Source organism: Adiantum capillus-veneris, chromosome 23 (assembly GCF_014529385.1).
Source record: "Adiantum capillus-veneris isolate H3 chromosome 23, ASM1452938v2, whole genome shotgun sequence".
In the NCBI taxonomy this organism is placed as follows: domain Eukaryota; kingdom Viridiplantae; phylum Streptophyta; class Polypodiopsida; order Polypodiales; family Pteridaceae; genus Adiantum; species Adiantum capillus-veneris.
In genome coordinates this window covers 82925693-82997781 of record NC_140953.1, presented here as the reverse complement: position 1 = coordinate 82997781, position 72089 = coordinate 82925693, and the positions used below count along the sequence as shown (strand labels likewise).

At 41.8% G+C, this 72089-nt stretch overlaps 1 protein-coding gene across 1 annotated transcript; it reads right to left on the bottom strand.

The window, feature by feature from the left end:
* Positions 1 to 39833: 39833 nt before the first annotated feature.
* On the bottom strand, positions 39834 to 56986 carry LOC147428078 (protein RETICULATA-RELATED 4, chloroplastic-like). Its single transcript, XM_086497622.1, has 9 exons — positions 56642 to 56986; positions 54140 to 54848; positions 53988 to 54056; positions 41718 to 41846; positions 41599 to 41652; positions 41466 to 41510; positions 41243 to 41382; positions 40227 to 40352; positions 39834 to 40070 (listed from the first exon to the last, which is right to left on the bottom strand). Exons 2-9 carry the CDS (start codon positions 54773 to 54775, stop codon positions 40022 to 40024), a joined length of 1248 nt encoding a protein of 415 aa, XP_086353748.1. The 5' UTR covers positions 54776 to 54848; positions 56642 to 56986; the 3' UTR covers positions 39834 to 40021.
* Between the last annotated feature and the right edge of the window lie 15103 nt (positions 56987 to 72089).

Here is a 72089-nt window from a genome sequence, read left to right as displayed (position 1 = left end):
TTGAAGACATCCTCAGAGCCTACTGCAATAGAGAACCTCGCAAGTGGATTCAATACCTACCCTTGGTACAGTATGCATACAATTCCTCTACTCATAGAAGTATTGGAATGACACCTTTTAATGCTCTTTATGGTCAAGAATGTTTATCACCTCTTAACTTTTCTGACCCCACTATAAGGGTAGAAGCCTCAAAGAAAATTCTTGAAGAAATGGAAGCTCAAACCAAAGCTATTCAAAGGGATATTCAAGCGGCTCAAGATCGACAAAAGAAGTACGCCGACTTAAAAAGATCTGATCGGATTTTCAAAGAAGGTGACAAAGTTTTCTTACGAGTAAAGCCCAAAAATATCTCTCGGAAGGTATAAGAAGCTTAGCTACCGATATTGTGGACCTTACGAAATAATCAAGGTTGTAAGTGATCAAGCTTATAGACTAAAACTCCCTTCTCATCTCAAAGTGCATGATGTATTTCATGTAAGTCTATTAAAACCTTATGTATATAACCCTGACCATGTCCTTGATGATGAGCAAATCATTTTACCTGCTCAAGATGTTCTACAACTCCAACCTGATACTATCCTAGAAACTCGGGAGAGAAAGCTTAGGAATAGATCCATCAAAGAAAATCATATCTTATGGAAGGATTTCCCTATAGAAGATGCTACTTGGGAAGATGAGACATCCCTTCTTAAGGATTACCCTTCACTATTCTTGAGATGAGGGCATCTCAAATTCTAAGTTGGGGAGATTGTAAGGTCTCTACTTTCGAATTTCACACGAGTTCTATTACGCATCTGAATTTTTTTAACCGTCACTCATTATTTAAGATATTCGAGTTCAAATTATGAATCATAGGTTGAGAAAACCTAGAATTTAAAATTTACGCTACAAAATTCTGACATGTTTAGCTATATGAATCAATAACTAACTTATTGCAAGACTTATTTACTGATTGTAGAATTTTCTTTTACTACCATAAAGTTAATATAAGACTGCAAAGTTTAAATTAAAAAATGTAAAGTAAATTATCATTAAGGAAATAAATAAAATAATTATAAAGACAAAAGAATACACAGGGATGACAAATGAAGGCACATGGACTCACCTGCACTCACATAGGAGGGGACAAAGTGGGACACACTGTCACATGAAAAGGAGAGGTAGTCTTGACTAATCTTAATGAGGGGGGGCTGTGTGGGCTTATCTTTTGATGATAATGACAAAGTGGTCAAGCTGACGGGTACCACAAGGGTACCAAAAACGCGGGTATGATTTTTGGGGGGGGGAAAAAATTTTGGAAAAAAAGTTGGACGTTTTCTTTTCTGCTATAAATAGAGTATCCATGCTCACACTTTAGACATAGAGATTGCCTCTATAGCGCTCACGATGTGTTGCCACTTCTCTTAGAGAGAAGGCATCCACAAACCACTAAGAGAGCAAAAACTCTAGTGGACTAATAAGTGTAGTACAAAAAAATGGCTCCAAAGCGTGCTTGAACACAAGGCGCTAATGATCATGAAGCCGGTACAAGCAACGAGGGAACTCCTGCAGAACATGCTATGTCTTCACCAATCGGACCAATTGGAGCTATGGTACAGGTTAGTATTGCAGTTTCAAGTTATGCATTATTGCATATGCGAGACCATAGGAATATATTATTTACCTTATGAAAAGAAAACACGGACCGAAACCACGGGGCTTAACCCCAAGAAACTCGGCATATGTTTGACAAGTAGGAAAGATTGTTTGGTTAAACTGGTTGCTATAGGAAAGAATGTTTGTCCAAAACCTTTGGTAGGGTTTCTCTCAAGTCTCTCTACTTATTAGCGCTGGTATTATGTGGCAGTTGCCGAGGCGTGAGATGACGCCGAGGATGGCACCGCTGATACTGTGGTGGGAGATTAGCCCAGTTGGATACTGCAGTTTTGTTTTGCCGTGGCGTGAGGATGACGCCCAGATTGGCACCATTGTTGCTGCGACGGGAGTACGTCCAAATTAGCACAACGAGTACTTGTCGAGCGGTATGGGACGCTCATGAGGACAAGGGTTTTTATAAATAATGTATATACCGATCGGACATAATAGCGCCACTAGAGATTCTTGAGTGAACCTAATCCAAGGGTTGTTGGTTTAAAATTGGAAGACTTCTTGTTTGACTATTGTTTGTAATACTGTTTGAAGGGCTGTTTTAACGAACCAGTATCATAGATAAAGTAAAGGAACATGTATGTTTAAACAGTGTGGTAGTAATTAGATAACAAAAGAAGGGTGAGTGTGGTGTGGAAAGTGGGAGAATGATACCCCGACGGTATCATTCTATGGACGGGTGGACCCGATGAGTCGGGTAACTTTCCAACGCTAGAAATTGTTTTTTTTTAAATCATAAATCTTAAAAGAGACAAACCTTAGCTGCTGTGCTTCTGAAACATGGGGAAAAAAGCGCATAGGTTGGTCACTCTAAGATTTATACTTTTAGGTATAATTGATTATAGATAGTTTTTAGATAGGGTTATGGTGGTCACGCTCCGCCATAGCGAGATAGGACCAATCCTTCACTAACGGTTCATGCTCGTGGCTACGTAGTAGCTAAGGCAATGTCCGTTGGTTTTTCTTTTTCAGGATTGGAGACCTATCAAAGGTACTCCACTCCTCTCAAAAAGGGGCAAGGACCTCACAGCTGTCCATCATTGGCTCCATCATCATCGTCATTTGCAGCTCCAATTTATGCAACAGATTGGGTGAGTGCAAATCTGCCCCAAATCTACCCCTTGGAGACCCCTTGGTGGCCATCAGTAGCCCAGATCCAAAGGTGCATCACGTCAGCCCCGAAGGTGCTTCATTTTGAAGAGTTACCATGGCAAAATTCCCCATTTAAATTAGTGAGCTTGCATTGAGGTATTGCATGTGTTTACATTCCATCTATGCAATCAAAAACCACAGTTGTAATCTTATGTGTTGTTCTATATGCCCAAAGTGTTTTCTAAAGCTTCTCAGCCCAGTTGTGTGGTTCCTTCTATATGATCTTAGTCAAAATAGACTTGATAGTTTTGTTGCTACTCTCAGCCTGTCCATTGTATACTGGAGAGTAAGGTGTGGATTTTCGATGCTTGATGAAAAATATTTCAATTGAAATTTGAATTGTTTCATTTTATGAAATGAGTTCCTTGATCTAAAACTATCTCTATTGGGTACAGCCATATCGACATATGTGTGAGGTCCCTGCCCCTTGTCGAGAGGAGCGAAGTACCTTTGATAGGTCTCCAATCCTGATAAGGAAAAACCAACGGACATTGCCTTAGCTACTACGTAGCCACGGGCATGAACCGTTAGTGAAGGATTGGTCCTATCTCGCTATGGCAGAGTGTGACCACCATAACCCTATCTAAAAAGTATCTATAATCAATTATACCTAAAAGTATAAATCTTAGAGTGACCAACTTGTGCGCCTTTTTCTCCATGTTTCAGAAGCACAGCTGCCAAGGTTTGTCTCTTTTAAGATTTATGACTAAAAAAAAATTCTAGCGTTGGAAAGTTACCCGACTCATCGGGTCCACCCGTCCATAGAATAATACCGTCGGGGTATCATTCTCCAACTTTCCACACCACACTCACCCTTCTTTTGTTATCTAATTACTACCACACTGTTTAAACATACATGTTCCTTTACTTTATTTATGATACTGGTTCGTTAAAACAGCCCTTCAAACAGTATTACAAACAATTGTCAAACAAGAAGTCGTCCAATTTTAAACCAACAACCCTTGGATTCAGTTCACTCAAGAATCTCTACTGGCGCTATTATGTCCGATCGGTATATACATTATTTATAAAAACCCTTGTCCTCATGAGCGTCCCATACCGCTCGACAAGTACTCGCTGTGCTAATCTGGACGTACTCCCGCCACAGCAACAACGGTGCCAATCTGGGCGTCATCCTCACGCCACGGCAAAACAAAACTGCAGTATCCAGCTGGGCTAATCTGGGTGTACTCCCACCACAGCATCAGCGGTGCCATCCTGGGCGTCATCTCATGCCTCGACAACTGCCACATAATGCCAGCGCTAATAAGTAGAGAGATTTGAGAGAAACCATACCAAAGGTTTTGGACAAACATTCTTTCCTATAGCAACCAGTTTAACCAGACAATCTTTCCTACTTGTCAAACATATGACGAGTTTCTTGGGGTTAAGCCCCGTGGTTTCGGTCCGTGTTTTCTTTTCATAAGGTAAATAATATATTCCTATGGTCTCGCATATACAATGATGCATAACTTGAAACTGCAATACTAACTTGTAGCATAGCTCCGATAGGTCCGATTGGTGGAGACATAGCATTTTTCCCAGGGATTCCATCGATACTTGTAGCAGCTTCATGATCATTAGCGCCTTGGGTTCGAGCACGCTTTGGAGCCATTTTTTTGTACTACATTTATGTTATACACTTAGAACTTTAAATTGGTCAATTTCCCTAGTAATCTCCTTGTTTTCAAAGAGAGTCTGTAATTTGAACCCTCGCCAACTCGGATTCACACTTAGTGTTGTTGTTCTACATCTAATTTCTATACATCAAATATTTGCTAATCTTAATTAATCAAAAATTAAGTGTGTAAATTACGAGTGAAAGTTTAGGAATGCATTACTTTTATGCATGACATTTCTAATCCAATTCTAACTTCAATTCTATACAATAACATTGGTGAATGAGAATTTCATCATGTATAATAAGGATATGATGAGTTCTCTTATGTATTAACTTTCAATTAACAATATATAAGTTAATAGTGAAGATGTACTAACTAGAGAGAGTAGGTATACTTAGAGAGATTAGAGTAAGAGAAAACATACACGCACATCTTTTCTAAAGTTAATTGAATCTTACTATCCATTAGAAAGATTAGAGTAAAAGAGAATACACACACATACTTTTCTAAAGCTAATTGAATCTCACCAATCTATTAGAGAGATTAGAGTAAAAGATAACACACACACACAAACACATATCCTTCTTAAAGCTAATTGAAACTTACTAATCTATTAGAAGATTAGAGTAATAGATAGCACACACGCACACATAACTAATTGAATCTTACTAATCTATTAGAGAGATTAGAGTAAGAGATAGCACACATACACACATATCCTTCTTAAAACTAATTGAATCTTACTAATCTATTAGAGAGATTAGAGTAAGAGATAGCACACATACACACATATCCTTCTTAAAACTAATTGAATCTTACTAATCTATTAGAGAGATTAGAGTAAGAGATAGCACACACACACACACATAACCTTCTTAAAGCTAATTGAATCTTACTAATCCATTAAAGATTAGAGTAATAGATAGCACACACACACACACACATAACTAATTGAATCTTACTAATCTATTAGAGAGATTAGAGTAGGAGATAGCACACATGCACACATATCCTTCTTAAAACTAATTGAATGCTCAATTAATACACACTTTATTAGTCCACTAGAGTTTTTGCTCTCTTAGTGGTTTGTGGACGCCTTCTCTCTAAGGGAAGTGGCAGCACTTCGTGAGCGCTATAGAGACAATCTCTATGTTTAAAGTGTGAGCATGGATGCTCTATTTATAGCAGAAAAGAAAACGTCCAACTTTTTTTTCCCAAAAAAATAATAATTTATTATTTTTTTTTTTTTAAATAAACTTTTTTTTTCCCCCAAAAAAAATCATACCCGCGTTTTTGGTACCCTTGTGGTACCCATGAGCTTGACCACTTTGTCATTATCATCAAAAGATAAGGCCACACAAGCCCCCCCTCATTAAGATTAGTCAATAGTAGCCTCTCCTTTTCATGTGACAGTGTGTCCCACTTTGTCCCCTCCTATGTGAGTCCATGTGCCTTCATTTGTCATCCCTGTGTATTCTTTTGTCTTTATAATTATTTTATTTATTTCCTTAATGATAATTTACTTTACATTTTTAAGTTAAACTTTACAGTTTTATATTAACTTTACAGTAGTAAAAGAAAATTCTACAATCAGTAAATAAATCTTGCAATAAGTTAGTTAGTGATTCATATAGCTAAACATCTTAGAATTTTGTAGCGTAAATTTTAATTTCTAGGTTTTCTCAACCTACGATTCATAATTTGAACTCGAATATCTTAAATAAGGAGTGATGGTTCAAAAAAATACAAATGCGTAATAGAACTTGTGTGCAATTTGAAAGTAGAGACCTTACAATATGATATGTTCATACAAGAACTAGGCTATGGACTTAGCTATGTTGTTGGGAAGTGCCTTAGCCTCCACCATTTGTTGGCATAACATGTAGTCATGACTATATACTTGTTCTTCCTGGGGGTGACTTTCTTGAAGGGTCTCATGAAATCATAAGGCCATTTCATGAATATTCCCAAAGATGGAATTATGGTCAGAGGTGTCGTATCTACTGCATTTGGTTTGCCCATTCTTTGGTAAATATCACATCTTGCAAAAAGATCTAACATTTGACATCATACTCTGCCACCATAGTTTTTCTTGCAACTTCTTATAAGTGATGTCAATAGAAAAATGTCCTCCAAGACTATTAGTGTGTGCCTCAGTGATGGCTTGCATCCTTGCTTGCATAGATACACATCTTCTCAACAGTTCATCAATGCCCAGTTTGTGTATGGATCTAGCTATGATAGTAAACTTCAGATTTTTGATAGTTAGAGCCTTCTTATTGGACTCAGAATGGTCTTATAATAATCCACCATACTGCAAGAAATCATACACGTCTTGCCAGTCTGGATCTCGTTCCTCAATTATCATCATTTGAAATAAGTTAACATCTATCGGTTCATCCCTTAAGAATGTCAATGAGATGCCTTTTGTACTTTTGGACAGAAAATATGTGTTGTAGTGAGGCTTACGAAAGATCTTAAAATAAAATTCCAAAAGAAACATTGTCCATTTGATTCACCTTTCTCAGATGACCACTTTATTAATTACATATATAAAAGGCTAACGATCAACATAAAAATAAAATAGCCTCACAAACAAATATTGTCTAAATTTTGTGTCAATAAACATGCTTCCTGGTCTTCTCTTCATGTTGTCGAATTTCCCCTCTATCGTATTGAATCTACAACTGGCAAAGAATACTAGAAAATCAAATTTCCCATCATGTTGGGCTAAAATAGCTCCCACTGCCATACTAGAGATATCTACATGGACGTGAAAAATGACCTCTCAGTTTGGTTGGTGAAGAATTGATTTTATGATAATGGCTTCATTGAGAGACCACAAATTGTTATCATATATGTGGTAGTGATGTGTGTGAACACACTTAGGACCGTAGGCACACTTTTTTCCTCACTAGGTTGTTTTTTCGCCTATGCATTAGATATACACCCATCACTCTAGGGCTAACTTATCTTTTTATTTGCACACTAAACACTACACTCTCTATTGTGTGCCTTGAGCTTCTTCATCCTCGCCAAGTTGTGTGTGCATCCTTGCAACCTAATTCCACAATTCGTATTAGAGCATGTGTTTGCTTGCAAGCATAGTCGCCAATGTCACCAGCACCTCTTGCTCACTTTCTTTGAATTGGATGAGCTTTGGTGAATGTTAGTATGCCAAATGATACTTTAGCAAAGCTTATAGCACTTGGTCCACTCAAAATTTTGATTCGGCTCCATTTGCACTACAAGCGATACTATGCAGGAAATTTTGTTTGTTTTTGCAAAATTTTTGTCTCATCAATTTTCAACAAAGAACAAGTCTCTCACAGTCAGGCCTCTTTGGGTTGTGTTACATGTTACCGTATATTTATGGTAATGATGTGTGTGAGCACACTTAGGACTCAGGGAATTTTTTCCAACACTAGGAGGTTTTCCCCCCGTGCATTGTATATATGTCCATCACTCTAGGGCTAGCTTATCATTCCACTCTACACTAAGCAATACACTCTCTATTGTGTGCCTTGAGATTAATCATCTTCTCCAAGCTGTGTGTGTTGCCCTGTAACCCTATTTCTAGCAATTGGTATAAGAGCAGGTTGCATCCACTCAGACATAGTCGTCAGTGTTGCCAGCACCCACCTGCTCACTTTCTCCAATTTGGGTGAGCTTTGGTGAGCATCAATAGTTTGACAAATCCTTTGAATAAGCTTGTTGAGCTTAATCTCTCAAAATTTTAATTTGGGCTCATTTAAGCATCCGTTTCCCAGTACTGTACGAGCAATTTTGTCCTTTGGTGCAAAATTTTTGTCATTGCAATTTTTTATAGAACAGGTCCTTACAGTCTTCTTTGTGTTGTGCTATATAGCATGTGCTATTCCTACTTTGTTTTTCCTCTTTTGTGTAGTTTTCACATCAGGTGCAATCACTCGCCATGGTTGGCAACAACACAGACGTTTCCAAAATGTTTAATGATGAGCATAAATTGGATGGAGATAACTAACCAATGTGGGCTTACATGATGCAACATGTTCTTGTGTCAAAAGGACATTTGGAATTTGATGTAGGGCATTGATGTACATCCGCCTTCTATGGTTACATGTTTTGTTGAGGATGTTGCTGGTTTTGGTGGCAGGATTGTTGTTGCTAGAGATGTTTTGCCTACGGTTGAGCAGTCTCACTGGGATGTTAGAGATGTACAAGCTCATGCATTAATTTCATTATGTATGAAGCGCACTATTACTCCTTAGATTCACTCAGCTAAATCAACAAACAAGCTTGGGATATTCTAGCTTGTCTTTATGCAAGTCACAATGAGGCTAAAATTGCACTATTGCGTAAAGAGTTGGAATCAAAGATTATGAATGAGAAAGATGACATGGAAACTTTCCTTGCTGGTATCAAGGATATTAATGAGCAACTAATTTTTGCAGAAGAAGTCATTTCTAACAGTTCACTTATGCAGACTATTCTTGATGCATTGCCAGATTCTTACCAAACTTTTGCTAGTACTTGGAGACTTATGACCCATGGAAATCTTGATGTTGTCAAGTTTGATGCATTATGCACATTGCTATTCCAAGAGTCACATTCAAGAAAGAACAGGGCTAAACAATGTGTAGTTGAATAGGCCTTTGTTGTTGCTCAAAGAAAAGGACCACAACAATGTAGCCACTTCTCATGGTTCTTTGGCGAGTGGTAAATCACCTGTTCCTAATGCTTCTATTGGTTGCAACTTTTCTGGGAATTCTGGTGAAAAAGGCAAGAAGAAGATGCATTGCCATTATTGCAAGGCTAATGATCACTTGATTAAGAAGTGTCCTATTTTGAAAGAAAAAGAGGCCAAGAAGAAAGAGGTTAGTTCCACTACAAATGTAGCTATTGTAGAATCTTCTATGAAAGGAGATTTTAATGCTGATGTAGATGGAGAGTGGGAATTTAGTATAGAGTGCACTTATGATCCTTCTGTCCATGATGCATGTATGTCAGTAATTGCAGATTCACATGTGTGGTACTTTGATAGTGGTGCTACAAAACACATTACTTCACATTGTGACTTGTTTACCTCTCTTGAGTCCGTCCCTCATGGGAATTCAATCACTTGTGCCAACAATACCTCTTATCCGGTCAAGGGAGTTGGAAAGATTGTGCTGACTGATGTGAATGGTAGTTCTTCCACACTTGTTGATGCACTTTATGTACGTATGATAAAAAAGAACCTTTCGTTTGTATATGTACTTGCTAGGCTTGGTCTTGTGGATGACAGATATACAGTTCATCATCTTAGTTTTGGTTATGAAATTTTTGTATCTAGAATTTTATGTCATGGGCTATATAAGCTCACTTTGTATGAAAATTGTGGGAAAAAAAATTGCAAATGAATTTGTGGATTCAAAGGCTATTTCAAATGCAAAGCTTTGGCATGCACACTTCGGCCATCTAAATTTTGCCAGTTTCTTGTGTTTGTCAAAACCTGATATGGTTGCTTCTTTGCCGCCTCTTAAAGCACCTTTGAAGCATGTTTGTGAAGGCTGTATTTTGGGAAAGATGTAACATTTGAAGTTTCCAAAGGATGGTTCAGTAAGGGCTACAAGCAGATTGCAACTTATGCATAGTGATATTTTTTAGCCTATGCAAACTCCGTCCTTAGGAAACTACCTATACTTTGTGACTTTCATTGATGATTACTCCAGGCATGCATGGGTGTTTCTGCTTAAAGCTACGTCCAAAGTGTTCATACACTTCAAGCAATTTTTGGCTATGGTTGAAAATGTCTCTAAATGTACTATGGGCACCCTTCGTTCGGATTGGGGGGGGGGGGGGGGGGGGGGATATGTCTCATGAATTTAATGCATTTTTTGCTAATCGTGTGATAAAACACCAATGTACAGTGTCGTATATACCTCAACAAATGGTGTTGTTGAACGAGAAAACGCATCACTTACGAAGATGGCATGATGTATGTTCAGGAGTCAAGCTTTGCCACATTTGTTTTAGCTTGAGGCTATCATGTGTGCTACTTATGTACTTAACAGGTGTCCTATGAAAGCTTTGTAGTCTATGACTCCTTATGAAGCATGGCACAATAAAAATCCATCTATTGATCACATGCGTGTTTTTGGTTGTTTAGATTATGCTTTGGTGCCACAAACACAACGCAAAAAATTGGATGATAAGACTATTAAGTGCATTTTTTTTGTGGTTACAATACTGAAAGCAAAGGTTACATGTTATATCATCTATCGTATTTTGGTTTCACGAGATGTTGTGTTTGTGAAAGATTTTTTTCAGCCTCTGTTATCATATACCAAAGATAGTAATGAAAGCTCATTAGAAATTTATGACACCTTGTTGCCTCTTTTTAATGGTGGAAACTTGAATGTAAATTCCAATGAGACAAATGTACAACCTGTGGGGTTTTCACAAAATGCTACGGATTAGCCTATTACTACTGATGTAGATATACATGATGTACTTGATGTGGAAAAAGTTGAGAATGAGGAGGCTAGAGGTATAGCCCTTGTTCACTGTATCACTCCCACGGGGATTTGTTACCATATATTTTTGGTAGTGATGATGTGTGTGGACACACTTAGGACCGTCGGGTCATTTTTTCCCTCACTAGGAGGTTTTACCCCCGTGCATTGTATATACGCCTATCAATCTAGGGCTAACTTATCTTTCTATTGTATAGTAAGCAATGGATCTAATGAGGATGTTGCAGGTTCTAGCAGGTTAGTTGCTGCTTGTTTTGTTTTGCCTACAATTGAGCAATCTTGTTGGGATGTTAGAGATACGTAGGATCATGCATTAATTGCATTATCTATGAAGTGTACTATTACTCCTCACAGTCGCTCAACAAAATCAGCAAAATAGGCTTGGCATACTTTGACAAGTCTTTATGCAAGTCACAATGAGGCAAAAATTGCATTGTTGTGTAAAGAGTTGGATTCAAAGCTTATGCAAGAGGAAGATGAAATAGGCACTTTTCTTGCTAGTATCAAGGATATTGATGAGAAACTCATTTCTATAGGGAAAGTTATTTCTATCGGTTAAACAAAAAAACACTACTATATGTGCAAAGTATTATTCCTTATATAGGTAACTCCTATTTAGGTGGGTTCCCCAGCACCCTTGATTAACATTTGATGCATAGCGGGCACCAACTCCCTTTTAAAGTATAGCTTGAGACGCACACCATTCACCCTATGTTTGAGAATTTGACCATTCATCCTCATCATCTGGTAGGTATCGTTGCCAAGAAAGACTTGGTGTGCCTTATACGGTCCAATCCTTTTTTCCTTGAATTTTTTCTAGAATGTAAAGTCAAGGTAGCTCTCATATTGCATCACCAGACCACCCTTCTCTATCTGCTGCTCTGGCAAACACTAAATGAATTTTGCAACTCTTTTCCCACTACTTCACATAGAAATCCATCACTACTTCTCTATCCATCTTTAAAGCTTCAAGATTAGTGATCCTATCGTGCAAAACACCTTGATGAGCCCTATCAATCTGCCACGTACCTTTTAATGCACCCAACTGGACATGTATGGGCAACATCACCTCTTTGACATAGACCAACTCGTAGATCATCCTCCTTGTTAGGAGGACAAACCGTCAACAAACTGACAAAGAATCTCCTTTACTTTGTCAAAGGCCACCTGTGCACCTTTAGTCCATTGGAAACCATGAACCTATTGGCTGAACTTTTGGAGAGGGTATACAAACTGTGAAAGCATCCAAAAGAACCTGGACAAAAATAATTGAGCTTGTGCACAAATAAAGCCAAACCTGCCGCATTGGTTGGCCGGTTCCATCAAAACCAAAGCCTTCACCTTTTTTTAATCAGATTCTATCCCATTCTGTGAGACCAAATTAACCCAATAAATGAGCCGCGCTTGATCCAACTTTCACTTCCTGGGATTTAGTTTTGTCGACCCTCTTCATCCAACCTTTGAAAGCACAACTTTAACTTCCACAAATGCTCAACCCTAGAACTATAACAACCAATATCATCCATAAAAACTCTAATGAAATTACCCAAGTATGGTCCAAACACCATGTTCATCCAATCTTGCAACATCACATAAGCATTAACCAAACCAAAAGGCATCCTGCAATAGGGAAAGCACCCCCATGGCAAAATGAAGGTGGTGCTCAACTGGTCCTCCAAAGCAATGCCAATCTAGGAATAACCTGAAAAGCCATCCATAATTGAATATCTCTCATGCCCTGCCACCTGGTTCAAGATCTCATCCTAGAAGGGCAAGGGGTATAGTGATTCCTCTTTGTAGCAGCATTCAATGGCTTGTAATCTACACACACTCTTCACTTCCCATTCTTTTTTGGCGTAATGACAACAAGTGATACTCACTCAAACTCTTTCACTGGATAAATAATACACTCCTCGAGAAGGTTGTTGATCTTTTTCCACAAGGCCTCCTTTTGAATCTCTCCCAATCTCTGCAACTTTTGTGCCATTGGCTTGTACCCTTCTTTGAGTAGAATCCAATGATCCACCCCTTTAGCTCCTTGCAAGTCTTTGTACTCCATTGCAAACACATTGGGATATGATGCACACAACTCCACATAACCCTTCCTCTCCTACTAGGTCAAACCTTCACCCAACATGCCCTCTATTTCTACCACATCTAAACCACAAACAGGAGCTTTCATACCTTCATTAGAACTGGGAGAATCCATAGTGACTCCAAAAAAATATATGTACAAATTCAACAGATCCTCCTCACCCTCTTACTCCTCCCCAATGCTCATAGAGCCTTTGTCATAGAATGAATCCGTCTCGTACTCATAGTTGGTGCTTGAATCCCCTTTATCACCTTCTGCCATAGGATGAAAATGGCCTCCCTGGTTTCAAATCAAGCACCCTTGCCCACCATTCTCTTGATCCGGCAACGTGAAAAACCCCTTCACCAATCCTACTTAGCTCCAATTGCAAGCAACCATGGCCTCCCTGGTTTCAAATCAAGCACCCTTGCCCACCATTCTCTTGATCCGGCAACGTGAAAAAACCCTTCACCCAATCCTGCTTAGCTCCAATTGCAAGCAACCATGGCCTCCCCAAAATGACAAGGTGTAAGCATTCTCACCTACTTTCATCACAAAGACATCACTAGGGTATTCAATTACCATAACCTTTACCTTCACATCTTGAGCCACTCCCAAACATCTCACTCTAGCATGGTTGGCCATCCTCATTTTCACATTGAATTTGAACACAGCTTTGATACCTATGTCCTCATAGTAGCCTCTCTTAGCACACAAACCTATGCACCACCATTAATGTATGTCTGTACCTGCTTCTTCTTTTCAATCACAACATTCACAATTGGAAGCACATCAGTCAGACTACTAACCTTAGAGCCATATTTTGTACCACGTGCACATCACTTCTAGCCCGTGGAAGCCTTGTGCTAACACTAGTAGACCACTGCCTCCTCAACTAGGGATTCAATGCAAGAAATTGACCAAATTAATGTTAGTTTTTTTATTTTGTACATCACTCACCAAGTCATATTCCGAATGGCCCGAACCCAGTTGGAAATTCGATTGCTTAATCTTTTGACAACACCTTCTTCTACTTGTCTCTTGCTGCTCTTTGCCTTTGCTCGCCTTTTCCTTGCCCTTAGGAGCCCTGGTTTCTTGTTCAGTTTTTGTCTCCCTTTTGCCTTGTGCTCTTTTAAATGCCAAAATATCCACATCTTGCTGATCCACACTAATGATATTAACTCTAGGAACTTCATCATTACTTGGTGGAGCTGGAAATATTGGATTTTCAACTGCCTACTGCTCCCTTTGACCATTGAACCGTGCTTTCCCTCTACCTCTTCCAAATAATGAGTACATACATCCTCTTTCCCGGTGGATGCAGGCAACCTAGAGTGTAGTGGCCCTCTTCTCCACAATTGTAGCATCTGCCAGAGGCTAGGCAGCAGCCTAGCCTTGCCTCTTCCAGCCCTTGGTTTCCCTCTGTCCATGACACTTAAACAAAACTCTTGCATCTGCTTAGTCAAATCTTGAACAGTACATACCCAGTGTTGAGGGGTAGTTGCAACTCCCCAATTTTCTTGATTCTCCACTTGGACTTCTTCCTTCAAACTCTGGAGCGGGATGGGAGCCATTGCTTCATATCCCAATGCACCTTACTGAATCTTCTTCTTAATTTTCCTACTCTTTGCTCGTGCAATCACAATCACACCATTGTCATTCTTTGATCTCTTGATGTCTACCTTCTCTCAAACTTTGGATGCAAACATGCCATAAATTTCTCCAATTTGAAGTACTCCCCATTGGCCAACTGCATAGTGGCTGTAAACTTTGCCCAACACTCTTCAAAATGGTCAAGGACACCCAATTCTTCATTTCATTCACATCTTGACTTACAATTTTCAACCTTGCATCCAAATCAATAGGGGAAACCTCCTTACAAAAATCCTGCAGAAAGCGGGCCGCAGGGTCAGCCATATCAACCTGGGTTCTCCTTCTAAAGCATCAAGCCATCCCTTCACTTTGCTCTACATCAATAGTGAAAGCTTCTCCATATTTCTATCTTCATTTAGCATATGCAACAACATGTACATCTCAAAATTGGCCATCCATTGCTCCAGATTCTCCTTGCCACGATGAAGACCAGCTCGTAACTTTGCAGTACCATTACTTCTTTGTTGAAGAAACCACCCTTCTTGATCAAACTAATGAGCAATCAGATGCTCCTCAGTGGGAGCACCAAAAGATAGAGATAGAAAAGAAAACACAGCCAGAAACACCCACAGATTGCCTCTTTGTAGCCTAGGATACTCACAACAAATCACTCCTCTCAAGAAACACCTCTGGAATGACACAAATTCTACAACATACACATTTTGCTCCACAAAAACAAGCATATACACACCTCAACCAATAAATGCCTACATAATACTCACAATATTTCAATCAGACACACTACCAACACACAACACACTTCTCTCCCTCTTTGCACCAGCAAACATGGCCCAAAAATATCACACACCGGCACCAACACCAAAGAGTAGAAACAATGGAGAAGAGAAAAGGGGGTGGATAGATTCACAATAAGAAGCAATTGATACTTGATCAAGAGCAAGAAGACGTGTACAAGGCTTCCTCTATTCTCTCTTTAAACATATGCAGTTGCTGTCCCAAAACAGCAAAGGGGGGGGGGGGGGGGGGGGCATTATTAGGGCGGATTTTTCCTTTTTTAGAAAACTTGTTCTCCTCCAAAGACCCATCTAGTTTCCTACATGCTTGCACATGACTTGTCACTTTTAGACGGCCCTCTTGGACTCAAAAAAATCCACTACTAAACTTCAACAAAAAAACATTCTTCTGCCCAACTTTGGCAATTCCCTGTGCCTACTCAGTTGTCAGATGGCCACTCTCATATCATCATACTACTCAAACGCTTGTATATTAACATTTGGATCACTTTTTTGCTACCTTTGAAGGTGGAAAACGTAATTTTCATATCATTGAATGTTCACCATATATGGATTTATGATGGTCTGATTCCTTTTCTCAACATCTAGATTTATCCTTGTGATTTGGTTTCCTCTCTCGACGTCTTTGCTTACTATGATGATATGTGTTTGCTTCCTATCTCTCATTGTAACTATCATCAATCTCTATAACTGTGTCGGGTTCATTCCATCGACTAATTTTTGTGTGTGATCCTGCTCATTTACTATGCTTTTGAGCATCACTGCCATTAGTATGAACTTTCTCTTTGCCTTTCCCATTTGAATGACTAGATTTCAATGAATGAGAGCATCTCTTAGCTCTCTCTGAATGTCTTCTTGAATGTGATGAGTGTTGAGAGGCTCGATGCTCCTTGCCCCCTCTTCTCCTTGGATTGGCCTCAGTTTCCTCATTCTAAGAGCATGGTTCTCCTTCAAAGCCTTGTTCTGATTCCTCAACTACTGTGTTGATATGGTTCTAATCTTCAATAAACATTGTAATAGGTCTCCTTCCTTGCGTTGGATGATGTGGCGACATTGTGAATAGTTGATTAATTCTCAATTCTACCTAGGAGACTGGTTCTGATCAAGAGCTTTAGCTCATCACCGTGATCATCAAAATGGAATGAATTGATCACTTGATAGTTATTCCAAGGTTAGAGTTTCACAGTCAGATGTAAGATCGGAAGAATAAAACTTCAGAAGATCATATGGAAAAGTTAAACATACAATTGAAGTGAAATGAAGGACTTTAGATGACATGAGCCAAGACAACTTGAATTAGAATTCTACCTAGGAGACTGGTTCCGATCAAGAGCTTTAGCTCATCACTGTGATCACCAAAATGGAATGAATTGATCACTTCACAGTTATCCAGGGTTAGAGTTCCACAGTCAGATGTTAGATCGGAAGAATCAAACTTCAGACGATTAGATGGAAATGTCCAAGCAACAATTGAAGTGAAATGACGGACTTCAGATGACATGAGCCGAGACAACTAGTATTAGATATTCAGATTCATAACTAGTTCAAAAGCACAAATTTGAGAATACAATTGATTCAGCATTGGATGCTCATAAGTTCTATAATGTCAATAGCAATTAGCTACATATGATACAAGAGTTCCAACCTGTTGATAGACCTAGACTTCTAACAACCCTCGAGAGACCTAAAATGAAAGTAATGGGTCCTATTTATAGGTGCCTCTTTTGGGTTGTGACTGGCAGTACAGTCATACAGAATTTGGTAATACTAGTAAATCTTTCAAGTAACTCGTAGAACCAGCTTCCATGTAGATTATCTCCAAGGCCAAGGTTCCCACCATCTACACACTTCCATCATGAGAGTCGTAGAAACCACCTTGAACTTCAAAATGGCTTGAACTATTTGATGATGTCTCACCATAAGGCAAAAATGTGTTTCGAGAGCCAAATGCAAGGATTTACACAGCGTCACAATTTTAGACACATTCATTGATTAACAAGATGGACAGAGACCATCTAGACGGAGAATATTTGCTGCTTATTCTCTATGATCATCAATAAGAAATTCCCTATCATATGGACCATAGGTATCATTTCCTTATGCTAAACAAGTTTACTAAAGTCAAACGTTAAGTCTTACATCATGTCACACTACCCATAGCATACAAGCTCTTATCGTATTTTGGCTTTGTGTGATGAAAAACGCCAAACATTTAATAAGATCCAAGAGTGCGGCCAACAAAGAGAAGCAAGTGCACCTCAATGATGATTGAGCCGCATATGACCTAAGGTTGGGGGCTTAATTGGGAAAAGTTCCCGTGATTGAAACTCAATTTTAATAAAATCCATTAGACTAGCACTTGCTAGATAGTCTATATAGTTTTGAAAAGAAATAGGGTTTGCCCAATCAAACTCTACTGAACAAGAAATACGATCTTAAACTTTGTTTATATATTCAGATGGATGTTAAGAAAAATCAAGCCCTTTGTCAAAGACGACAATGCGGAAGCATAGAGCCGAGAGAGAGAGAGAGAGAGAGAGAGAGAGAGAGAGAGAGAGAGAGAGAGAGAGAGAGAGAGAGAGAGAGAGAGAGAGAGAGAGAGAGAGAATGAAACAAAATGAAATGTTATATTAACACCTTCGAAAGGCCAAAATGACCTATGAGACCAAAAATTTACCCCGCAGTAAATCTAATACAATGTCTGAGTACCAAAAAGTACCAAAAATAAAAGGTACTGAGAAAAGGGGTACCTAAACTACTAGATGCGAACTAAGCAGCTATTGTGTAGGATATGAGGAGGGGGGTGAGAGTAGTGAATGAGGGAATGAGGGCTAATACAACACAATGTGGGTGTATCCTCAAAAAGAGCTAAATCACAAGAGATCCAACATCGGTCACTTGCGAATCTCATCAATCTCCTCCATGGTCAATAGTTGGATCGGGCGCCATGCATGTCAGGCCAAAGTGATCCGAATCATCTAATGCAGCCTCCATCAATGATGTGTACTTCTTCGCAGTCGTGTGCATCTGGATCTCCCTAGCTCAATCACTCGATTGATCGATGTGCCTCTGGTTTGAGGAATGTGAGCTCTGATGTGGTGGCTGCTCCTCCGACTATCGTGTCTTCTCTAAAGAAGTCTGTGATTCGTCTCTGAGATTGGCTAGCCTCTCCTCTCATCAGGCTCTCTCTGTGTCTGCGCAGCTTGAGCAAAAACAATCCCAAACATCCCTGGTCCTCATACCTCGTGACTCTAGAGAGTGGTCTAAAAACCTCTCTGAATAGGCAGTGAAAGAGACCTCGTATCTCATAGTAAATTGGGTAGTGGAATGTGTAGTGAAACTCTCTCTCAAGCTCCATGTGACATAGGGGACATGTATTGGCCTCTACTGGTACTCCATTGTATCTACCAGTCTCAACCCAAAGCTGGTGTGAAAATGTGCATATCTAGCCAATAGCACATTGTATCCCATGAGATAAGTGGGTGTCCATGTATCTGGGCCTCGTCAAAAAACCATCCTCAATAAGATGGAGAAGATGCTCTCTATAGAAAGCCATCTTCAAGCCCAGCTCATGTGCCGGGTGTATCCAGGTCCTCTTGGTATATAGCTAAGTCAAGTCCTGCGGATGAGCCTAGTGATCTAAGACTGTGTAAGATTCAAAGAGGGTGCATTCAATGAGTATTGGAAGGGGGGCAATATGTCAACGATGAACCCATGTACCTGAAACCATGATGTCATCTCCCCATACCAGCATGTTGTATCTCCCTGCATAACTAACTGTTGAGAGGACTCAAGTGCTAGGCAGGCATATCTATCTCTAGAGAGGTCCCATAAGAGGTGTATAAAGGAGATTGATATGGTGCGTGCCTCAACCACTAGTGGGGGGCATCTAGCTCTGCTCGAATAATGTCATGTGGTATTGAAGCCTTGTCTCTAAAAAGCCGCGAGATCATAGAGACCAGAGGCTCTCTCCATCCATCAATGCAACCAGACTTCCCATGATGGTCCATTGAAGTCCCCCATATCTAAACTCCATAGAGCAATGCGGAAGCAGGCTCCTGAAAGTGAATCTGTGAACACATCCGCTCCAATCCACCTATGTTGCATAGGCTTTGGTTAGTCCAGTCTTTTCTACTTTCCTCAATAGAAATGTTGATCCATTAAAGCCCACCCATATCTGAACTCCATAGAGCAATGCGGAAGCAGGCTCCTAAAAGTGAATCTGTGAACACATCCGTTCCAATCCACCTATGTTGCATAGGCTTTGATGAGTCTAGTCTTTGCTACTCTCCTCAATGGAAATGTTGGTCCATTAAAGCCCACCCCAAGGTAGGTGTAAGCATATGTGTACTCCATTGTCTCATGGACATATGTGAATGCGGATATTGATCTCCTCATCCACTATGGGGTGGTGTTAAACACCATAACCTTGGTTTTACCAAAGTTGATAGACAAATCACTATCATGGGCAAACCTATGCTAAGCATCCAAGTGACGATGCATCCCCTCTGGAGAGTCAAAGATCAACAAAACATCATCAGCATATAACAATGGTGGAATCCATGTCCCTGCCATCTGTGCATCTCTATCACCATCTCTCTCAATATAGTCAGAAACCTCATCCACATACATACCAAATAGAGTAGGAGAGAGCGGGCAGCCCTGCTTCACCCCGATAGTGGAGTGAGCTAATGTAGATAGCCACTCTGGAGTGCGTACATGCCCCAAAACTGACCTGTGTAATACCATGACCCCCCAATCAGTTCTATGGGTACTCCTATCTCCTGTAGTCTGCGCATCAATGTAGCTCTAGGTACTATGTCAAATGCTTTGTGGAAGTCCACAAAGCTACAATAGATCCATCTCCCATGTGATCCGTCCTCCTCAATAATGAGTGTCAAAATGTGGTCAAGAGTAGAAAAACCTCTCCTGAACCCTGTTTGCCGGACTACGCGTAAACTACTCTCAGTCTCTGCCCATCTGCTCAGCTACTGCTCAAGATAGGCCCATCTCTACAACATCTAGCTCCCTCACTGTCTCCTCTTAACTATCATAGAATAATGTCTGGTGATGGGCAGTCCTAGCCTTGAAATCCCCTAGGATGATGATGTCACCATCCCTAGATAACTCCCATATGTCATCATCCAAAATAGAAAAGTGGGAATGTCCTCTAGGTGGTGCATATACTGACATACTCGGAGGAAAGTAGTAATAGCAATGTAGAGATATTTGCATGTCTCTGCCCTCAATTTCACCCACATGTACCTAATCTGATTATCCTTGCAAGCTATATGTATCAATGGTTGCAATTCCTCCCTGAATAAAAATGCCACTCCTCCCAAACCCCGTCCTCTATGCTCTGATCGTGTCTCCTATCTGCAAGCTATTTCCCATCTGTATCCGCCGCTGACATGTGGCCTAGATTGCCCAGGGGTATGATGTGTCTCAGAGTAGAAGATGATGTCCCTCCCAGTGAAACTATCCTCAAAAGCACGCACATCAAGGCGTAGAGATCCATTACAATTTCAAGTAGCATTTCTGAGTGTGGTCCCATAGGTCTTGCACCGTCATGCGGAGAGTCGCTCCAATATCACCACTCTTCCATCTCGGTGTTAACCACTAGCGTCCACTTCTAGTAATCATGGGTTGGGCTTGTCGGTCCAATAGGAAAAGGGTAAGAGTGATCGCCGATGAGAGGCGCACTCTAATAGGAACATTCAAGGGTTAGTTGGCTAAGTATGGGCACCCAAGTGTGAATGGGGCGAGCTCATATAAAAGTCACCTAAACCTAAAAATCATTCATTCTTTCATTTGTGCAATTGAAGAGTGCTCTTACTCCATCTCCATCTTCTTCTTCTTCATCTCCTTGTGTGTGTGTGTATGCGTGAGAGAGAGAGAGTGTGTGTGTGTATGTGTGTGATCGAGCATTGCGACGACGGCACGGCAGCGGTAAAGCGGTTGAGCGCGGAGCAGCGACGGCTCCTTCTTCTTCACGGCGAGGAATCCTCCACGAAGGCGAGCATAGGGCGGTGAGTGACACACCCTTGCTCTCTTGAATTTGCTAGATTAGTCTAGTTGTGTGCTTGGAGCGATTTGTGGCTCACACATAGTGTATCGGCAAGTCCCTTGCATTGACACGTGCGATAGACGCTCACATTTTTGGTGTCGTTGCCAAGTAATGCCCTGCATTAAGCTCGAGTAGCACTCTATGCTACTTTGTGATGCATTTTGAAATGTAGGAAAGGTAGAGAAGGAAGGTGTGTTTGTTGAGAAGGAGTTTGTTTTGCTGTTGTGTATTGTTTTTGTTAATAAGGTGTTGAAAGGTACTTTGTTTTGTGTTTTCTCTGTGATAAGGTGTTAGAATTAAGGTAGTTCTGTTAGTTCTGTGCAAAGTACAGTAAGTAGATTTGTTAGCTAATGAGTTGTTGTGTGTAATAGTAGCTGTATTAGTTGTAAGTAGGTAGGTTAGATGTGTGTGTGCTCACGTGCACAGCACGGCCGCGGCAACCTTATCCCAAAAAAAAAAGGTAGGACCAAGATCAGGAATATCCCCCAGACCCAAGCCCACACCCAAGCCCAAGCCCACGCTCAGGCTCAGGCTTCAGCCCCCCTTTAAAATTGTGTATATTAGCCTCACGCGTAGGTAAAAATCGACCTTTTTGAGGACCAACTGAGCTTCAGGTAACCGAACGCTGTGCTGTAAAGCACACCATGACCCCCTGAGCATGCTCGTTTTGAGATATCACATGCTCTAACCCAAAACCAATCATTAAAAAACATTAAAAAATGAGTGAAAACGAACTCCTTAAAAAGTAAGAGGTTAACCCTCAAGGTTATTTACCGACGCTTGTAGGGTGCCAAAGGCACATGCATCTGCACTCTGGTCGTGTACTAGAGGTTGAGCAACTAGAGAACATTTCAATTTATGCGAGTTCTCAATATCGACCTACCTTAGGTTCCGGGCCCTCGGCGGGGACCCAAGGTAGAACAAAGCAAGACCCAAACGTAGCGGCTAGTGGCTCTTCCTCTGACTATGACGTCATGGAGGGTTTCCCAATGCCTAATCCTGATAGCTCAAGCCAATACATGCATGCCATGGGTCCATGCGGTCTGGGCCCAACATGCTTAGCCGCTTGAAGGAAACCTTTATTAGAGACACTCGCGCTGAACATGGAGCTAACGATGTAAATGAGGGGGGTGGGGAAGTAAATTTTTCATTCATGACCAACGTAGACCCTATGCTCTTGGAGAGTGCGCACGTGAATACTCCATTCACTGCACCCCCTAACTCTTCAGAGCTATGCCCCTCCGAGGTTATATTACCTGATGGTAGAAGCCTTGCCAAAGTACAAGAAGTTGAGCGATATATCATCGTGGCTAGGAAAAAGGAAATTGAGAGCTTACGCAAGGCAAAGCAATGAAGAGAGTTAAAAGCGAAAGCCCCTATGTCAATATCTTTTCTAGGAGAGCAATCAAGTGCTACTGACTTAGCAACCACTAAGGGCTAACCCATAGAGAGCAACATTGCATCTAGCTCAAAGGACACCCCTAGCACTTGAATCCTAGATGGAGCATTCTTAAATGAGAACTGGGAGTACGAACTACAAACAAAAACTCTAACCGACCTATACACAGGTCACACCTATCACGTGGGTTGGTTAGATGTCCTACAATCCACAACGGGTGCTACTAGTGTGGAGGATCAACAACAAAGAGTTTGTGAGGTCATCCATAGGGTTATTGAGCTAGAGACAGAACAACGGGATCCACATGCCTTCAATGGGTCTCATGAGATTCTTGGATACAGGGAAGGCTAAACAACCAACCTTATCGCAAATGGAGACTCCCTCGGTAAGTCTGATGGATCCCTCATATGTTGTTTCGCAAGGGGTCTCAATGCAATTTGAGCCCACCAGTGACAGCTTTACTTTTCCAAGTCTAGCTCATCTTTCCCTTGATGATGCCACGGCTACCATGCCTACCCCAATGATGGGCATCCCAAGAAACACGCCATGGACCTCATTTGTTAGTAAAGCACCACTACATGGTAGCTCAATGCCTGCAACAGTACCTACAAGTGTATACCAATCGTATATACCTATAGGTCCTCGTACTCATGTAGCCCCTACCTCTCCCATTGTTTCAACAACCTATGCTCCACAACCACAACACCCAAGCTCTTATTTCCATGGGACCATATTGGCTAGCATTACCATGTCACATTCGACGTATGTTATGCCTAGGGCCACACATATGAACTTTGGGCCGCCACATGGCGCAACACCGTACCAAACGTGGAGCCCAAGGGCTTCCTATGCACCAAGACCACTGCTAATACCTACTCCACATGTAGTCTCTGGAGCACCTCCACCCACGGTTCCTGCTCACTTAGGTGACTTGGCAACATTACGTCCACGGAAAAGCAGCCACTCAATGGCTTTAGTACTTCAAAACAAGAAGTAGTTTACAAAGGGATTATACCCTTAATGGAGCTCCCGCCTTGCTTCACTCTCACCACCGCACACTTACCTTGTTGCATCAACTTCACACTATGAAATGTGTGTAGAAATGGCCTCCTTTTATAGGCCAAAAGGGATGCCCTCTCTTATGAGAGGCAGCCATGTATAGCCGCCCTTGTGTGAATGAGTCCAAATCGGACCCTCCAATCCGCCCATGTGTGGCCGCCCTTGTGTAGACAAATCTGCTTTTGAATTCGGCCACCGGCCATTGACTACCAGCCCACCGGCCAACCGGCCAACCAATAGGTCATTTTTCGACCACTTTCCGGCCGCCGTCGAGCCATAATATTCCGCGAAAAGGAAAAGTCTCGGGGGCTTCCGCCCCCGAGGCCCCTAAAGTTATCCCTGATTCTTGGCCGTGAAAATTTTGGTTTTCGGTGAGTGATTTTCCTTCACGCACGATGGCTTGTCCTCATAATGGGGGCCTTACAAATGTGCGCTTTTACCATAGAAAATTACAAGGGATAAATCAGGCTCCATACTTAACAAGCTCCCACTTGGAGATTGATCTCCAAACCAAACCTGTGACTGCTTTCCATCCTGGCTTCTTATCCTTGAATGCCGATTGAAGATGAGCAAAAGCTCAACTTCTCCTTGTTGACCACCTTTGTAAACATGTCTGCAGGATTCTCACTTGTATGCACCTTTCCTAGCTTTAGTTGTCCCTCTTCCAAAAGAGTACGTATGAAGTGATATCTCACCTCAATGGTTTTGTCCTTGAATGAAAGGCTGAGTTCTTTGCAAGATGGATAGCGCTTTGGCTATCACTGTACAAAACACGATTGTCTTGTTTGAATCCAAGCTCTTCTAAGAATCTGTGAAGCCACAGAATTTCTTTGCTTGCCTCCGTCATTGCTACATACTCTGCTTCCGTGGTATAAAGTGAGACCACTTTCTACAGCTTTGAATCCCAGCTTACTGTTGTGCCTCCAACCGTGAACACATAGCCACTAGTGCTCCTTCGAGTATCTTTGTCACCTGCCATATCTGCATCAGCATACCCTTCTAGAAAAATATTAGTTCCTCCAAAATACAAATCATTTGTTGTTGTGCCTTTTAGATACCTAAGTATCCACTTCACAGCTTGCCAATGCTCTTTACCTGGGTTGTCCATGAACCTACTCACAACTCCCACTACATGTGCAATATCTGGCCTTGTCCAGACCATAGCATACATTAGAGAACCTACCGCTGCAGCATATGGAACTTTAGACATATAGGCTATCTCTTTTTATGTCTTTGGACACATATCCTTCGTTAATTTAAAGTGACCAGCCAAAGGTGTAGAACTTGGTTTTGCATTTTGCATTGCAAACCTTTCTAGTACCTTCTTGATGTAATCCTCTTGAGATAGCTTTATTGTCTTCTTCATCATGTCCCTTGATATTTTCATACCAAGTATCCTCTTTGCAGCACCTAAATCTTTCATTGAAAAAAATTTAGACAGCTTCCCTTTTAGGTCTCTAATGTCCTGCATGTTAGCACTTGCAATCAACATGTCATCAACATACAACATTAGGATGATGAATTTTCCATCTCCCAAATTCTTCGTGTAGACGCACTGATCCGAGTTGCATCTTGCGAATCCATGATCCAACATCCATCGATCAAACTTCAAGTACCATTGTCTTGATGCTTGCTTTAAACCATACAAGCTCTTCTTTAATCTGCAAACCATTTTCTCCTTACCTTTTACTTCATACCCCTTTGGTTGAAGCATGTAGATTTCCTCCTCTAATTCACCATTAGGGAATGTCGTATTTACATCCATTTGCTCGAGATTTAGATCATGAGCAGTGACAAGGCTTAAGACAAGCGTAATTGAGTTTATTTTTACAACAGGAGAAAATATTTCATTGAAGTCAATACCTTTCTTTTTAGAAAACCCTTTTACCACAAGCCTAAACTTGTACCTTTTCTTCCCACCTTCTTCTTCCTTTAGCCTGTACACCCATTTGTTTTGAAGTTCCCGCTTACCTTTAGGCAACTCAACCAACTCCCATGTTTGGTTGTGATGTAGTGAGCCCATCTCCACTTGCATGCTCTTCGTCTATTCTTATTTGGATTCATGTTGTATAGCTTCTTCGTATGATTCCGGCTCTCCAGAATCTGAGATTAAGAGATGGTTGAAAGAAGGAACGAACCTTTCTGGAGGTCTACTTGCTCTAGTAGATCTTCGGGGAATAGGTTGAGGCTCTTCATTTGGTTGACGTTGTTGCACATTGTCACCGTTTGCAGTCCTTGAGTCTTCACCATCCTCAAGCTCCATGTACTCATTACCTGTTTCTTTTGTTTGTTTTCTTTCCAAGTAATCTTTGTACATATTTTGTTCATTAAAAATTACATCCCTACTCCTTAACATTTTACCATCTTCAGGATTCCATAGGCGATACCCAAAGTCACCTTCTCCATAGCCAATGAAGAAACACTTTTTGGACTTTGCATCTAGCTTTGATCTTACGCTTCTATCTATGTGCATGAAAGCCTCACACCCAAACACTTTGAGAAATGCATAATTCACTGATTTACCTGTCCATGCCTCTTCTGGAACTCCCCCATCCAATGCCGTTGAGGGTGACCAGTTGATTAAGTACACAGACGTACTTACAGGTTCCGCCCAAAGCTCAAGCGGTACACCTGCATGTAGCCGCATGCTTCGTGCTCGCTCCATGATTGTTCTGTTCATCCTTTCTGAAATCCCATTTTTTTGAGATGTCCTTGGGGTTGTCCTTTGTCTCCGAATGCCATTGCTAGCACAAAAGCTTTCAAAAGCTTGGCTGCAATATTCGCCTCCATTGTCGGACCTGAGGCATTTAACCTTGGTACCTGTTTCATTCTCCACAAAGGCTTTCCACCTTTGAAATATGAAAAATACATCGGATTTATTCTTGACATAAACCCATGTTTTTCTAGTCGCATTTTCTATGAGTGTTACATAGTACAATGAGCCACCAAGTGATGGTGTACTTGCAGGAGCCCAAACATCACAATGAACCAACTCAAGTTTTTAATTTTTTCTTTCATTTCTTGATTTTTGAAATTTTACCCTCTTTTGTTTACCATAAACACAATCTTCACAGAACTCTAAGTCCACTTCTTTCAAACCTGGTAGAAGCTTCTTTGTTTGAAGGATTTGCATTCCTTTGGCACTCATATGCCCAAGTCAGTAGTGCCACACCGCACTGTCAACTTCTGTAGTTGCTGCACAAGCTGAAGGTTGCGTGCTAACAGTACACAAGTAAAGTGTACCGACTTTTTCTCCCTTGGAAACCACCAAAGATCCCTTTGAGATCTTCCACCGTTTGTTTCTGAATGCAATGTTGTGACCTTCATCGTCCAATTGTCCTGTAGAGATCAAATTTTTGCGAAGAGAAGGAACATGCCTAACATCTTTAAGCTTCCATTCATTTCCATTAGCAGTTTTGACAGAAACTGTACCTTTGCCGACAATCTCACAAGATTCATCATCTCCCAAGTATACATACCCAAAATTACCTTTGGTGTAGTCTTGGAAATGTTGCTGGTGTGGTGTCGCATGGAATGAAGCCCCGGAATCTACTATCCAAGAATTAGACACATTGTCTAATGAGAGAATTAGAGCATCTTGCTCTACTTTACCTGCCACATTTTCCGATGTTGGCTTGTTTTCTTGTGACTCTGTCTCCTTCTTCTTCTTGGACCAGCAATCCTTCTTGACGTGGCCCTTCTTGCCGCAATTCCAACATTGAAGAACTGACTTTGTGCGTGACTTGCTCCGCCTTGAGCGATCATCACCCTTTTGGTTTTTGAACCTTTCCTTAGGCCTTCCTCTTGTTTCCACTGATAGTGCAGCACTTGATGATTCTCCTGTACTTCTCCTTCGCATTTCCTCACTCAGGAGAACACCCACAACATCATCAAACTTAAGAGTATTTGTGCCAGAAATAGAATTACTTACAGCCATCACAAGGCTGTCCCAACTATCCGGTAGAGATGATAGTATAAGAAGAGCTCGCACTTCATCATCGAAATTGATTTTCACCGATCGAAGTTGACTTATGTTTGTGTTAAAGTCATTTTGGTGTTCTGCAACGGAAACATTCTCTGCCATCTTTAGATTGAACAAGCGCTTCATAAGAAATATCTTATTGGATGCCAATGGTTTCTCGTAGAAGTCGTCAAGTGACTTCATCAAGTCCTCCGTGGTCTTCATCTCCGAAACATTGAAGGCCACCGTTGACGCCAAGCTTAACCGGATTGTTCCCAATGCCTTTCAATCAAGGACAATCCATGCTTCATCTGCCATCGTTGCGGGCTTCTTTGCAAGACTGCCTAGTGGCAAATAGAGGTCCTTCTGGCAGAGATAGTCTTCAATCTGCATCTTCCAATGTTGGTAGTTTTTGTCGTTGAACTTCTCAATCTTGAGCTTCCCTTCCTCCGCCATAACTCCCACTCAATTCAAGGAATCCTTTCCTTAGGATAATTTAGCTACGAGCAAACCTTGCTCTAATACCAGTTGTTAGGAAATAAGACGTAGCTAAATAGCTAATTGAGTAGATTACTTAATGGAGAGAGACAGATTTACATACACGAGATTATAGAGTAGAGAGAGAGAGAGAGAGAGAGAGAGAGAGAGAGAGTACACACGATATACATGGTTCACCCAATGTGGGCTACGTCCACGGGAAAGCAGCCACTCAATGGCTTTAGTACTTCAAAACAAGAAGTAGTTTACAAAGAGATTATACCCTTAATGGAGAGCTCCCGCCTTGCTTCACTCTCACCACCACACACTCACCTTGTTGCATCAACTTCACACTATGAAATGTGTGTAGAAATGGCCTCCTTTTATAGGCCAAAAGGGCTGCCCTCTCTTATGAGAGGCAGCCATGTGTAGCCGCCCTTGTGTGAATGAGTCCAAATCGGACCCTCCAATCCGCCCATGTACAAATTTTGCCACTGCCATTCAATCTAACTAACAAGATCCTTGCCATAACAATGTACAATGTCTCAACTAGTGTGCTGGGAGAAATTTCAAATCACTAGAAGGAAAATAGTGTTGCTTATGTATGAAGCTTGTTAATACAAAGTGGAGATGATAATGAGAGTTGTTAAATTTAGTCATCACATAAGTTGGCCATCTCATATTACATAGAAAGAGCTTACTAACCAGGGGTAATTGAAATGATTTTGCTAGAGGGATATTATCATAATACATTAAGAAATGGCATACCTTAAGATTCATTGAGATGATAGCGTTGTACTCAACTTTACCTGTAAAAGTAGTTCTCAAAGACAAAGAACTAAAAACGATTTCATGTTAAACTCATCAACAATTGAATCATACACTAAATACATTAATATTTGAAAAGTAATTAATGGTAAAATTGATGCAAAGTTTGGGTTGAAAATTCCATAAGTTTATTAGTGTCACGAGTTGTAAGGTATACGGATGTATTTATAATAATATCAATTTATGAAGGCGTCATATAAAATCCATGTTGAGTAGCTCACAAAAAACAAGTGTATTACAGGAGGATCCTAAGATCTTGGTAGAATGTTTTGAATCTTGGTAGAACTTTTGACTTGACTCTAATATATTTTAGATGGAGTGGGACATCAAAGTCATGTGACAAAAGTTCTGTAGCTTGTCTTTGGTGTATATATATTAGCCAATTTCTATATGAAGCAGCAAATCTCATGAATAGAATAGTGTACAATGTGATCTTGTGGCACATCAAGCATCCAAACCGACAATTGGATCAACCGCCAGGTATGTCATCAGCAAGGGGCCCGTTAGCACTTGATGTTGTTGCACCTTCATTGCAGGCATCGTTGATGTCAAAGTCCCGACAAGATAGCAATGAGGCCCTCATTTCCCCATCTTCACAATGTGATATGCTTGAACTGTTTCAATGCACAAGAAAAGATGAGATGAATGTGGCAACTCAACCAAGCCGGCCTCGCACCTTGACGAGGTCTATGTTGCAGCTGCGCCAGAGCCATGCAAAGGCAGCATGGCTTGAAAGTGAGAATTTTCAGTAGATACACGAGCCAATGACAAGCAGTATGACAAATTTGATCTCTCTTGTAAAGCCATCAGTGGAGGATGGTGCTCCATCACTTTCAACATTGGCATTGCTCATTGCAAATAATACTCTTTCCCTTGAGAGCATCAACAACTCGGAAAGTAAACTTGATACTATGAAGCAAAGATTAAGAAATCTTCAATCAGGCTTGCACAAAGCATCCAGGGAAAGGGATTTCCTAAAAGGCGAGTTGGAGGAGGAACCCAAACGGCAGTCTCTCATTGAGGATGATCTAAAGAAGAGACTAAAAGGACTGGTCTTGAAGGCTACATGACTTGAAGCTTCAAATGTGTATTGTAGGCATGCCAGAAGTAGGATTTCATATGGTAATCATGTTCCAAAATTGGGCTCTTGGATAGGAATTTCATCAAGAACGCTCTGGCCAGGCATGGCACAACAACCAGAGTACGACCGAACCATGGCAAGCAATGCCCGGGGAGAGGAGGATACGTTGTATGACGATGTGTATGATTATGGCCGCGCTGGTGAACATCGTAAGCAAATGGGCCATTGGATGGTCCAATAGGACTTTTGAGTAATATGCATGAGTGTTGAATGTATAAACATGCTATGCTTGTTGTGTGCAATCCACGCACAACCATCAATGCATAGAGCTCAAGAGGGAGAGTGTAGCAATGCTCTACTTGTGCACGCGACTTGCCATTGCCGGCAAGCTCTCGTTGCCCCTACTCATAATAATGGAGTGATAATTACTATATTCAAAAGATCTGCCGCTACTGCAACCACGCTAGTGGAAAATCCTCGAGCTCAAAGGACTGTGTTGACGGGGGCATTGACGAACTGATCTGTAGATATGGCTCTATAGCCTGGAGATGGTGGAGTGAGCGGTGATCGTGAGTGGACAGGCTGTGCGAAGCGAAGCGGAAAAGGTAGCGGTGGTCGACAAAAGGACGATAGCTCCAGCATCAAATAACGGCGCTGCCATGCATCAGATAATGATGTCTGCTTTTTTTTTTTTAAATGCCATGCATCAAACGATGTTAGGGGAGTAGCTGCACGGCGGGGAGGATGGAGAGAGAGAGAGAGAGAGAGAGAGAGAGAGAGAGAGAGAGACACACACAGAGTGATTTGCCGCTACAGGGAGAGGAGGTGCTAGCCGATGACAACTTGATTGTATGTGTGGGTTGGTAGACCACAGCCGCAAGGGAGTGGGAAGAGAGAGAGAGAGAGAGAGAGAGAGAGAGAGAGATGCAGTTCCAGGAGTTGCATGCCTGTTGTACTGTTCATCACTTGAGAGCCACTGCATGGCAGTCTGGGGGTGAAATCTGTACTGCAAAAAGGGGGTGGTGGGTAGTTGGACTGTGTGATTTGGAGCTTATGACTGATCTTCATGGCCGAGGGGGTTGATGGTCGATGAGGGTTGGGGGTTGTGGACCACACAAGATATCGTCTAGTTGTGGTCTACTCGCCCAAATGTGCATGTGCTCATTGGAGTGCTTAGTTAAGTGCAGAGTTTGTCGACGTCACTGAGGCGTTCGATTGGGTGGCGAAGGATACCGCCATTTTCTAGGGTGATGCTAGCGACACCATGGCACGGTGACTAGAGGAGGAAACTAATGAGTGAGCTCTATCGTAGATCCCCCAAATGTTTTCTTTTCTTTTATATCTATATTTTTTTAGAGGGCTTTCCCACTACAAGCGCGGGATCTTTGGAAAACTGAGGGGATCGCTTTGAAACTGAGCCATAAGTTGTCGCCCTCAACAATTTTATCACGTGTTTTTTTTTTTTTGCTCTAGGGTTTCTTTGCTTCATCCCAAGAAGAAATGAGAAATAGATATGTATGCATGTTTATATACGATCATAAAACATCAAATTCTTCTTCTTCTTGTTCTTTTGCTTCTTCTTCTTCTTCTTCATTGTCGTCCAGTAAACACATCCCCGATCAAATTAAGAATTTCTCTTTATCGACTATGCACACTAGCTATGTCGATATCATTAGTAGTATTATTAACAGTGCCAAACACTATGTTAGCAATGTTCAAGCTTTTTGTAGTATATAAGATTTCATTTTTTGTTAAACCTCTCTCATCTGATCTCTTATACTAATCACAAATTAATGAAAAATTAATGTATGATTCAGGTCTTCACAGATTTTTCCACAGCAAAGAGAGACAAAACGATAAAATTAAATGAAGTAGAAAAGAATTGTGTAGTTGTACTTATCTCTAGTGCAAGGTCAAAAAGATCTAATTTTGCTCGGATGTAAAGTTGTAGATCTCTCTAATTGTTTGTTACCAAGAGCGTAGCCTTGCTCTAGGCTCTGATACCATTGTTGCAAATGGATGCACTGCAAAATACCGATATAACATGATGCAAGCCATAAACAAACAAATCTATGTACTTGACGACTCGCACAAATCCATAGACGAGCTAAGCCCGATCAGAGAGAGATAGAGAAGAAGAGCACGTACAGATGCGCCTCCTAGAGCGGAGTGCCACACCGGGATGGCAAGAGAGAAGAGAGGAGAGGAGAGACACACGAGCAGTGGGTGCAATCTTCCCCTGTTCAAGAGTGAGCATTTCCCTCTTGCACATATTTTATTTTATAGATTCTTCAATGCTCAAAAATGAATACACATTGGCCGGCCGGCACAAATGACCATAGCTCATAATGAGAACTTGAGTAATAAAGGTACAAATTCCTCATACATAACAAGGAGATCGCTATATGTGAAGTAGTGTATGCACGATGGATGTTCTTTTTAGAGAGGTTTTTAAAGACTCTCAAAGATTTTATGCAACTAAGGTCCCAGCCAGAGGCATGTATGGCCGAAGGGTGGATCGTTCAAGAGGCATTTATTTACATTTTAGAGTATTTGGCACAAGTTGATCCCTCAATGCCTTGCATGTGATCAGACAAGGAGGATGCAAGGATGACTTCACACTTACCAAGTGAAAATGGAAAATTAGTTATGGATATGGATCTATCCCAAGTGTTCAATAACTTTTGTATCCTCAATGGAAAGGTTATCACCAAGTGGGTGGACTTATAGAAAATGGCAGCATGGAAGCAAGCACATGGAGGCAGGAAGGCACCCCCAGTGCCTAGACACCTTGCATGTCTCCCAATTCTCATTAGTGTCGAGTGGATTCATTAGAGAATGATCGAAGCAAAAGCACGCGGAGAAGACATCACCGACAAAGAATGGGAATATGCACGAGGTTGGGTACCAAAGGTAGAGTACTCATATCCTTAAATCATAAGTGGTTTGAAAATGTGTCTAGATGGCATGAGAATGGGCTCTACATGGTGGACTGTCTTCCTCCACTTTCTTTGGCCTTCACGTATATTGGAGATGTTGAATGCCTCTGATCGTTTCAATTTTTTTGTTGTAAATTTGTGATTGATTGTGATATTCTCAGAGAGGCTAATACTTGATGTTGTTGCATGCGATGAAAATTTCTACAATAGAATCATTGAAATAGCTCTTTTAAACTCTTTGCCTTGTCTCGAGAGCCATCATGCTGTGTGTTTTTGAAGTGGACATACATCACCATGTAATGAGACTTTTCCAATCCTTGGGTATTCTATATGCTTGGGTTTCCATACTTTTGAATAAAGTATGCTAAATGGTTGAAAATGGTGTGCTAAAAATCAAGCAAGTTTTCAAGTAAAGAAAACACATAGTCCTTTCTAATCACAAGAGTGCTTGAAGTATACCATTTAATGAGTAATATGAGGGTCAGTCCATGCTATCTTGAATCATTTTTTTAGTAGTTTAAGGTTCTCCTTAAACTTGTTAAGATTGTCTTGTGACCAATCATCTTTGTCACATGTCAAAAAAAAAAAAAGCACGTCTATGGAACACCACAAATCAACCTTGGTGTTGCGAGTAGCTAGCTTCTGGTCCTTCACTACCATATGTAGTTTTTTTCATTGTAGATACTCAACTTTGCTAACATATGTGTAGTGATATATCCTCCCACATTTTGTCAGCTTCACATTTTTTATGCCTCATGTTTTAGATAAAAACCTGTCATATGTATGCTGACCCTCCCAATGGATGGTTTGGAAGGCACGTCCTTGTCATTGGTTGATCTTCTTTTGTCCCGTTGGATTTTGACATTGCCCTCATGAAAACCCATATCTAGCAATACTAGTTCAAGGGTGACTTCTTGATTTTCCAAGCAAACCCAATGTAGAGGTTCACTAACTTCTCCACAATTCTACAAAGAGCATGCATTGTACAAATGTGGACATTAACAAGTAAAATATCCAGAACTAGGCAAAAATTAGGGTTTGCATTGTGATAAGTAGGAGCCTTTCTCCACCACTTTGGGTCCATCACTTTTGTAGACTCCATGCAGAACAAACATGGAGACCTTTCTATGACACCCTTGCCACAATTATACATACACTTCAGTGTTTTGAGGTCACCTGCAAGGTGCCATTGGACTTGAAAACCTCCACTCCCATCCATAGCTAGCACCTCTCCTCGATTCATTTGTTTGTCAATTATATTAGGAATAGGTATTTGATGGAAGACTCAAACTAAAATGTTATGGTCCTCTTTCTTTAGCTACAAGATTAATCCTTATGTGATGTGAAATGAAATGTAGAATTTTCTACAAAAGTTGAAAGAAAATGATTTACCTACAAATGATCAAGCCAGCATATGTTTGTTTTTTATTAAACATTGAAGTATAAAGTATAATCAATGGGACATTTTGAAAGTTCCCTATTCATGACTCCCTCTAGCTTCTTCTCTTTAAGCATCTCATGTTCATCTAGCTTCAAGACAAAATGTAGAACCCCGTCAACATCTTCAAATGTGACATTTTAGAACTCTACCATTATAGTTTGCAACATAATAAGGTCTATGAAGATATTGTTGAACTCATCATAAGTTACAATTGCTCCTTGGGCTTTGTAAGTACCTTAATATGAAAGGGACATCCGAGGAAGTCGGTTTGTGCATGGTTGAGTTGAAATCTTTCTTTCTAGACACTTGTTGTTGTTCGTAATAGCTTAGACTTTATCCCCTTCTTCACAAATATAGAGGAGATAGATTGTCGAATAGTTGAATACACTTTCTTGCTCACACCAAGAGAGTCAAGTGTGCCATGTATTTCATTGGCAAGCACTGCATTCTGTAAAATAAAATGTTCCACGACATCTTGCTACAAAACCTTAAACTTTTTGTCATGAAGTATATTATTTGTGAGACTACTACTTATCAAGGGCTTCAATTACTTTTATGCATTGGCTTTGGGATCAATGCTTTCTTTGTCTAGATAGATAGCATGTCTACAAAGGAAAAATACACACATAAGAAACCAACTAGTTTATTTGAAATAGTTTAGAATGTTTAGAATCTCACCTCAATGCTTGGATTATTTTCTTAAAACCACCAAATCCAACCTTTAAGGTTTTAAGACTCCATAGTTTCTTCTTTAGCACACGAGCACCTTAACTTGTATCTTTCTTTCCTAAAGTCCGTACCTTTTTTTGCAAGACATGTAATTCCTGTGTGTGCTATAGTATGGTTTTTTTTATCGTAGAATCTCCTTTTCTTGAGCATGAACCATGTATTTATGAATTTCACTTTGGTCAATTAGTGATTTGCAATAGCCAAGCAAGCCACTCTCTCCATCACTAGCAAATGTCAATAAACCAATCGGATTTGCAAATGCAGGAGAGTCATTAGTCATAGGATTCAAAGAATAGAACAAACCATGTGTCTAAATGTCTACATGTTTTGTTCTCTCTGCTCTAAGTCTTTCTTTCTCTGCTAGTGTCACTTGTGTATTATTTTTCCTTCGCTAATATAACGGCTTCATATTGAGGATCCAAGTCAATGTGTAGATTATATTTAGAACGTTTGGCAAGGATGTTTGTGGGTGTGGACGAGAAAGCCATTATTCCTCATTGCAAGAAAAATAAGAGAAGAACAATGTGGAGATGTTGTAAAGAGAAGAAAGTTGAATCCTTGAATTTCCCTCCAAGACAATGAGGTGCATTCAATGTAATTGAAAAGAGACATTCCTCAATTATCATCGCCATTTGACGTTGTGGAAAGAATCTACTTGTAAGTACACTTTTTGAATGGTTGTACTAAGGACACCTTTTCTTTTATCTCACCTATTTTCTAGAGAAAGAACGCCAAAAATTTTATTTTCTTAGAAGGCCCTACAAATCACCTCCTAAGTTTCATAATGTTCCTATCCTATCCATAAGTTCTTTGACTTCTTCCTCAACATTTTCATGATTTTTTAGACCAGACTCTGTTACATGCAAGGATCTTGTCCCTCGATGTTGCTCTTCTTCTAAAGAGGTGTCAATTATTGACATCGTTGACGATTGTACAAGCTCCCATTTACCTATTTTAGCTTATTAAATCCAATGGTTTGCTTCCTTTACCTACTTTTGGGTTTTTTTCAATATTTCCACCCATGATGTTTTCTCTACAATCTTCTCCTCCTCCTTTGGTTGCAAGTGTTGCTTATCCTCCTTGATTATGGAGACCTCTTCTACCACATTAGTTTTAATTTCCGCTTCCTCCAAACTTGAACTTATGCACATGTCATTGATATGTTTCTTCAGCAAATTGATCTCCTCCTCTTGTTTCTTGACTCTTGCTTTCAATGCAACACATTCCTCCTCTAGCTATTTTATTTGGTCACATTGTTGCATGTTAGCTGACTTCTTCTCAATGATTGCATGTATTTTTTCGTCAATATTTGTATCAAGCAAACATTTCTATGGGTCATGGATAGTCACATCATGGGGTTTGCATATCTCTTTAACTGTCAATAGGCTTTTTTTAGTATGTATTATGCAAATTTCTCCACATGGCTCCATGCATTGCCAGATATGATGATCTTACCACGACATGTATACGATCGTGGCATATATGTTGCTTACCTCAATTCTAATGTATATATGTTCCTCAATAAGCATACATTGCGAACCAAGAGAGGAGGAAAGTGAAAATAAACCTCTTTTGATTAAGCAACCAAACCCCTTGCCTATTCTAAACTTAGCCACTGCTTAGAGAGAAGCAAGCACCCCCTATGCTTAAGTAGCCCCTCTACTTGGTTAAAAATTATGCGCCTAAGGTTGAGGTTTGTTGTACGCTTAAGCAAATAGCAAACGTTGGCATGTGATTCAACGTGTGCAAACAAGTGAGCACTTCAAAGGTTGGGCAACACATATCCTTCTTATGACTCATAGGTCAATCAATCCCCCCTCCTTAGGGAAGAGAGCAAAAAAGTGTTCTCATCAAGTTAACTCAAAGGAAAGATGAATGGATGGTCTACATGCTTCTAATAAGATGCCTTCTTAAAATCATGACTAGGAGAAGCCTTGAGAGTGGGTAACTATTGAAATAGTAAACTAAGAGTGTCACAATGCTTTTTTTAAGTGTATCATTCGATTGAAATTGAGTGTTGTATAGCTGCATCTTAAGAAAAAAAAATTGGAGCTATTGATGTTACGCCCAAAGGTGGTTTTTAAAGATCGTCATGAATCTTTGGTCATTTTGTAGAAGGTTGTATGTTAAGCCAAAGCATACGAGTACAAGAACAAGCTCTAGCTCATCATGAAAGCACAAAAAGTTCTTGGCGAGCTTTTCTCACATCATTTGCTCATCTCAAAAGCTCTAGAGATTTTGTAGAACACACACATGTTCCCCAAGAACCAAAATCTTTACTTATCTTGGTAGCCTTCTTGGAAATAGGGTTATTGAATTCAATATTACCTCTCCTTTGCCACACATAACTTGAAATAATTCCTCATGTGAAATACTTTTCTAATTGCAAATATCAATATTTGAAACATGCTATCTCATATAGACCCATGTTTCCTCCATACTCATTTCACTTCGTCACTACTCCAAACAATGCCACCAAAATGCATCTAAATCAATTATTTGGACACTAGGAAACCCTCAAGTAAATGGTATAGAGATTAAATATACACCTGTACTGGAATCAATAATCTAGAGGAATTCTCTTCACATAAAATGTGTCCTTGCTTGTGGGATTAAGCACTCAAATTTGCAAGTATTGAAGTAATGCTTAGTATATGTGTGATTTGACTAGTCTACTTCACACAGTTAACAATGTTCTCTATTGCCAACCTTTTCGAAAACAAAATCTAGTCTAAATTATTAGAATATAATGAAAGTGCAGATAGAATATTCTATGATTCAAAAGCCGTAAAGCTTGGATTTGCCAACGTAAAGATAAGAGTTGAATTTTATCAAGAGAAACTACTTTATTTTTTCCCAAAAACTCTTAGTAGTGGTAGGGTAAGTAGAAACCTGACAGACTTAACACAAATTTGATTTTGTAGCACCATAGCAAATTGGTTCCAACTTCCTTCCAAAATTGTTCCCCACTTCTCACTAAATATTAAAATTGGCATGCATTTTCAAGTAATTCCTACAGTTCCATTTAAATCTCAAAAGGCGATGTGAATGCATAAAACTCAAGTAAAATCTTGATTGCAAACTCAAGGAAAATTTCAGTTTTGAGCTTGAATAAAGGTCCATATTTCAAACAAAAACTCCCAGTACTATGATGAAAAATTTCGGGTCCTTGTGCATGCTTGTAAGAGACCTACAGACATCCCAATTTCTAGTGTCCCACATGTTGACAAATTGGCTTGACAATATCACACAAAGCACTTGTAAAATTCCATTTGGTAAAGTCGATTGCAGAACTTCTCCTTCAAGCGAAAAATTAGCTCAACTTGTTGGGTTGCCTTGAGTGGTTCAGTTGACATGAGACAGTTTAACTAATGAAGCATACATACAATGCAAATTACAGACATGTCACCTAGTGTTGAAGAAACTTTGCAAGTCATAGAACTTTTAATAGATTCGGCCAGACTACAAATCCAAGTAAGAGTAATGAAACCAATTTTGGAGGTCCAAAAATTTTAGAACCTCTAGGCTAGAATAGTCAAGGACCTAAAATAGGCCTACAAGACACATCGATGTGCATGGGTGTGTCCTCTGCCTATCTTCAAAAAAGGACAGAAGGTACAATATATGGAGTGCTACAAGATGATCCAAAAGGTGGTTATAGTACATGAATGATAGTTGCAGAATGGGCAGATAGGGATCAGAGTCCAAGGGTAAGAATTTTTAGGCCAATGTTGTAGGAGCAATACCAACAACCTGATAGATCTATTCGACGAGTCTTGAACTCGAGACTTGGAAGGGAAGGGGGGGGGGGGGGGGGGAACGTTCGGATCGGAGACATCTAATAAAATTGAGAAAGAGAGAAGTTTTTTTAACAACATAGGAATGATCCCAAGAGACCTCAAAGATATATCCAACTAGTGTTGACTCAAGACCTGTTATTCAAGAAGGAATTGGGTAACCAATCTACCAGACTTGGGTGATAGGAAGGTTATTTCAACTTCCTCTTCTTATTCAGAGACACATCCACCCACAAGTGCACACACCAGAGAGTCAAAGCTAAGTGGGACCAAGAGGCTCAATCACTCCCACTATGCCCTTGGCCATGACAGCAGCAAGCACAAGGGAGAAAATGCAGCCCCTAATGACACAAAAGACAAGCCACATAACTGGAAAGGAAAAGCCATAGTATGAAGAAGCAGTTAAGTAACCAACACAAAAGCTGGGTAGAAAGGCCCAGTAAATGATTCCTGCGCCAACCTTCCAATAGGGAAAAGAGAGATACAGAGCTATGCACGCTTTGGGTTTGTGCATGAACCAACGGCGTATAATAGAAAGGGTTGGAGAGAGATCCTATAACCTCAATAAAATGCTCAACCTTCACCATCTTGCAACAATCTGCTCAAATCCCCAGCTGTACCTTCAACAATATGGTGACCCACCCACACACAAAGAAGCCCTCTAACACACCAACAATCTTTACACATTCGTGAAGTAATACAAGGGAAACTTACATCAATAAACTTGACAGGCATGCAAGATTTCACATCATGCAAGGAAAATGCCCATATCGACGATGACAAAAACATTCCTGCTAGAAGAAGTTCCTGGCCCCTGATGATGTTGCTAAAAAGCATTGGCAATCACTCTCGTATCTTTTGAACTCCTACCCACCGGGCATAGTCGACCCACCTGAACACATGAAACAATCTAATAAGCAGTACATCGGCGCCTTTCTTTCTAGCTGATTGTAACCACACTTAAGCCCACAATCCACATAAGCAAAGGTTGGGGAATGTCTTAAGCCATAGAATGAATTTTATGGTCCCAAGACATTATGATACTTACATTACAGAACCCAGAAATGTATTTCCTGTTCTCACTGCAAAGCAGATGATACTCAGAGCTAGTTTCTGCTTATGTAGCCAAGGTTCCAGAATTCTCTGCTCAATAACACCAGCAAGAACCTGGTATCTGCAGCAAACAAAATTAAACATGTCAATTCAACTGCTCAGTACTTAAAATCTATGTTCCTGGATCCCAATTCAGATATACTGAATGACAATGAGCCCTAATAACAATTCATTGACATTTAGTAATGTACTCGTTCATGCTTGCTAAAATGCACATTTCAGCTCAGCAGAGCAGTTCAGAGAGCATTACTAGCTCCTAAACATAACTCAATCATAAATATCACTGTGTTTGTACCCTGCAGCGGTCTCTGCAGATGCATACAACGACGTCTATACATAACTAGGACAAGCTCAACTTCATCTATATAGAAAAGTACAATTTATAGACTAATAGTGATAAAGCCATGACTCCCTTGTACATAGTATTGACAACAATACTACGATCGGTGTTTGAGGAAAATCATTTTTGCAACCATACACGTTTCCTTTCTATGGATTTTCCAAGAGGAAATTTTGAAAGTTTGAGCTAATTTGTACTGATTTTACACTATTTTCCTCGAAATCTAGGCGGGATTTTTCCTTTTCCTCTTCCTCTCAACCGGCAGTTTTGGAGTCCAAAGCAGCACAATTGTAAGCTGAGACACACTTTTCCAGACCATTGACTACGATATCTCTAAGGCACTGTCACAATACCCAATGGTGGATGTGGAACTGGTCCCAATATATTCTCTGCATACACACCCTACACATATACACACATGCACATACAGCAATGCAAATGCCTCCATACTTAGTTTATCCAATGGCTCTGTAGATCCAAAGCAACGTATCAGTGGACACAGCAACAACCCTATCACTACACACAAGCATTCCACCAGACATGCAACCAGATATACACCCCAGCATGTACACGACCAGAAGGTCATTGGTATATGATGCCTGCAAACTTACCTCAAGTTACTCGACACAGCCATGTAGACACCATATGCTAAACTCGTCGACACAATTGGCACATCCTCGGCATGCCCTGCGAAGTCTTTGTCAAGAATCTTTCTCACGTTGATGAGGGCGTTGGTAGCTCCCGTTCCAACCTCCAGAAGAAAGAATTAGAGCACATTGTGGGTCAGGACCAGAAAACATTAAAAGCCAAAAGGAGGATGGGAGTTGAAATTACCAAAGATGCCGATGTTCCAACCACCAGCAATTTTGCACCATTGCGCTGAATAAACAAGCCAATAAACAATGACTAACTATCCTTCACCATAGAAAACTTGCAAAGATAATGTAAACAAAAATATTCTAATTACCACAATGGCTCCAATTCTCTGAAGAACTGTGTAAGATGTCCCTCGCAGAGCAACCTACTCAACATGGTTAAATGTCACCTTCCATAAAAGGGATTCTGAGGAATGCTAGATATTTATACCTGAAAGGCATTGTCCGGGCATCCATGGAAAAACTTTGCGATGGTACCAGCTTGTTTAGAGATTGGACGTAAGGACACAGTTGGTGCAGGCAGCCATACTAACATGAAGTCAGCAATCAAAGCCATCACCTGACCATAAAACAATGCAGCTTCTCTCTCTCTCTCTCTCTCTCTCTCTCTCTCTCTCTCAGGATGGTGACATTATCATACCAGGGGATTTCAATGCTAGGACTGCCCACCACCAGACAAAATTTTATGATACTTCCGAGGAGATGCTTAGGGAGTTGGACGTCACAGAGATGGGTCTATCCAAACTATCACAAGATGAGGAATACACTGAATATGGCAGATACTTGATAGATATGAGAACCGCACATAGATTGGCCATTGTGAATGGCCTACAAAGATTTTCGACAAATGGAGGTTTTACATGCTTTCCACACCGACATGGTGCATCCACAGTGGATTATGTTATGGCCCAGCCATGTCTCATTCCATTCTTTCAGGATTTCATGGTGGGTACTAGGCCAGTTGGAGTAGCAGTTAATCATGCTATCTTGTCTTTCACTCTGACCTTTCATGTTAGGTGCAACGGAATGATTATTTGCACTTTGCTCAAGACGAGTGCTCCGAACTGTGCTCAAGGTTCCTTTAGTTCTTATGGAAGGGAGAGCCTTCCGTTCTTAATGAGAGAATGCTATGATCACAAACAAAGTGAATGGACACTGTGCGTGCAGGTATATGAGACTGAGAGATAGAGAGAGAAGAGAGTTACGACACCAGAGACGTTGTAAAACCCTCCTCCGAAGGCTCCACTCTCGTCGACGAAAGTAGCCTACTTATGATTGCACTATCTGGTACAAACTGAATGCATGTGATTGATACAAGTCTAGGCTATGTCGGCGATGACGACGGTGATGACGAGACCGACACTAGGGCTGAAATCTGCAATCTTTCTACTGCTGTCCAAAAACGCTATGGGCTGAAATCTGCTACAATCCAAAAACGTTGATTTGGGGGGCTGTTTCTGTGGGTCTTTGTCACTGAAAATCTGCAGGTTTAGGGCTGAAAACTGAGGTTTCTTTAGGCTGAAAACTGACGGTCTTTCTAGGCTGAATCTGCTACTCTTTAGGGCTGACTTTTGCAGGTTCTTCACGGCTGAAAAACGTTGCACTGATGTGGCTGAAAACGCTGCTGAAAACTATCAAAAACGCTAGGTTGATGTAGCTTTTCAAAAACGCTGGTTGATGGTATATGTGGCGATGATGCTGATGCAGAACGCTAGGGCAATGGGGTATTGTGGCGATGTTGCTGATGCAGAACGCTAGGGCAATGGGGTATTGTGGCGATGTTGCTGATGCAAAACGCCAAGCTGATGCTCCTTCAAAAACGCTAGGCTTAGGCTGTTGAAGAAAACGCTAGGGGATGAAGTTCTTGCTTGGAGGGGGAAACCGCCAAGGTCTTAATGAGAAGTGGCTTGCTCAGCTTGGCTCCTATTGCCTCTTCTGCCATTTAGTGCTAGATTTGGTTAGCTTATATATGTTCTTACCCAAATTGCCCTACCTACTTTTGTTGGAAAGTCAATTAAATTAATAAGTGAAAAATGTCAAAAATAGGTAAAATAGGCTAAATGCACTGGAAAATTCCCCTAATGGAATCTGATGGATTCTGGAGGGAATACTGATAATCATGTTGTGTGCAACCAAAGGATATGCATCTGCACTAAGTGACTGGGCATGTACGGTCTGCGAACAGACTCACAAAAGTGCCAGAAGACTTCTAAATCTAGACTGACTGGACTGATTGAACCCTTGTCGTGTAGCTTGTCCACGGACACATAGGGTTGGATGTGTCACGTGACATCCCCTCCTTTTCAAAGTGAGGTACTGGTACCGAACTGTATGGCGTTGAGGGAGATCGCCAATAGCATCCGGAATCCTGGAAAGGACTCTTCGCCGGCCCACTCAGATGTGTGGGTCGTGCGGTACTTGAACTTCATAAAGGTCTGCAAAGTTTGCTTCTTTGGGCCGCGCCAAAAGCGACACAAAGTCTTTTGTGGCTCCTTCAATGCTTCAACTTCGTCGAGTGTCGTGCTTCTTTCTTCTTCAAGAATCTCCATGGCTGAAAATTCCTGAAACCATTTCCAACACAAAAACATAAGCATACCCATTCCATGTAAAGTGAGTGGAAAAAATGTTGTCTTCCTCAAAGACTGTGCATGCAATTTAGATGAACAAAGAGACGGAGTGCCAAACCGTTCACCACACACACGCAAACAATGAAATCGAATCTTTCTTTTGTGATCTAGAGCAATCAACTGTGGCAATTCACAACGGAAATGCCCATGCTTGGTGCTCATACTTTCATGTGCTCTTTCTACGAATGTGTCATGCCAAGGAAGAGACATCGAATGTGACTTCCTTGAATGCATACTTTTCAACTTTTCACGAATGAACACTCAAACAATACGTGCGTACTAATCATGCGAACACATAATACTTCCTCTGAGGGTTCCTTGGACTGAGGCTCGAGAGCCAAGATCGGTTCTTCGTGACTGATCGAATCTGCAATGAGGTTAGCTTCATTAGAGAAAGTATCCACTAACACATCATCCTTGTGAACAATCACATCATCTTCATGAAAATCCTCATGCTTGTGAGAAATCACATCTTGATCATGCAAATCACCACGCTTGTTAGTGTCATCCAAATTATCATGCTTATCATTATCATCCAATTCATCATGCTTATCATTGTCATTCAAATCATCATGCTTATCATCATGCAAATCATTATCATTCAAATCATGTGTCATGCTTGGGAGAAGAAGAGATTGAGACAGTCTCCTTTTCCCAAATCGCTTGCATCTGTGCCTGGACTTGAGAAAAGAGTCGCCAAAACTCTTTGTTTTGTCGGTCGCTCTATTCTTGTTTTGCTTTGGCTTCCTTTCTTGCTGCTTCTCTTTCTGCTCTTCTTTCTGCGTGTCTGCGTTCCATTTCTGTCATTCTTTCTGCATATCTTGCTTCGCGTTCTAACTTCCTTTTCATAAACATCTGATCCAACTTCCCCATAGGAATTAGTGCAATCGTTGACGTAGATGGGGAAGGGGGAGGGTCGGAAAAATCTCTTGGTGGGGAGAACTCTTCGTCGCCTCTCTCATGCTCACCACATGTATGCGAAGTATCCATTCCACTTCGGGTGGTGACCATGCACTAGGGTCTCGGGTTCTTGGGTTCTTGAGGTTCTTAGGGTTTTCTTTCGCTTGCAAACCGTGTTTGAGAAGGATCTTCTCTTCACCCAAGTTCTACTCCTTTCTGCGGGCGCACCCCTTGGCGGCCTTGCGCTCATACCAAGGTTGCTTTTTCCCACCTCACGTCGATTGGCCGGCCGCTAAGTGCACGGTCCGCTCTCAATGAGTGAAAAGAGGCAAAAGGGGAGACTGGACAAGCCCTTCTTTCTTGGGATTCTTGTCACTCTTCAAAAACACGATTAGAAATCGACACGCCCAAGTGAACTTGGGTTCGTGCGACCGCAACAAGCAAAAAAGATAAATGTGGTTCTTGAGGTTCTTTCCTTGAGTGATACAGAACACTGCCAAAGCTCTTATACCAATGTTAGGTGCAGCTTAATCATTGTTTGCGCTTTGCTCAAGATGAGTGCTCCGAACTGTGCTCAAGGTTCCTTTAGTTCTTATGGAAGGGAGAGCCTTCCGTTCTTAATGAGAGAATGCTATGATCACAAACAAAGTGAATGGACACTGTGCGTGCAGGTGTATGAGATTAAGAGATAGAGAGAGAAGAGAGATACGACACCAAAGACGTTGTAAAACCCTCCTCCGAAGGCCCCACTCTCGTCGGCCAGAGTGGTCTACTTATGATTGCACAATCTGGTACAAACTGAATCCATGTGACTGATGCAAGTCTAGGCTATGTCGGCGATGACGACGGTGACGACGAGACCGACACTAGGGCTGAAATCTGCAATCTTTCTACTGCTGTCCAAAAACGCTATGGGCTGAAATCTGCTACAATCCAAAAACGTTGATTTGGGGGGCTGTTTCTGTGGGTCTTTGTCACTGAAAATCTGCAGGTTTAGGGCTGAAAACTGAGGTTTCTTTAGGCTGAAAACTGACGGTCTTTCTAGGCTGAATCTGCTACTCTTTAGGGCTGACTTTTGCAGGTTCTTCACGGCTGAAAAACGTTGCACTGATGTGGCTGAAAACGCTGCTGAAAACTATCAAAAACGCTAGGTTGATGTAGCTTTTCAAAAACGCTGGCTGATGGTATGTGTGGCGATGATGCTGATGCAGAACGCTAGGGCAATGGGGTACTGTGGCGATGTTGCTGATGCAAAACGCCAAGCTGATGCTCCTTCAAAAATGCTAGGCTTAGGCTGTTGAAGAAAACGCTAGGGGATGAAGTTCTTGCTTGGAGGGGGAAACCGCCAAGGTCTTAATGAGAAGTGGCTTGCTCAGCTTGGCTCCTATTGCCTCTTCTGCCATTTAGTGCTAGCTTTGGTTAGCTTATATATGTTCTTACCCAAATTGCCCTACCTATGCGGCTTTTTCATATGGGATGAGCTTAGGTTTAGCAAGTGTGCTAGCTTTACCCTTAGATTCATTTGGAGAGTTCTTTTCCAAAAGACTAGTGGAAGATTGGTTAGAAGAGAAGATTGGGTAGAAGCATTCCTGTTCTTACTATTCTTACCATTCTTACCGTTTTGAGGGTTCTGAGAAGTCTGAGAGGTACTTTGAGAAGACTTGTTTTCCTTAGGCTTTCCCTTATTGTGCTTCATCTCCTGTGTGACAGCAATCGCTATCGCCTTGTTGAGATCGATTGGATCGAGTATCTCTACATTATACTTGATATACTCGTCCAATCCATAAAGAAATGCCTCCTTGCGCTCATCATCTGATTTGCGTAATTGGGTGCCAAGCTGCAAAACACAATTAGAGAAAGACATAACTAGCATATCATCTTGCTTGAGACTGCGCAAATCGTCTTTCAACCATGCTAGGTACTGTGGTGGCATAACCACGCCTTGAGCTTGTCTTGGAGGTGGGCCCAATTGAAGGAAAGGGACGCGCCTTCTTCGGCTTCCTCTAGGTGCGCTTTTTGCATCTATTTCATGGCTGACTTGAGAGGTGAGTGAACGGAAGCCTGCCATCGCGAATGAATCTTGTCAAGCGGGTGATTCTTCAAAAACTTTGCATATTGTGGATCTTTGGAGTACTTGAGCATCTCATTAGTGCAAGTGTCAACTTGCAATTCACGCTGAAACTCCATCCTGTCGAGGTCAGTTGTTGAAATTGGGCCATACTCTGCTCCCAATTTCTTGGAAAGAGACCAACTCCTGCTAGAACCTCCGTTAGTCTCTTCACTCATGTGAGAAGGTGGAACTGTTTCCTCCCTTCCAGGTTCTCTACCAATCCATGTGTGCTGCGGAAAAAGGGATCAAATCCTTTGTACAAGAAGAATCTTCTGAGCTCTAATACCATTGTAATAGACTTGGACACTCCAAGTCAAAGATCTACTGCAAGATGCATGAGAAATCTGCAAACAACTGAACTGAACTTGAAAAGAGAGAGAGAGAGAGAGAGAGAGAGAGAGAAAAAAAAGGAGATCTAACATAGAATGGTAGAGCTGTAACAGACTTGGACACTCCAAGTCAAGAATCAATCACGACAACACCAAATAACCACTTCAAAACAATTCACAGATCACAACAGATTTGCATTGGCCCGGCGAAGTTCCATGCCTAGAGATATTGGCCCCAAAGACTGGCACCCCTTTCGGTATTTCTTTATGTATTCAATCAATGTCAAAGTACAAAGAGCCGTTAGGGTTTCACTCTCAGACTCTGCGTCCAGATGCTCTGCAGAGTGAGCCCTAAACCGTGTATATAAAGATTACAAGGGATGCCCAAAAGCAGAGCCCCAAAAGCTTGAAAGCAAAAGCAGATTCTCTCTCTCTCTCAATGAGAGTAAAAATAAAGCATATTCTCTCTTTATCTCTCTTCCAATTTCCTTGCAAAGCCAAAAAGCAAGGATTTGCATCGCTAAAAAAAAAAACCAAAAAAAAACCACCTCTGCGATTTCCGGAATTTAGGGTTTTTGGTGGAAATTAGGGTTTGCAGGAATTTTAGGGTTTCTGGCAAAAATTAGGGTTTCTACTGTCGATAGCCACGTCATCACTTTGTGACATACCCCCCTCTTGAAAGCATTGTAATCGACCGCGATTACGCCTGCAAAACCGACAAAAGCAATAAACCGTCTTAGCAGACATTGATTGTTAGTACCTATGTACTAGGGACACACATCTAGCACATGTACCAAATTGACAGTCACATCACACGACATCACTAGATATCACACGACATCACATGACATTCAACATTCATTTAGATCTTAGACCATGATTTATCGGCAATGTAGCTAGCAATCACATCTAGGTCCAATCGGGACCTCATCGATGTCAGATTGACTAACCCCTTTTGCAACCATGTCTATTCGAGATCAATGAGACCAAAATGCTGCAATCATTTCGTCTATCAGTTCCTGCACTCAAAAGAAGTCAAGAACAAATCAGTATCATTATCAGGAATTCCATTTCATAAAGTCATCCAGCAAAATACTGTCAGCTCTCAGTATCCCTGAAGCTCAAAGAGACATCAGTGACTTTAGTATCAAAATCAAGGCATCTGTTGACAAAGGAGTGGAGTAACTCCCTCTTGTGCATCCCACTCCACCAGATCTCCGGCCAAGCTGAATTCTGGGTTCCGTTTGAAGTAGACTATGCTATTGGAGTAGACTATGCTAAACCAAAGCATCGAGGTAAAGTTTCACAATCCGAGGAGTATCTGCTAGGTCCTCCTCCATCCACTTCGCATCAAATGCAAGATAGTTCTTGAACTTAACCAAGAAACGCCTTCGGACTTTACCAAATCTGTTCAAGGACAAGGATCTTGTCGTTTTCTTCCACTCCGGGTTGCTCATCAAGCACATCACCCCTAAAAAGGTTTCAAGAGACTCACATGCAATGCATTGTGAATCCTCCAAGTATCTGGCAGTTTCGATCGAAAGGAGACATCATTTATCTTTTCAATAATCTGGAAAGGTCCGTAGTATCGCATACTAAGCTTTGGAAAGAGCCTCTCCTTTCCCTTTGTCTTTCTTAGGCGTGCCTTCTCAAAACGTAAGAGCACCCAATCATCCTCCTTCAATTTCAAGTCGCGACGATGGCGATCCGCTGCCTTTTCTCTGTCCTTCTTGAGACTTCTGCAAAGTCTTGCGAACCTTGGCAAAAGCCGTATCCAAATCTCGCGAATATTCATCCGCTTCAAATATCTAATCTTTCGTGCTCAGGAAGGACGGAACCTTCGCAGCACTTTCAACAATCTCAAATGGCGTCTTCCCCGTCAAAGAGTGTATCTTGTTATTGTAGGCAAATCCCACCAAAGGTAAGTTCTTTTCCCATTGACTCTTCTGATCCGAGATACAAAACTTCAATAAATCTAAAACCACTGAATTGGCAATCTCAAATTGTCCGTCAGTCTGCAAGTGGAACGATGACAAGAATTGCAACTACGTGCCAATGTTCTCCCAAATTGCCCTCCAAAACAAACTCATAAATCTAGGGTCTTTGTCAGAGACAATCGTCTCAGACATGCCATGTTATCGGAAAATCATCGTGACCATTCTGTGTTCTCGGGAGATCAAAAATGAAATCCATTGCAATACTTTCCCAGAGGCGGGCGGATATGGGTAAAGGCTATAACAATCCCTGTGTCTTATGCCTGTCAAACTTGACCTTCTGGCATACTGCGCACAAATTCTTCCACATCCTTTTTGAGTCTCGGCCAAAAAAAGTATCTCTCTACCCAATTCATGGTGGTAGCAATGCCGCGGTGATCCGTAAAAGGTGGACATTGGCATTCAGTCATAACCTTTTCCCTCAACGGCTGTGTAACGCACAACATAGTCTTTCTCATCAAGTAGCCTTCCCGAAGGGAGTATCGAGCTACTCTCTCCCCATCCCGTATCCGTGTGAAAAATATCTGCAAAACCTGTATCTGTGGCATACCGATCGACCATATCCTCGAAGCTCCTATGATGTATCGCGGAAATAGCCAGAATCAACGGCTTCCGAGACAAAGATTCTGCCACCACATTGTTCTGTCGCTGCACATGGACAATCTGGAAGTGAAACTGTGACAAGATGTTCGCCCACCGCATCTGCTTTTCCGAAAGCTGCTTTTGTGACAAGAAGTAGCGCAAATTCTGATGGTCTGTAAAGACAGTAAAATCCGCTCCGAGTAGGTAATGCCGCCACTGAGTAAGAGCATGGATAACCGCCAAAAAAGCTCTTTCTCATATATCTGTGTTGTCATCTCCGGCCTAGAGAACAATTGGCTCTCGTAAGCAATGACATGGCCTTCTTGCATCAAGACCGCACCCAGACTACGACCACAAGCATCACAAAATACTTCAAATGACTTCTGCAAGTCCGGCAAAGCCAAATATGGTCTTGTAGTCAATTTCTCTTTCAATGTCTGAAAGGCAGTCACCTCTGTGGATCCCCACGAGAAAGGGACTCCTTTTCGTATCAAGAATATGCAAAGGGGAAGCAACCTCTGCAAACTTTCGAATGAACGTCTGTAGTACGAACACAGTTCCAAGAAGCTTTCAACTTCATGGACATTCTTCAAATCGGGCCAATCACGGATAGTGTCTATCTTGGCCGGAAGCATTTGCACTCCTGCTGCTCAGACAAAGTATCCCAAAAAGTTTATCTCTGAAGCAAATGATCTCTGTTTCTTCAAATCCAACAGTGGAGAGCAGTATGGTGAAGTACTAGGCTGGACAAGACCCTTTTCCAAGAGGTCTTTCACTTGGTTCATAATCTTTTCAGTCTGTACTCAGCTCACACGGTAAGGTGGCCGGTTCGGTGACGTGCTTCCAGGTATCAAGTCAATGGTCTAATCTTCAGGCCCTCTAAAAGGTCCTCTAAAAAACAATTGAGTGTGGAGAAAAATCTTAGCGTTCTTTTGATTAAGTCAAAACATATTCAAGCTTTATCCATCGTTCAGTTCTCTCCCAAAAGAATGAGTAAAGAAACTCAAGTTCATCAAGTACAATTCTCTGAGCCCTTCATTTATCAAAGTCGCTTTCTCGGCCCGGTAGTCAACCACGGCGTAGTTCTTGTGGTACCAAGGGATCCTGAGTAGAACGTCACTCGCGTACCCTGAACACCCCTATCATTGCAAACGATGTTTGCCAATGCTCGGTGTAATGGCAACATCCCATCCGGGTGCCAATCGAACTACCTCAGCCTGTGGCGTAAGTCTGTCGAACATAATTCCAAATCGAGCCGCCAATTCCAAGTGAAAAGAAGTTGGCCTTGGCTCCTTCAAAAGAGCTTCCTGATCCTTCACTTTGCCCCAAAAGCGGCAAAGTTTGTACTTTCATTCATTAGATTCGGTGCAGGTCACACGCCATGTGGTACCAGTTCTGCTTTTCTCTCTGCCTTTTCTGCCACGTTCCTCAGCTGCTCTCGAACTCTCAGGCTTGTCGTCCTCTTTATCATTTTGTTCTTTCTGTGCCTTTTTAGGGCACTTCGCGGAGATATGTCCATGTTCCCCGTATCACTTCCCCTCTCTGATGAAGCGAGCTCTCTCCTAAAGAGTAAGCTTGGGTCGTGCATCCTTTTTCTCTGGGTTGCTCTTTTTCTTTCTACTTTCATTCCCAGAAGTCTGTTCGGCTCGTTGTGTCATAGTCTTATCTGTGGGGTAGTTCAGACTGCCAGAGTGAATGGCAAAGCCCCGCTTGGCACGGCTCATCAACTCCTGAATAGAAGTTGACTTCTGTTCCAAGCAGTGATCTCGGATCTCTGTAGGTAGACCCAAGGTAAACCACTCAATCTGTTCTCTGAACGAGATCTTCTTGAATGAAGAGGCGGGTAGAAAAGAGCTCCAGAATCTTTCACAGTAAGCATTGATTATATCTTTCTTGGTCATCCGAAGATGGTTCCAGGCAGCTCGTATATCTCGTTCATATTCTTGCGTCAACCAAGAAGAAATAAAAAGCTTTTTAAATTTCAGTCATTTAACTGGCGCAGTCTTGTTTAAAAGAAGCGTGGACCACCAAGTACAAGCATTCCCCTTGAGATAAGAGGCAGCTCTCCGAATCTTGGAGTGCTCTAAATAGCGTCCTCCCGCGAAAGCGATGTCAAACTGCTGTATAAAAGACAAAGCCTTCAAAGCATCTGAGTATCTTGAAAAAGTATCAAACTTGATCGAGTGGCCACCTTCCTTAAACTCTCGGACTTTTTTGCTTTTATCTTCGAGAAAGTCATACTGGTTGGCTTTGTAAAAATTCTTCTTGTTCGCATAAAAGTTTCCGTCATCCGAATCTGAGTTGTCGGTAGACGAGTCCTTAGTAGAACTGTCTGTCTCTGGGCGAGATTTAGCCTTCTTTGTCTTTTTCTTGCCCTTTCCGAAGCTTTGTTTCTTGCTTCGCTTTTTACCTTTTCTGTCTTCTTTACTCAAATCTGAAGAGCTAGAAGGACTGTCAAAAAAAGAAGAAAAAGAAGAAGAACTGGGTACTCCTTCAAATCGAACACGCTTCTTCTGTTTCTTTGCCTTGTCAAAAGTCGACTGACGACCCAAATATCCCGGGAAGTCAGTGCTTCTCTTCTGCTTTTTGGCTTTCTTTTGCGCGCCAAAAAGCTGAGCAATCCGTGCATCAATCGCCTGTTGTAATTCCTTCTCGGAGTATTGTTTGTGATCAGAAGGTTTCTTGAGAGCGGGTTTCAAGGGTGGTGTAGTGGTTTTTTGCCAATACGCATACACTTCCTGAAAAGAAGTCTCACTCATATATTTTGCCAATTTCGGATCCTTCGCAAAACTGAGCATCATCTTTGTTGCATCGCCGATCAATTGACGACGCTTCATCTCTCTTTGCTCTGCCTAAGTAGGCCGAGGCGGGCCATACTCTCTGTCTAAATCTTCCTTGTGATCCCTGCCCGCATCTCCAGATGCAAAGGGAGTCGACTGATCCTTGCGTGAAGCCATAGGTGCCGCGGAAAAAAAATTTGGGGATCGGATTTCCCATAGAAGAGAAATCGGCCGTGCTCTGATACCACTGTAACAGACTTAGACACTCCAAGTCAAGAATCAATCGCAACAGCACCAAATAACCACTTCAAAACAATTCACAGATCACAATAGATTTGCACTGGCCCGGCGGAGTTCCGTGCCTAGAGATATTGGCCCCAAAGACTGACGCCCCTTTCGGTATTTCTTTATGTATTAATCAATGTCAAAGTACAGAGAGCGATTAGGGTTTCATTCTCAGACTCTACGTACAGATGCTAGGCAGAGTGAGCCCTAAACCGTGTACATAAAGCTTACAAGGGATACCCAAAAGCAGAGCCCCAAAAGCTTGAAAGCAAATGCAGATTCTCTCTCTCTCTCTCTCTCAATGAGAGTAAAAATAAAGCATATTCTCTCTTTATCTCTCTTCCAATTTCCTTGCAAAGCCAAAAAGCAGGGATTTGCGTCGCAAAAAAAAAAACCAAAAAAAAAAAAATCCACCTCCGTGATTTCCGGAATTTAGGGTTTTTGGCAGAAATTAGGGTTTGCAAGCATTTTAGGGTTTTTGGCAGAAATTAGGGTTTCTGTTGTCGGTAGCCACGTGATCACTTTGTGACAAGAGCTCCATCCCCAGATGCACTGGCCCCAAGACCGCCGGCCCTTCTTGGTATTTCTTTATTATTATGCTTCACAAGGTACAATGTCTGAGGGTCCTCTCTCTAACGATGCTAAGTGAGGCCCTCGGCACACTTATAAAGGCCCCTGGCCTATCCAAAAGCATTTAGATGAAAAGCAATGAGTCCCAAAAGTAGTAGACCCCAAAATCTGGTACTCACTAGGCTCAGCGGAAAGTTTGGAATTACAACACTCAGAGGATGCAAACAAATCTATGGAGCCCAAAGACTTCAAGAATCGTGAAAACAGTCCAGCCAGACACATGTACTCGAACAAGAACAGACAAACTAAAAATATTTTCTAAGTTGTGACCTAGGGAAATTTTAAGGAGGTGCCCCAGATTTATCGCTTGGCATACATTAGCCTATTCACCTTACAACTTGTAAAACTCACAGATCAAACTGATATACCAGTAACCATTTGTGCCACAAGGAGACCAAATACATGAAAAGCCTTTCCAAGAAAAAACATGTATTTGCAAGCTTTATGAAGAGCAAAACTTTACCACATCCGCAAACACAAAGTCCAATTCCTTACTAAAATTTTCTCTACGGCGCTCTAATTCAGCTGCAGTCTACAAAAAAGAGCAAAAATATATAAGCAAAGCAACAAAACTAGGTAAAGGCGTACAACCACATAAAATAAACATGATTTCACCTTGGTAAAAATTCCAACCCCACACTCGATTGCAACTTTCGTAAGGAAAAGATCATCTGCTAGCAGCCTTTCTTTGAAGCCTCCAAACTGGAGAAGCCAACGTAAGAAAGGGTTAGTTTGAAGCTCAAAGAAACGGGTAACAATTGCACCTGGAATCCTGCCATCTTGAATTGCAGACGCTAAGTCTGCAGGGACATTTGAAAGATCTTTTCCGAGGCTTGCCAGCACTAGTATAGCCTCTATGCGGTTCTTTTCAGAATCGTTGCCACCTGCACCTTCACCATCATCACCACCGGAACCATCATTACCGCCATTATCATTACCATTTGCATCATCACCACCTCCCTCACCTCCACTGGCCAGCTCCGCTGGATACAAAGTGGAGGAAGCACTTTGACTGACCCTGAACCTTTGAGAGTGAGATGACTCTTCAACAATTCTTGTGCTTTTGCTGAAGGTTGCGAGATGCACTAGTGAAATGGAGTAAGGTTCAAACGGGTAATATAGTGAGGCCCTTATGCTTGGTTTGTAGTTAGGCTGACATCCATTAAGGGCAGAGGCAAGAATTGATAGCTTCTGAGGAGCAGATACGCTTGGAGAAGAGGGTGAGTGTAATGTCGTCAGATTTAGAGCCATCCTGAGGTTCAAAGGATGGCTTGCTATTTGGAAAATACCACAATGGATGACAGAACAAATCCTCTTTCACTCCCTATAACATAAATACTTATATTTAGACACACAAGCCAAAAAAAAAACTCTTTGAGAACACATGAACCTTGATAATTCTAAGTGAGTGAATTGATACATGAGAAGCAAGCAAATAACAAAAAACATGGACCAGAGGATAAAATAAAGCAAAAACATTTACATCCCAACATATAGAGCAGAATCAAACTTGGCTTTTAAACCCTCGCTCTTACGGTGCCATTTCAAGGACGCGACAAAGCCAAGACACAAGATAGTCCCTCAAGGCTCAAATGTAGCAAAACACTACTAAGTTAAACAAAGTCTTCAAAACTGGACATGTGAAACCTTGAGTTCCCTTTTTGTCCAAACAGGGATGGAAAGACCATCACTTAAGTGATTCTTTCACTTGACTTAAAAGAACCTGATGGACTTTGACTTGTTACATTCTAACACAAAATCAAAGGGCTAGGTGTAAGTTTGAGAGAAGGTGGATACTTTTAGAGGACATAAGAGTGCAAATGTGTGTGTGTTTTTTCTTTTGGTTGTGTGTGTGTGTGCGTGTGTGTGTGTGTGTGTGTGTGTGTGTGTGAGAGAGAGAGAGAGAGAGAGAGAGAGAGAGAGAGAGAGAGAGAGAGAGAAAGAGAGACACAAAAGGATAGTAAATCACATGACATAAAGAGAAATCGCAAGAGCGAATGGTGGAAAAGGTAAAATGCATGAAAAGTTGTTTAATTGAGGCAGTGCCCTTTGAATTTCCAAAGAATCGCTCATTAGAATTTTTAGCAACCCATGAATTTATACAAACTTTCACATTCTCTATTAACTAAAAATAAATTCGAACTTTCACATTCTCTGTTAACTAAAAATACACAAAGCGAAAATTATCTTTATATAAATCAACCTTTCCATAGTTAAATTTAAGCATGACTAGAACAAATTTCACCTTGAAATTTTGATTTCTTCTACTACTTCTACATGTCCCATACTCTGGATCCCTCAAAATTCATAACCAACTTCATCCAACAGTAGAACTCAATGCACCAACACAAGCCATCAAGGTTTGCTTGCTTCTTAAACCTTAGGATGCTTGCTACATTCAAACCTCGTACACCATTTTCACTCAAGAGGCAGTTTAAAAATGAACATAAATACAAGTTTAGTACAGTTGAATACAAGAGAGTACTTTGTAAGGTTAAAACCTGGATGGAAAAATATCCTTTGATTAAAACAAACCCTTCAGATAATCACATGCACAAGATGTACCCCCAAGTCTTGAAACACAGCGTCAGCAATAACATGCTTCTTGAGCAATCCCAAAAGCCATGTCTAAGTAACATTAATCTTACCGAAACAACCCTACGCATTCAGCCTCTGCATTTAGGTAAGTCACAACAGACCAATGCATCTAACTTAATCCACCTTCGTCTTATCAAACTTTTACCTATGTAAACCTTTTCCTACATCTTGAACCTGCAAAACCAAGGGGCTAGCTCTGCATACTCTCTGTTGAGAAAAAGGCAAACTCCGGGCATTTTGAACGCTAGCCAGCTCTAAACTTCTTATAAAGAGTTTGCTAATACAGTCGACTGTGGAAAATTGCACGCCAAATCATCCGCAGCGCTCAAACTAATCACAAGACGAATCAGAAGACCCGCCAACATCAGACACTTGAGATCCGCACCATCCTGAGGGAGGGGGGAGGATCATCACAATAGTGCAAGAAATGGCCTTGTAGTCGTCTACTCGCAGGTAGGGAGAAAGCAAGATCAACCTTCTTGTCCATGATAGCGCATAGAAGAGTAACTAGAAACGAACCTGAGAGATGCTGACGCGCAAGTTTCCTCTGTGGGGCTCCAAGATCGCCTTCGCCCAGCTACTTGCGGCTCGTGTGACACGGCGAACACATGCAAGGAAATGTGGGTTTAACAATTTGTCGCTATCACTGTCTGGTGAGTGGGTGGGTGGGTGACAGTGTGTGTGTGTGTGTGTGTGTGTGTGTGTGTGTGTGAGAGAGAGAGAGAGAGAGAGAGAGAGAGACGAGGAGGAGGAGAAGGAAAACCAGCTGTGTGTGCAGAGCTATCTTTTGTGTGCGCGCGCGAGTGTGTGAAGGAGAGTGCAATCGTGTAAGAACGGCTGCCACCAATGACCATTCCGAATCATCCGTGGACTCACAAGTGGTTCCTACAAGGTTGGGGAAGTGGACCTCTTTATTGGCACTGCCTTTTGGCAGAAAGGGAATTTCAGCTCTTCTACAACCGAGCGAGCGGCGAGCACCCTACAAATTTTATTTTATTTTTTATAAAGTAGAAATTGAATTATATACATGGACCGAGAGGAGGGGGGTCACCCCATGAAAGGAGGATTACAACATGAAGAGCATGTCTTAGAGCCTAAGGGCACAGTAATACAATGGAATATTTTTCCTCCATTGAGTCCATTTTAGGAGCTTCTACAGGCTAGTGAGAGATGACTTTCATGAACAATAGTATAATTTTGAAGGTATGATTTATTCTTTTTCTTTTTAATCTATATATTCTTTTTTTCTTCTTCTTCTTTTTCCTCTGTGTGTGTGTGTGTGTGTGTGTGTGTGTGAATAGCGCACTAACCATGCAATCCTCGCTTTGAAGACCAAGGCTGACCGAATCAAACTTTTTGAGCAATCAAAGCTTCTCAAGGACACAAAAATTTGGTTTGCAGATGACCTTACACCCGCCCAACTCAAGGAGAAGAAGGCAGAGCTACACAACATGTAAGAAGTGTGCACGATAGAAAAAATGGGCAGTTTATCGAGGAGGTAAAGCCATTGTCCAGGAGTTTCGAACTCCCAAACCGGCTCCCCGCTCACCTACCCACCCTTAAGTTTTGTTCATCTTATCTTCTCTTTTTTTTTAACCCCTCATTGGACCCTCGGTCCTTAATTGAGATGAATCTGACAACCCTTTCACTTAGAACGAATCCTTTGTGTTGTTTTGTTTTTCGGTCCCAAATGTCATATTTGACCTCCGTGGACGATAATTCAATCTATCTATCTATCTCTCTTCAATCAAAGTGAAATGCAGTGCCAACGTCTATATCCAGACGCCTTGTTGTTTATGGCCACATCAATGTTTCTCTGGTGGTTGAAGAGCCACTCACCATCCTTTGCCAAAAACCGACTCCTCACATAGTTTTACTCCATTAGATTGTTATAACCTAGCTAGATGTTGTGTTTTCCTTGAAGAAAGCACGTTGAATTTTACAAGCCAAAGTACAAAAACCGAAAAATCCTTCAAAATTGATCAAAAAATTGGGACGATTTCAAGAGCCAAACCCCCTACACCCCTAAAGAATTAGTGGTACGAGGAAGTGAAATGTTTTTATTGTGGTCACATACCGAAAGAGAATGATTACTAATTTTACAATAAGATGATCGTGTAGCTAGAAATATGGAGAGAATAATTTAAACTAGTATATGACCCACTCATGGCTACGACCAAAGAAAAATGGTCTCTATTCTCATAGGACTATCTTCTCTTCCAAGTGGAACACTGTCAATACTCTCATCTCTCGTCCTACATGTATAGTCTATTGCATTTCTAAAAGTGATGCATGACAAGACTTCTTGATAGATTCTAACAAACATGAATATATGTAACAGGCTGCAAATCATTCTTTGATACCAAGCTTGGGAGCTTCTCATAGACATTATTTCTCGTGAGCTATTAGCCCTTGTTCAACAAACTTAGAATTCTATTGGGGGGGGGGGGGAGAGAGAGAGAGAGAGAGAGAGAGAGAGAGAGAGAAAGAGAGAGCTCCCTTTGGTCTAGCAATGCTACCAAGCTTGATTATACAGACCAGACAAAGTTAACATAGTGTGAAGAAATGAAAGCTAAGAAAAGTCAATGTAATTGTCATAAAAATTTATTTCAAACCTTTCAAAGTATTCTCCATCTTAATTTGGCCAATTAAGTCTAGAAAAAAATAAAAGAGAACAAGTGAAGTTGACTTAAGTGTTTATAGACTAGCTCGGAGTCTATAAAAGAGCATGATAATCTCCCTTTAGTGGTATTGGTCAAGGGTATAGATCAGAGAAGATAAATCTATCTTGAGTATCTTTGATCCAAGGTACAAGACAATGGAGATTACCGAAATCGGTCAAGGGTATAGATCAGAGAAGAATACATCTATCATGAGTAGCCTTGATCCAAGGCACAAGACAAAGGAGAAGCATAAATCTATCTTGAGTAGCCTAGGCGCAATTTTGGGGCGAGCAATTTCTAGTGAGTGCTTTTTAAGAATCAGGGGAGCGGATTCCCAATAAATTCTTTATCTACCTCTCTCTCTTTCTATCTCTCTCGGCTATTCAAGAGTCCTAAACCATTAGCTGCATGCCTCTCACTCCCTTTTCAACTAAGAAAGATTGCACGTTAAGGGCCAACTTACATTCAATTCAAAACATGATTTATCACCATGGTTGCATTCAATACACTATTGGTAAGACAAAGAGAAGTGCCTTACACACAATTATGGTATATTTGATATAGCAAACCCCAAAGCCATGTGTTCCATTGCATCAAAAGTAAATACATATGGGGGGATACATCATGGGTGAGGTGGATGAAAGAAGGGTGGTGGAGAGCCATATGCTCCTGGAGGAAACAAAGGTCGTGCCAACGGGGGCGGTGCACCAAATGATGGGGGAACTCCTCCAAATGGCAGAGGGTGCGAACCATATGTGGAGAGGCATGTAGGTAGTGTGCAAGGCAATGGATTAACTCCGGGCGGGGCCTCATATGTGGAGGCACTGAATGCACTGGGGGATCGTCCATTGCAGGCCATGCCAAGACTGGGGCCGTGAAAGTCGTATGTGGAGCTGCTATTGCCCCCCGCTGACTGCTGAGTGGTGTCAGCAAAGTGGCTCCAATGGACGAATCTGCTTTGTCACCTGCTCTGGATGCTCAGTTACATGAGCTCTATCTTTCCTACGAAACATCAATGTCCAGCCTAAATCGGAAGGTAGGCGCGAATCCGACCCTAGACAAGCACCGAATACTGACCAATCCTTCTCACAATTGATGCAATGCCTGCGTAGCAATAAACATTGTGCTACCAATGTCCCCACTCCTGCAAAACAGTCAAACACAGCATCTCCCATGTTTGTGAAGTTACCTAGTAGCCACCTACGAAGGAACAAAAATCCTTACAATTTTTATACCTCCAATTTTTTTGGAACATGAAGTCAAAACATCCAATAAGATTCTAGCACCTAGCAAACGTTGGACTCCTCTCAACATCTCTACGATAAGGCATGCCCATATGATCAAGCGTCCACTGTGTGGGATCCATACCTGGTAGCTTCTCCCACAACATGTCATCATCTGCAGAGAAGCCAAGTACATTTGCCGCAATCTTTCCATCCGCTCAATCATACCTTGGAAGCCGACACCCGCCCTCTCTAGCGGGTGAAAAAATGACTAGCAACAAAGTACCAACCTACGAATAACATTAACAATAAGAAATTTTGAAATGTGAACACCACATATACTCATCAACATTAAAACAAAAATCAACATACCCCCTCTACATAGTCCTGAACAGTCGTATAGCTAGACTCCGGAAGGCGTATGTACAATATCCTCAACAAGTAGAAATGAGCTCTCTCTGCCTTCGAAGTGACAACGGACATATATTATGCACGACATGTCACCACAACCATGCCATCAACCCAAAGAAACTCGGTTGCGAGAAGGAATGCAGCATCCAGAAGCTCGCTATCCCACTGGTTCCATAAAGGAACTCCACCCGTGCTAGCTGCATGTGGCCTAGTGTGTATAGGAAAGACCATGTATATCATGTTACCATATACATATGGTAGTGATGTGTGTGAACACACTAGGACCGCCGGGGCATTTTTTCCCTCTTTTGGAGGTTTTTTCCCCCGTGCATTGTATATACGCCCATCACTCTAGGGCTATCTATCTTTCCATTGCACACTAAGTAACACACTCTCTATTGTGTGCCTTGAGCTTCCTTCGTCTTCTCCAAGCTGTGTGTGTTTCTCTGCAACCCTAATTCCAACAATTGGTATCAAAGCAGGTCACGTCCTCCCGGGCTAGTTGCCAGCTGCTCCAGCACACGCCTGCTCACTTTCTCCAATTTCAGTGAGCTTTGGCGAGCGTTCGCAGGTCGACAAAAATTTTGGGAGAGCTCAATGAGCTTGGTCTGCTCAGAATTTTGATTTGGGCTCATTTCGGCCTCTGTTTCCACTACAGGCAGTACTGCACAGGCTATTTCGTCATTTTGTGCAAAAATTCTGTTAGTGTCGTTTTCTGCATAACAGGTGCCTTATAGTCTTCTACGGTTTGTGCTATATAGCACGGGTTGTTCCCGCTCCATTTCTCCTATTTTCGAGCAGTTTTCACATCAGGTACAACATTTACCATAGCTGACAACAACAACACAGATGTGTTCAAGATGTTTGCTGCTGAGGACAGGTTGGATGGGGACAACTACCCTATGTGGTCTTATATGATGCAACATGTTCTTGTGTCAAAGGGTGTCTGGAACATTGTGCAGGGCATTGATGTACGTCCTGGTTCTGAGGATGTAGGCGATGTTGAGGATGTTGTAGGTCTTGCTGCAAGGATTGCAGCTGTTAGAGTTGTTTTGCCTACGGCAGAACAAGCTCGTTGGGATGTTAAGGATGCATAGGCTCATGCATTGATTGCGTTGTCTGTGAAGCGCACCATTGTTCCTCACATCCGTTCAGCAAAATCTGCAAAACAGGCTTGGGATATTTCAGCAGGTCTTTATGCAAGCCGCAATGAGGCTAAAATTGCTTTGCTGCGTAAAGAGCTGGAGTCGAAGATTATGCATGAGGAAGATGATATGGACACTTTCCTTGCTAGTGTCAAGGATATCAATGAGCAGCTTATTTCTGCAGGTGAAGTCATTTCAGACAGTTCCCTTGTGCAGACTGTTCTTGATGCCTTACCAGATTCCTACCAGACTTTTGCTAGTACTTGGAGACTGATGACCCAAGGAAATCCTGAAGTTGTCAAGTTTGATGCATTATGCACATTGCTATTGCAAGAGTCACTTTTTAGAAAAAACAAGACTAGGCAGCGTGCAGTTGCACATGCTTTTATTGCTTCTCAAAGAAAGGGTGGTAACAGTAATGCAACCACTTCTTTTGGTTCTGCTGCGAGTGGCAAAAATTCTGTTCCTTATGCTTCTGATGGTAGTACTTCGTCTGGCAATTCTGGTGATAAGGGCAAAAATAAGATGCGTTGCCATTATTGTAAAGCCAATGATCACTTGATCAAGTCGTGTCCTAAGTTGAAGGCCAAAGAGGCAAAGAAGAAAGAGGGTGGTTCCACTGCAAATGCTGGTTCCACTACGAATGCAACCATTGTTGAGTCTTCTGTGAAAGGAGACTGTGTTGCTGATGTTGATGCAAAATGGGCATTTAGCGCAGAGTGCACTTACAATCCTGCTATCCATGATGCATGCTTGTCAGTTGTTGCTGCAGATTCACATGTGTGGTATTTTGACAGTGGTGCTACAAAGCACATTACCTCACATCGTGAATTGTTTACCTCTCTCGAGTCAGTCCCTCATGGGAATTCAGTCACTTGTGCCAATAACGCCTCTTATCCAGTTCAGGGAGTTGGAAAGATTGTGCTCACTGCTGCTAATGGCAGCTCCTTTACACTTGTTGATGCACTTTATGTACCTGGGATCAAGAAGAATCTATTGTCTGTATCCGCACTTGCTAGACTTGGACTTGTAGTCAAATTTGTGGATGACAGATGTACAGTTCATGATCTCAGTTTTGGTGATGAAATTGTTGCATCTGGGCTTTTGTGCCGTGGGCTGTATAAGCTCACTTTGTATGACAAGTGTGGACAAAATTTTGCAAATGCTGTTGCAGATTCAAGGGCTATTTCAGATGCAAAACTTTGGTATGCACGTTTTGGTCATCTGAATTTTGCCAGTTTGCTGCATTTGCAGAAATCTGATATGGTTGCTTCTTTGCCGTGTCTTGAAGCACCTGTCAAACATGTTTGTGAAGGCTGTTTTTTGGGTAAGATGTAGCGTTCTAAATTTCCAAAGGATGGTTCAGTTCGGGCCACATGCAGGTTGCAGCTTGTGCATAGTGATGTTTGTGGGCCCATGCAAACTCCGTCCTTGGGCAATTACCTGTACTTCGTGACTTTCATTGATGATTACTCCAGGCATGCATGGGTATTTCCGTTCAAAGCGAAGTCCAAAGTTTTTATGTGCTTCAAACAATTTCTGGCTATGGCTGAAAATGTCTCGAAATGTACTATGGGCACCCTTCGTTCCGATCGAGGGGGGGAGTATATGCCTCATGAATTTAATGCATTTCTGGCTAGTCGTGGGATAAAACACCAATGTACAGTGCCTTATACGTCTCAGCAAAATGGTGTTGCTGAGAGGAAAAACAGGTCACTGACGGAAATGGCACGATGTATGGTCAAAAGTCAAGCTTTACCGCATTCTTTTTGGCTTGAGGCCATCATGTGTGCCACTTATGTACTTAACAGGTGTCCTATGAAATCTTTGCAGTCTATTACTCCATATGAAGCATGGCATGATAGAAAGCCTTCTATTGAGCACATGCGTGTTTTTGGCTGTTTGGCATATGCTTTGGTGCCACAAGTGCAGCGCAGAAAATTGGATGATAAGGCTGTCAAATGTATTTTTGTTGGTTATAGTGGTGAAAGCAAAGGTTATAAGTTGTATCATCCGCAAACAAAACGTATTCTGGTTTCTCGGGATGTAGTGTTTGTGGAAGATTCTGTTCAGCCCTTGCTGTCATGTACTAGAGACAGTAATGTAAGCTCACAGGACATTTATGACACTTTGTTGCCTCTTTTCAGTGGTGGAAATACGAATGTAAGTTCCAATGAGGCAAATATACAGCCTATGGGGGTTTCTGAAAATGTTATAGATCAGCCTATTACTGATGTAGATGTACATGATGTACTTGATGAGGAAAGGGCTGAAAATGAGCAGGCTAGAGGTATGCCAAAATGGCTGGTGCACAGTTTGCGTGACAGTAAATTGGATGCACCTTTGTCTAGTCGTACTCGTTTAGGCTGTCGCCATGCATCTTATGCATCAGATTGTTATGCTTTGGCTGTGTCTAGCTTACATGATGTTGAGGAGCCTCTGACTTTTGATGAAGCACAAAATTCAGAAAATTGGATGGCTGCCATGCAATCAGAATATGATGCACTTATAGAAAATGACACATGGACTTTATGTGATTTGCCTCCTGGCAAAAAGGCCATTGGTACGAAGTGGGTTTACAAGTTGAAACGCAAGCCGGATGGTGAGATCGATCGCCATAAGGCTCGACTTGTTGCAAAGGGTTATGCACAGCAAAAAGGCATAGATTATGAAGAGACTTTTGCTCCCACTTGTCGTATGACTACTGTGCGTTTTCTATGTGCATTGGCAGCTCATTTTGGTTGGGATGTACATCAATCAGACATTGTTACTGCTTTCTTGAATGGTGACATATTTGAGGAAGTTTATGTAACGCAGCCTCGCGGTTTTGTCATAAAAGGACAAGAGGACAAAGTGCAAATGTAACAAGGCTTTGTATGGGTTGAAGCAATCTCCTCATGCTTGGTATGAGAAAGCTGACACTCATTTGGTCAAACAAGGCTTTCGTAACAGTCCAACAGAAAGCACATTGTATGTAAAGCATGAGGGTGATGTATTTCTCATCGCGGTTCTTTATGTTGATGATTTGCTGATCACTGGACCAAATGAGAGACATATTGCTGAATTTAAGGCTGATTTGAATGCTACTTTCAAGATGAAAGATTTGGGGCTGTTGCATCATTATTTGGGTATACAGTTTAAGCAGTGTGATGGTGGTATTGCCTTGTGTCAGAAAAGTTACATAGAGACATTGCTATGTAAGTTTGGACTTGAGGATTGCAAACCTATTGCCACTCCCATGGAAACAGGTTTGAAGTTGAGTCTACATGATGCTGGTGATCCTGCTGATGTCACTCTTTACCAAACTGTTGTTGGCTGCCTCATTTATGTATGCAACACGAGGCCGGATATTCAGTTTGCAGTCTCACAGGTCAACAGATTTATGCATAGCCCAGGGTCTAAGCATTGGCAGGCTGTCAAGAGGATTTTCCGCTACCTTAGTGGCACTTTACATCTTGGCTTGTTTTATCCCAAGGGGGGATCATTGCCGCCAGACTTACATGCTTTTTCGGACTCAGATTGGGCTGGTTGTTTTGACACGCGAGTGTCCACAAGTGGTTCTTGTTTCATGCTTGGCAGTTCATGTATATCATGGTTGAGCAAGAAGAAACCTACTGTGGCCACTTCGAGTTGTGAGGCTGAGTACAGGGCAATCTTCACAGCTACGGTTGAGTGTGTATGGCTTAGACGCCTTATGGCTAATTTGGGTGTTGGACAGAACACTGCCAACACTATCTACACTGACAGTCAGAGCGCATTGGCAGTTGCGAGGAAACCAGTTTTTCATGCTCGCACAAAGCACATTGAGGTGCATTACCACTATGTCAAGGAGAGGCTCTCAGCAGGAGAGATCAGCTTGGCTTATGTGCCAACACAGGACAACCTTACAGATCTTTTCACAAAGGCATTGTCTCGTGAGAAGCTTGAAGCTTTCCGCAAAGCTTTGGGCTTACTCCCCTTTGTGGACTGATCCTGTCCTCAGGGCATGGCACTTCCCTTTACTCATGTGCCATCTCTCGTTCACCGCATCACTCCAGGGGGGATTTGTTACCATGTACATGTGGTAGTGATGTGTGTGAACACACTAGGACCGCCGGGGCATTTTTTCCCTCTTTAGGAGGTTTTTCCCCCCGTGCATTGTATATACGCCCATCACTCTAGGGCTATCTATCTTTCCATTGCACACTAAGTAACACACTCTCTATTGTGTTCCTTGAGCTTCCTTCGTCTTCTCCAAGCTGTGTGTGTTTCTCTGCAACCCTAATTCCAACACATCAAACGTACGCCACCCAAACTGAAGTTGGGGGTCATCTGCCCTGTTTTTGCTAGAGAGCCCAAGAATCTACGTAGTGATTTCATAGATCTGCACAAAATCTTTGTTAGCACTAAAATTGTGGCCATAACTGGAAGGCATGACTCTACAAGCATATATGTATCCTCAACATAATATTAAATATATCTTGCATGCAATGCTAAAGAGAACAACTCGGCATTAACCATTTTCACATACCTGGAGGGTTTTCTCCGACCACTCTGGCTATGTCTGATATGTCCTCTACAGCCCTGCCTTGTGATGGTGAAGATGGAGGTGACTCCTGGGTGCTCTTTACTGGTCTCGGAGTGAAGGAAAGTGTTGGTACATTGTGGCTCATAGCACCAAGTCTCTGAGCACTATCATTGACCTCTATAGAATGCTCCTCAACACATGCTCGCTCTCACTATCACTGGAGGCCATAGCTCTCTTCCTTCTCTTCCCACGTTGCCGGTCAGCCAAGGGGGCTTGCATGACCGATGTGGAGCCAATCTTTGGGTCTTTCTTTGAGGTCAGTTTCTTTGTTTCCTTTGGAGAGAGTGCATCCTCTATCACAACGGCTTTCTTTCGTGAAGTATTACACTCCGCTATTAATTTAAAAATGAAGGTTATTGAACCCATGTCATATTGCATGGCAAAGGCAAAATCTACATAGTATGATACCTATGTAAAGCGCTTCCTCTTCGGGTGGGTACTCCTTATCCGGGTAATCCAACCACCAAAAACACTTTCCCCACGCTCCCTTTGGCCGCAAGTCATCTATCCACATGTCTGGATATAAGCATGTCTCCTCTCTCTCCGACATGCACCATGCATCATTGGGGTGCTCAGGAATGGGGAAGACTAAAGCATCTCTCCACCATCTACAAGCCATCAAATAATGTTTTGTGCCACCATGACAAGATTAGTGTAACCTACAAAACATACGTAATGCGTCTAGCAAAGATATCCAACTTATAGAACATGCGTCGTGCTGTGCAAGCAAAGTGGGGTTGCTCTTTGGGATCCTGTATGGACTTGATCCATGCACTCCACTTCTTGAAGGCTTTGCCAAAGTGGTTCCGTCTGTATTTCTGAAATGTGTGTGCGAGTGTGCAACCATGCCTCTCTTCAGCCTTCTCGTGTAGGTTTGCAACATGTTGATTCTCGCCATCCATTTTCTTGGCCATCTCAAGCACTCTCCTGCAACAAATAACAGGACACAAGTTAGATCACCAACATACTTATTCGAGGACATAGTCACTTGATCCACCTTTCCAATTGCCACCAATACACGTGATAGCGAAGCCATTGGATCCATGCCTTCTTCGTCAACCCTATGCCATTCTCTTTCAAGGTTGCATCACCACCTTGGAGCAAGTCGATTAAACGGCACTTCCTAGCATAGGAAAAGGGAGTCTTCTTTTTCATTGAGACATAATCAAAAGAGAAAGATGTCAAATGACTTACAAACATTTACTTACTCTTGTGGACGAATGCGTGCCTGCGCAACCTCTGCCACTCTAAATAGTGTCATTTTGGTGGTCTTCTTGTCCTAGCCTGTAAATGATATTCATTTTAAAAAAAAGTCGTTGCCATTTTATGGATTTGCAATTGTTGCTATCTCAAGCCCTTTGCGCGTGAAATACTTCTCTGTTTGAGATAGTGCAAACACGATACTTTGCTCGTATGCATTAGTTGCCAAGTCGTAGCCTAAGCTCCCTTTTGATGGCAGCCCTTCAATTTTAATATTGTACATAGCATCGAACTCTTCCTATCATTTGAAAAGGACACAATCAAAACATATATAATAAGAAATCATAATCAAATTACATGCTCATTTAGCATTGCTTTCAAGCATACATTCAAAATGAGTTGAGCAAGGACAACCATTGGAAATTTTAGCCACTTTGATTTGTTTGGACCCCTAAAGTTCAAAGCCCTCCTCTATTGTTAGTTGCGCTCTTTCCGATTGCAGGAGTGAAGTTGGGTACGCCGGCCCTAGCTTTCTCATCATGAATATATCATGCGTAGTGGTGTGAGGGATTGAAACCCTTGTGGCCCTATTTAACACTCGGATGTAATACACATTGTCAAAATTAACATTCGCAAGAAATAATTGGATTTACCTGTTTATCATTCCCAAAACCAACAGAAACTCCGTTGCCTCATGGGGTTGAAAATCCACAAGCGCGCACTCCACCCGTGGTGCCTCCTCAATGGGGATGTCGTTCTCGTTCATCCACCACATCCATGCCTCCAGTCTCTGATTTCCATCCCAAACCACAAAGTACCTCTTGACCATGTGACTAAGCTCGGGGATTAGACGAAGCTCTTTGTCCAAGTCATATGACATCGCAAGATCTCTCGAAGTGTGACCACAACAAGAGAGTTGTTTATGATCGTCCCCAGGAATCCGCTCACTTACAATAAATCTTGCCATGGTTAGTTGGTAGCTTTTATTTGCAATGGAGAGTTGCAAATCCACCACATGGTCATCATACGTGTGGATGGCGGGGTTCGAAAGAAGTCGACATAGAGGTAAGCACGTAAGTTTGCCATCATAGGGAGCTCTATGAGAATCCACCCAACCCAAAGAAATAAGCTTGTCGACCACATTTCCAAATGCTTCATTTCCTGTGTCTTTTAATCCGATCTAGAGAGCTTACGGCTTGAGATTGTTTGCTCTCTTGAGTTCATCGCGGAGGGACTTCTTGCGACATAGTAGCATAAACTTCATCTACGACATCATTGTTTTTTATTGATCTCTTGTCCTCATAATTTAGCTAAAGAAATAGAGAGAAATAGAGAAAGTTATGGCTTATGAGAAATTAAGAACTTGAAAGAGGAAAAGAGATGAAAAGTTAAGAGCTTGAGAGAAAGAAAGTGAGATCAAGTGAAAGCTTGACAAAGTTATGGCTTATGAGAAATTAAGAACTTGAAAGAGGAAAAGAGATGAAAAGTTCAGAGCTTGAGAGAAAGAAAGTGAGATCAAGTGAAAGCTTGACAGAGAAATGAGTTTAAGATAGAGAAGTATAGATGGAGGGATGGAGTTTAAGATAGAGTAGAGATGGAGAGAACTTGAAAAAGAACTATGGAAAGCTATTTATAAAGTTTCAAATAAAAAATATATATTTTTTAATACAAGTGTGTGTGTGTGTGTGTTGGATATGTGTATGTGTGTGTGCACACGCGGATGTGTGTGTGTGTGGCAAGCACACACACACACATACACCCGTGCAGGTGTGTGTCTATGGCAAGCGTGCACGCACACACACACACCCGCATGTGTGTGTGGGGGGGAGGGGAGGGGGGACATGCTTGGGCCACAAGCTACCACGCGGTGGCGTGTGGCCCCACGTGGCCCCTTGGCGCATGGGGACATCCCCATGTGCCAAGGGCCATTAGGTGGTGCGTGGTCCAAGGGCCACGTGTCACCCAACGGCCCCGTGGCAGATCACGAGGCCACGAGACAGCCACGCAAGCCACCTCGTGGCCACGTGTACCGTCGACTGACGAAGGTACATCTGGCATGCCACTGGGCCGTTGGGCGACGCGTGTCCCCCCAACGGCATTGCTTGGCACTCGTGTGTCACGTGTTGCCACCCGTCATCGTGTGGCAACACATACCGCCGTCCACACACCTATGCGGGGGGGGGTGCGCGCGCTTGCCACAGGGCCACATGCTGCCACGTGGTAGCATGTGGCCCCGCGTGGTGCTTGGCGCATGGGGACATGGTCCTCATGTGCCAAGGGTCGTTGGGGCAGCACGTGGCTCAAGGGCCATGCGTCGCCCTGCGGCCCAGTGGCAAACCATGTGGCCACGGGCCCCGGGGTGACCACGCAAGTCGCCTCGTGGCCATGTGGTCAACCACTTTTCCCTTGGCGCATGGGGAAGGGGCCACGCGGGGCCACACGCCACCGCATGGCAGCGTGTGGCCCACGCATGTCGTCTCCTCTCCCACACACACACACACACACCACTTAGTGTGTGTGTGTGGGGTTTGCCATACACACACTCACAATTCCCTTCTTCAAACACACATATATAATTCGTGTGCGCACAAACACAAATATTAAAAGAGTTTTACATTTTTTTAATGAATATTTTTTAAATGATTTATCTTTAATATTTTATTTTAAAATAATTTGTTAAAATATTAAAATATTATTAAATTTAAATTTATAACGGTTATATTATTAGTCGTGAGTATATAAATAATTATAGCATGTTCTTTATTGTTTCTTGATAAAAAACTTTCTTATCCTTTTTACAATGGTAAATTTATAATATTTGAATCATTTCTTTTAGAAATAATTTATCCAGTGCAATTTACAACTTTAGATGCAGTGATTGAAGTTGGTGATATTGAGATGATGACTGTGCCTCTTGAAAGGACACTCAATAATTTGGGTGAAATCATCTATGTACTGCATGAACATCTTTCACGTAAGTACAAAGTCAACGTGTCCCATCAAGCACATTATGCAGGCTCACCTAGCACGACTCCCATTGCCATTGTGGGTAGTCCGCCAGAGGTGCACTTCGCTTAGAAGGAGATAGTAGATCTATGTACCCCGCCTCAAGTTTTGCTTCCAAATAGCTTCAAAAGGTGTACAAGACAAAAACTTCTGGAGGCCGAAAAGACGGGTACATTGACAAAGCTTTTAATGCAAATACAACAAGTGAAACAAGTTACAGAGATTCCAAGGGCTTACAATGGTGATCTTGTTTTAGAATCTCCACCTACCATGGAGAGATTGCACCATATGGATGCAATGGAGCATAAGTATGATCCTCATTTGTGGTCGGAGCCACAAACGTCCAATGTAGTTTTCCCGGGTGTAGTGTGTCTTAGTCATTGCCTAGGATCTCTGAAGGGCATGAATGAACAATGTGCCCGCTTGGTTGATTATCATATTCCCAATACAAGTCATTTCAACGGGTACATGCAAAGGTACTTGCACCCGAACAATATTGTAAGATTGGTGATAAGATCCTTACATGCCACTTTAGTAAGGCAATTGCTTTCTGTACTGCAACATGTGATTGTGTAGTATACTATGTCATGCCATTAGATGAGATGGCCACCAGAGTCATGATTCATCACGGCATACATAGACACGATGTGCGTAGTGGCACATTCAAAACACTAATAGACAACACCAAGGTGATGGTGCAAAGGATTGTTGATCCACATGCAAGAGCCAGGAAGGTTCAAATGTGTTTGGCAAAAGAAACTATAAGTACAACACTTCTTCGCAGCAACATGAATGAGGGAATTTTTGGTGTGCAATACTATTTGCAATCGCTGACGAGTTGGGACCATTGGTGCAAGATAATTGGTATGTGCATTTCTCATATTCTTATATCACTGCAAAACTCTATGCTGAATTATTTTTGCTCTGAACACTATGAACGTTGCTAGGTTTCAAAAGTCAGTATCTAGTTTACGGAGAGGTGGTGACAAAGAATCTTTTGGCATTGATGTGATCCTCAAGCTAAAGCAAGATCGCACATATGCCTTTTTCCATGGAAGCAGGTTTCCTGGTCAAGGTACGAAGGGAGAGAAATTTTATGTCCTCAAAATGTCCACAATTGGTCCAGCATCCGGTGTGGACTTGGTGAACCGAATGAGACAAGACGGGGATGGCAATCTTCGACGTGTGTGGATCCAATCTGATCACACTAGACGCGTGAACAATTGCATGACTATGGCATATCATGTTTATGATCCAAGGTACATAGAACACCTTGACAACAATGTGGGTTGCCTTTGACTCCCTCTCTAACAATTTGTTTACAGCATGCAGGACCTTCTGACTATTGCAACTTGTGAAATGAAAGAGGAAGACATGGAAATGAAATTTCTGTTTTGAGAGTGCCTCAATGATGTACTGCTATCATGTGGGTGTGAAAGAGCTAATTTCTTTGGCTTCATGGAGGACGAAGCTCAAGCAAATTGGAATGCAATTCGATTGTTTTCAATGGTGGCAACAAGACTAATACAATGAGCTGTCGATAGTGTTCTTATCTTTTCCATTGGAAGCAAAGCTGGAATCTACACACAACAAAGTATGTGGCGCAAGCTTCTCAACACATACACAAAGAAATGTGTGAGAAGTGGAGGCAAGCACCAAAAAAAGAGGCTGCAGTAGTAGAGGCTCGTCTGATCCGCCAAGGGTGGCGTAATGGTCATTGCATAGACCGTAACATTCCATACATGGATTCAT

Coding starts and splice junctions, on each gene's coding strand:
- LOC147428078 (XM_086497622.1), bottom strand. CDS start 54,775: ATGGCTCTAAATCTGACGACATTACACTCACCCTCTTCTCCAAGCGTA. Junction 41,511..41,598: donor AGAGAATTGGAGCCATTGTG/GTAATTAGAATA, acceptor TTGTTTATTCAG/CGCAATGGTGCAAAATTGCT. Junction 40,353..41,242: donor GCTGTGTCGAGTAACTTGAG/GTAAGTTTGCAG, acceptor TGTTTGCTGCAG/ATACCAGGTTCTTGCTGGTG.